General features: G+C 44.9%; 1 long non-coding RNA gene across 10 annotated transcripts; it reads left to right on the forward strand.

Moving 5' to 3' along the window:
- The first annotated feature begins 23,215 nt into the window (after nucleotides 1–23,215).
- On the forward strand, nucleotides 23,216–43,374 carry LOC103632147 (uncharacterized). Of its 10 annotated transcripts, none has more exons than XR_004851367.1 (15): nucleotides 23,216–24,562; nucleotides 25,100–32,138; nucleotides 32,684–32,826; nucleotides 33,893–34,624; nucleotides 38,559–38,634; nucleotides 38,778–38,855; nucleotides 38,934–39,008; nucleotides 39,108–39,210; nucleotides 39,951–40,039; nucleotides 40,236–40,290; nucleotides 40,378–40,527; nucleotides 40,852–42,439; nucleotides 42,782–42,881; nucleotides 42,948–43,023; nucleotides 43,099–43,374. It is a non-coding gene; the product is annotated as an uncharacterized lncRNA (long non-coding RNA). The 10 variants fall into 10 exon arrangements; XR_002263716.3 differs by lacking the exon at nucleotides 33,893–34,624 and having other exon boundaries at nucleotides 40,787–40,926; nucleotides 41,005–42,439; XR_002263717.3 differs by lacking the exon at nucleotides 33,893–34,624 and having other exon boundaries at nucleotides 40,852–40,926; nucleotides 41,005–42,439.
- Nucleotides 43,375–72,089: the final 28,715 nt, after the last annotated feature.

The following is a 72,089-nucleotide window of genomic DNA, read 5'->3' on the forward strand; positions in this document are numbered from 1 at the left end:
ATAGCTAGAATTTATTTAATTCATAGAAAATTTATTCTAGCTCCAAATTAATTCATTTTAGTTCCTATAATTTTGTAATATTATTTTTCATCATCTAGTACCACTGTTTTGACATGAAAACCATATTAAAATGTATCTCTTAATCAATCTTGTATCAAATACATAAAACCTTTAGAAATTCATAACTTAAAATCCATTACTCCAAATTGATTCATTCCAGTGGAATTAATTTGGGTTAAGTATTTTTATCACCTAGTACCTTTATCTAACCATGAAACTTGATTTAAAATTATTCACATGAATTACTTTATTCTAGGTACTTAATAACTACATAAAATCATAACTCGGTGACCGTAACTCCGATTTTAGTGGTTCTCGTTCCCACGATCTCGTAGCAACGCGTAGAGTATTATTACGTAGTTTGTTCTTATGTTTGGTGTGATGTTTATTTTGCCTATACCATGTTTGTTTGTATTGCTACGATTAGCAGTGAGGTCACGAGGATCTGAAGAATCATCCTGGTACCTGGAATCTCAAGTCCTAGGCAAGTTGTGCCCTTGACCACTTTTTACCCAATAATGTTCTTTAATATCATTTATTCATGCATAGGTTAATTTTGATGGGACCCAATAGGTTACCCTAGATTGTTTATCTCATTACCTTGTTTACCCCTGAATCACTTGGGTAGTTTGCTATTGCTTTACATGGATTTGGGATAATTATTTATCATATCTATGTTCCAGTTATTTTGTTATTCTATTTATGTTCATGTCAAGATCATTAATGTTAATTGGAACATAGAGCTTAACTTGAGAAACACGTGCCACCACAAGGGTTTATGGACGCCCTTGGCTGATTAATTAGGAAAGCTAGTGGAGGACTACCTTACCCGAAAGGGGCAAGGGCAGTAGGGGAGTGGTCAGTGTAGGGAGGTCCTTGGTTGATTTTGCTGCGATGGCGGTCAGGCAAGAACCCTGCATTGGAGCTTCCTATAAACTGTAGCGGGTTTTCTGAAGCTAGTGGAACTTTGTAAAGGCCTCGTAGTGTTACCCTGCCTCGCCTCCTCGGTAGAGGTGTATGGGAAGTCGCGATCCCTTGGCAGATGGGTAACATGACTTGTGGGTAAAGGGTACCACCTCTGCAGAGTGTAAAGCTGGTATACTAGCCGAGCTCACGGTCATGAGCAGCTCAGGACTCTCTGATGATTAAATTATGGAACCAAAATTCAATTTGTCATATGCATTGCATCGCAGGTGATGTTGTTACTTTTGTTCTACTATTTAATTGGGTTGGTATTTACTTATACTTAGTAATTGCTAATAAAATTTTGACCAACTTTAAAAGCAATGCTCAGCTTCAACCATCCTCTTTGGTAAGCCTTACACTTCACGTGAGCTCCCACCTTTGGCGAGTTCATGCACATTATTACCCACAACTTGTTGAGCGATGAACATATGTGAGCTCACTCTTGCTGTCTCACACCCCTCCACAGGTCAAGAACAGGTACCACAGGATGAGGCGCATGGAGGATGCTGTGACGAGTTCGTGAGAGGTCTAGGCCGTCGTCTCCCAGTCAACTTTGGGTTGCTGGACCGTTGTCTCCTTATAATGTATTTATTTATTTTGTATAGAACTCCTATTATATAGTAAAGTTGTGACATTCGATCCTGTGCCATGATTTATCATATGTGTGAGACTTGGTCCCAGCACACCTGGTGATTGTTCGCGCCCGGGTCTTGGTGCCCCGAAACCCGGGTGTGACAGAAGTGGTATCAGAGGAATGTTGACCGTAGGACGAAGCCTAGATAGAATTGGACAACCATTGTCTACTTACCTTTGCTACTCTGATTCTTTTCTAGACTTTTCTTAAGCTATTCTTATCTATTTCCGCTATACTCTGATTATTCTTACCTTTTCCTTCTAAAGACAAACTTGGATTTCACACTTTGAAATCCTGTGCCTAAAGTGATCTCTAGTAATAGGAGACCTACTCTTAGGAACAAAAATAAAACTATTTTTGAAGGTATCTATACACTTGATTGCTTGTTCTTATGATACTTGTATGATTTGGATCTTTGATTGAATGTGATGGGTTGTGGAGTAATATCCACAATTGCATCTGAATATACACATAAGTATAAAAAAATATTTATAAAATAACTAGATAAACTACCTCATTAAAGTATCTAGCCGACCAATATCTATCTCATCTTGAAAGATTCTATCATACACTCATAGATCCATCTTATCTTAAAAAGATACTCATCTTATCTTGAAAAGATATTATGTCACCCTAGTAGATCTAACTGACCTCAAAAGATTCTATCTTTATGGATCCATCATATCCTAATAAGCATACTTATCCACCCTAGTTTAACAACCATGATCTAATGCAAATTAATTAGATCATATCTAGTCAAACTAGTCATACCAATCTAATCTAGATCCCATCTAATCTATTATGATCTAATCTAAAAGTAAGATACTTAATGCTGGTACAAAAGATAAGGCCATAACCCCCCATGCACTTGAAACTTCTAGTGTCTTAGACCAACTCAGCCACATGCATGAGATCTAACACAACCAATAGAGTCTTGGATTGCATAATCTATCAACCCCCACCTGACATCAAACCAAATTTTGACCTACATCATGTAGTCTATCTCATCCATAACTATCTTAACCATATTCCCCCAACTCTGATGATATACACCGACCCCGACTCAATGAGACCAAGACCGGAAAAGAACAAGATCAACCTCGTCAAGGAAGGAGAGAAGTCAAACTCGACCTTCGGATGCACTACCATCTAGCACAAAGTTCTTTCTCACCCTAAACTTTCTTACCATATGCTCTTCTTGCCCTAGCCTACCCATCTTTTATAATAAAATGACTATACATATAGATACCCATGCTTTCCTAGTCACTTTCTAATTAACATGAAACTTCTTATTCTTAAACTAATTAGAAGTTAAAGGCTAAACTATAAATAAAGTTTTTTTAACATTCCTTTCTTACAAATCTCGAGGACGAGATTTCTGTTAAGGGGGTAGGATTTGTAACACCTCAAAAATCTCATTTTGAATCGGGTAGAATTCTCCAAAGTTTTTTTAGAATATTTTTGAAATCATATCCCCTAAAATAAATATCCCTCATAATAAAGAGTTAATTAAAAAGGTACCCATATGAAATTAGTTATCCCATTATTGAATTATAAGTACTCTCATGAAAGATTTAAGCTAATAGCATAGCTTGGTGTAGTTATACATTAGAACATATTCCCTAAAATAAATAACCATTTATTGGTTTATCCTTATATCAAGAAGTATTTATTTGAAGGAAATAAATAATAAGCAAATAAAGAATGAAAGTAATATTCTTGCATTCATAGTGAAGTTCATGAGTTATGCATTTGATTTGGAGTTAGACTTTGAAAACAAATGAGAAATTAAAATCTAATTTGGAGAAACTTGAAAATAGAAAATGAGAGAAAATAGAAAAAAGGAGAAAAATAAAAAAAGAGAAACCACTTCAGCCGTGTGGCCAAATCTTCCTGGCCGACCCACTTTTCACTTGCGCCAGCCCACCCCTGCCTTGCTGGCTGACAACATGGGCCCGGTTGTCGGGCGTTACGTCTTCCTCCCCGTGATCTCCTCACGCAACAAACTCACGGTATTACCTCCAGGGAACTCGGAGTCCGTTGCTTGCAACCGGAACTGACCCGCGTGAGGCTATAAGCTATGTGCTGGGCTTCCTCCTGCCTTCTCTCCCACCCAGCCTTCTCCTCTTCCTCGTGCAATCCGCCTGGTGGTCGACCGCTCAGTCTCCATCTCCCGGCGCCGTGGGTGTTGCTGCCGCGTCCGCTGAGCCATATCACCAGCCGTGCCGCCGCTGCTAACCTTGCCATCTCCCGCCTTAGTGCTCGCCTCCGTGCCGACCCCTCTCTGGTCTCTCCTCGCGCCGCGGGCTCTCTGCCAGCCTGCCTCGTCAGATCGCCGCCGCCGTGGGACTTCGATGCCAGCGTTCCGCACCACACCATGTCCAACCTCGTCCCCATCTTCACTTCTGGTGAGACCTCTTCCCTGCGGTTAGCTTTGGCCTGAGATTTGTGTAGAGTGTTGCGAATCGGGGAGTAGTGCACCAGTGCGATGAATCGCCGCACTCCGGCGATAGCTCCGCCGTCGTTCACTGGTGCGCGGCCGTGTTCAGGCTGAGGGATGAAGAACAGACGCGGAACCGTGGATCCACGGTTGGACGGTCCAGATTAGTTCGGGCATACCGTCTAGGGCGTTGGACCTATGACCGTAGATCTGATATCCTATGGCTCAAAGCAGATCGCATTTTATTAAATTGTAGCCATCAGATCTAGATCCTGTGGACTACAATCCGTACCGGTTCAGATGAAGATCGATTTAATCCGTGCCGTCCAGATCTAATCCTACGGCTGAAAACCCTAAATACCCCTTCGTCGGGGCTGTTTTGCATTTGAGCCCCTCCACTTGCCAGAATTAGAACCCACCGTCCTTGGGCATTGTTCTCTGTGTCTTAAGACCTTTGCGCAGAGGTCCCTGTCTTCTGTAGAAATTGAGGCGCAGTCCAGGGAATTAAGAAATCAGAGAAATTAATTTAGAAATGGATTTTAATATGAAAATAATAGCTAGAATTTATTTAATTCATAGAAAATCCATTCTAGCTCCAAATTAATTTATTTCAGTTCCTATAATTTTGTAATATTATTGTTCATCATCTAGTACCACTGTTTTGACATGAAAACCATATTAAAATGTATCTCTTAATCAATCTTGTATCAAATACATAAAACCTTTAGAAATTCATAACTTAAAATCCATTACTCCAAATTGATTCATTCCAGTGGAATTAATTTGGGTTAAGTATTTTTATCACCTAGTACCTTTATCTAACCGTGAAACTTGATTTAAAATTATTCACATGAATTACTTTATTCTAGGTACTTAATAACTACATAAAATCATAACTCGGTGACCGTAACTCCGATTTTAGTGGTTCTCGTTCCCACGATCTCGTAGCAACACGTAGAGTATTATTACGTAGTTTGTTCTTATGTTTGGTGTGATGTTTATTTTGCCTATACCATGTTTGTTTGTATTGCTACGATTAGCAGTGAGGTCACGAGGATCTGAAGAATCATCCTGGTACCTGGAATCTCAAGTCCCAGGCAAGTTGTGCCCTTGACCACTTTTTACCCAATAATGTTCTTTAATATCATTTATTCATGCATAGGTTAATTTTGATGGGACCCAATAGGTTACCCTAGATTGTTTATCTCATTACCTTGTTTACCCCTGAATCTCATTACCTTGTTTACCCCTGAGCGCGGTCCGACTGAGTAGTTTAGATTCTGTGTCGTGTGTGGTGGTTCGGGCGCATATCTAGGTAACTCATTAAAAATAGGCCCGACTGTTGTTGGCCCGGATGGTCCGCGCTCACGTGCGGACGGTCCGGGCATGTGCAGATCGGCTGATTTGCTGCCGATTTGCGGTTGTTCAGGGTATGTGTCCATCGGCATCCCATAAAGGGGTTGTGACTGGTCGTGACAACCTGTAGCCGATGTGTTATGCGTGTTACCTCCTAACTCAACCTCGTGTGAAGGAAAATTTGCGATGTTAGATTTATCGAATGCACGTACTAGTCTCTTAACATCGCTTTGCATACCCCCTATGATGTTATGCATTTGTTCACGCTGTTCTTCTACATAATTTCTAAGAGATTGTAGCTCGTTGGTATTACTTACATTGGGGATATCTGGCGTGGGTTGGAGCGAAGCCGGATCCGTCGCCCGATGTCGGACGACCTTGTTGTTCCTGTCCACTTTGAAGTTGGCCAAGAATTTTGCTTTCGCCTCCTGGATCATCCGCTCCTTGTGCTCCTCAAACTGGAGCTGCTCGTCAGCCGGTAAGGTTTCCCAAGTCGGCTCTATGATGTTGCTTGGAGAAATATCAGAGCTCTCCCTTGAACCGGCCATTTGAGGGCCGATTTGATGAGCCTAGATGTGTTGTCCCCAGCGTAGTCGCCAAAAAGTATGTTGACGCCTTTTCGGAGCGCCAAATACTCAAGAAGAACCGGCGGCGGTGCTCTCTGGTCAGGCGCGGACGGTCCGCGGCCTGGGGCCGGACGGTCCGCGACCTGGCGCAGGGGCTAAGGTTTCCTGCCTGACGGCCGGACGGTCCGTGCCCTGGGGCCGGACGGTCCGCGCGTGCGCAGGGGTGGCGGAAGTCGCCGGCGGCGGCCTGGATCTCACTCCCGGGAGGGACCCCGTCGGGGAGGAGAGATCCTAGGGGTTGTCTAGGCTCGGGCCGGCCGACCTAGACTCCTCCAATCGGCGTAGAGTCGAAGAGAGGCGAAGAATTTGGGAATTGAGAGGCTAAACCTAAACTAGACTAGAACTACTCCTAGGATAAAATGCGAATAAAAGTTGTATTGATTCGATTGTTTGTTTCCAAATCGGCCGTAGACCTCTCTTTATATAGAGGAGGGGGGCTGGACCCTTTACACGACTGGATTCCGGGTTAATTCCGCAAATCTAGCCAACAAACATAGCACAAAACTCGGAACCCTAAACTGCTCTGCGCATGCGCGGACCGTCCGGCCCACAGGCGCGGACTGTCTGGACCGCGGACCGTCCGGCCTCAGGGCCGGACCGTCCGGCCGCTCAATATGGCGCTCAACATATGCCCCCTGCCTTGTGGTGGAGCTGAGCAAACCAAAAGCAACTAACTCGATGTGATTACATCGGTTCTCTTAGGCATCCTGCCACATACTAGGATGGTACTGTTTGAGGAAACACCCATTCAAAGCCTTAGGCAAGTCCTTGCCTTGTAATGTTTGTAGCAAATAGGCGTTGCCAGACATCACCTGTTTTACTTTATAAGGGCCTTCCCAGCTTGGTGACCATTTCCCGAACTTCCGGTCTTTACTCCTTAGAGGCAGAATGGTCTTCCACACCAGGTCCCCTACTTGAAATGATTTTGCTTTGACCTTTTTGTTGTAGGCCCTGGCTACCATGATTTTGTCCTTTTCTATAGCTCCCAAAGCTATCATCCTTTTATCAGTCACCTCATCAATATTATCCATCATTGAATTATAATAATCGGTAGCAGTTAGATCATTTTGTCTGGCGAACCTGATAGCATTCAAACTTATTTCCATAGGCAACACTGCTTCCTGCCTATAGACAAGCTCAAAAGGTGATACTTTAGTAGCCCTATGTTTAGATATTCTATGAGCCCATAAAGCCTCAGACAAAATCTTATGCCAATGTTTAGGATTATCAGATATTTTCTTTTTTATCAAATTAATCAATGTCCTATTGCTAGACTCGGCCTGACCATTGGCCTGAGCATAATATGGAGATGAATTAAGCAGCTTAATTCTGTATAATTCAGCAAATTCACGTACCTCCTTTGACATAAAAGAAGTACCTTGATCTGTAGTTAAGGTCTGGGGAATGCCGAATCTATGAATGATATGCTCAGTTATAAACTCAATTACCTCCTTGTGTGTCATGTTCTTTAGAGCAACGGCTTCAGTCCATTTGGTGAAGTAGTCAGTGGCAACTAACACAAACCGATGCCCCTTTGATGATGAAGGATGAATTTCCCCAATAAAGTCTAATCCCCATCCTCTGAACGGCCAAGGCTTGATGATAGGATGTAATTCGGCTGCAGGGACCAACTGTAGGTCGCCGAATTTTTGACACACTTGGCAACCCTTGTAGTACTTGAAACAATCAGCTATCATACTAGGCCAATAAAAACCAGACCTTCGCAACAACCACTTCATCTTTGGAGCTGATTGATGAGTACCACAAATTCCCTCATGTACTTCGGCCATGGCTAATATAGCGTCATCTAGGCCCAAGCACTTAAGCAGGATGTCATTGACTGTTCGGCGGTAAAGTTCATCACTCATCAAAACATACTTGAAAGCTGTTCGCCGAATGTTCTTATCTATCCTGATATTGGGATTTCGTTAATAATTAAGTATAGGTGTCCTCCAATCACTTGCATTGGCTTCATTGTCAGCCGAATTAATGAAAAGAACATTTCTGGTAACCCCGGACGGTCCGGCGCCATCACGCGGACGGTCCGCGACCTGGGAATTTGGCTTTGCACTGGTTATCAGATTTTCAGTTTTGTGAAACTTCCCTCTCTTTATCCGATAACCTGATGCATCTTGTGCCAAATCATTAGCTCTATGATTCTCAACTCTAGAGATATGTCGAATACTGAATTCGTCAAAAGAATGGATTATGCTCCAACATTTCTCAAGGTAACTATTTAGAGTACCATCAAAACATTGATATTCTTCTAACACTTGTTGGACAACCAGCTGAGAATCACCAAATACCATCACATGTTTTACTCCCATACCATTTAAAAGTTCTAAACCGAATAGGAGGGCCTCATATTCAGCTTGATTATTAGTGCAATAAGTTCTCAATCGGCTAGAGAAGTCAAAGGAGACATTACTTGGTGAAACAAGTACAATGCCAATTCCTTGCCCTTCATTGCAAACCGATCCATCAAAATATAAAGTCCAAGGAGTAATAGTGAGGTATGACATGTCTAGCTCATGAATATCATTAACCCGATGTTCTACAATGAAATCCGCTACGACTTGGCCTTTCATAGATTTCAATGGTTCATAGGCCAAGTCATATTCTATTAGTGCATAAGCCCACTTACCAATTCTACCACTCATAATTGGGTTATGCAACATGTATTTGATCACATCGGCTTGACCAGAAACAGTGCAATGACTAGACAGTAAATAACATCTACATTTGGTGCATGCGTAAAACAAGCATAAGCATAACTTTTCAATAAAAGTGTACCTTGTTTCAGCATCCACCAACCTTCGGCTTAGATATGCCACCACATGCTCCTTCCCCTCAGTTTCTTGTGTCAGAACAGCCCCAATGACCTTATCCTCAGCTGCAATGTATAATCGAAATGGCACTCCTGCTTGTGGTGCTTTTAATACGGGAGCCGAAGATAAGTATTTTTTGATGAGATCAAATGCTTCTTGCTGTTCTGCCCCCCAAGCGAATTCAGCATCATTCTTAAGCCGAAGAATAGGGGTAAACGCATCAATCTTCCCGGCCAGGTTAGAAATAAACCTTCGTAAATAATTCACCTTGCCGAGGAACCTCTATACCTCGACTTTACAGGTCGGAGGCCCCACATTCCGAATAGACTTGATTCAGTCAGGGTCTATCTCTATACCATGTTCATGTATGACAAATCCTAAAAACTTACCAGCCGACACTCCAAAAGCACATTTACGTGGGTTCATTTTCAAACCATACTGACGCATTTTATCAAAGGCCTTGCGCAAATCAGCTATATGAGAACTAAACTCAGCCGATTTGACGACAATATCATCAATGTAAACTTCCACAGTGTTTCCTAACAATTCATGGAAGATCAAATTCATAGCCCTCTGATAAGTAGCACCAGCATTTTTCAGACCAAATGTCATGACAACCCACTCAAATAAACCAATGAAGCCTGGACATATAAAGGCCGTTTTAGACACATCTTCTTCGGCCATGAAAATCTGATTATATCCGGCATTACCATCAAGGAAGCTAATAATTCTATTTCCTGATGCATTATTGATTAATGTGTCGGCTATGGGCATGGGATATTCGTCTTTAGGAGTTGCTCTATTTAAATTGCGAAAATCAATGCATACTCTAAGTTTACCTGTCTCCTTCTTCTCCACCGGCACAATATTGGAGACCCACTCTGCGTATCTGCAAGGTCTGATAAAATCAGCTTCTAGCAGCCGGTGGATTTCGTCCTTGATGCGTGGGAGAAGATCCGGACGAAATGTTCTAGCTCTTTGCTTGAAAGGTCTGAAACCAGATTTAATAGGCAGCCGATGCTCTACGATCTCTCGGCTTAATCCAGGCATCTCAGTATAATTCCAAGCAAAGCAATCTGAATATTCCTTCAATAGACCGATCATCTCATTTCTAGAATCGGTCTCCAGGGTCTTGTTTACAAAAGTCGGCCTTGGAGTTTTACCATCTCCTATGTCAATCTCCTCCAAAGGATCGGCCGATGTAAACCCCTGTCCTAGTTTATCAAGATCTCTGAATTCCTCTATCATGTCCCCCACAGAGGAATCATATGATCTTTGTGTGATGGCGGACTTTCCGGTCTCGGGGACCGGATCATCCGTAATACTTTCTTTTCGCTGTGGTAGATGTTCGGTCTTAAAGTCCGAACTCTTTTGTGAAAGACCAGACCATCCGGCCTTGGTGGCCAAACTGTCCGTGACCAAAGACTCATGAACTTTGTGTGTATTCATCATTTAACTTTATTTAGGATTTAGCCGATTCTCCATCGGCTCTAGCATTACAGGAATGAAACCTTTCTTATTTATACTTATGAATTGATAATCAGAAAAGTCTACTCCTGTGAGACATGTAGCAGTCTCATAAGTCCAGAGTACAGGGGCATCGGCCACAGCGATGCAGGCCGATACATCAGCATGTACTTGTTCTATGTCATCGCCTACCCATTGTATCAGCATTTGATGTAATGTAGAAGGTATACATTGATTGGCGTGAATCCAATCTCTGCCTAGGATTAAATTGTAATTTCCTTCTACATCAGCGACGAAGAATGCAGCAGCAAGGGTCTTAGTCCCGATGGTTAATTCAACGGACGTGACTCCCCTGGCTTTGATCGAACTATCAGTTCCAACACCGCTGAGGGTCATGTTGGTCTTGACAAGTTCGTCATCTTGTTTACCTAATTTTCTGTATAATGAATAAGGCATTAGATTTACAGCCGCCCCTCCATCTACCAACATCTTAGCAATCGGTATCCCATCAATGTGACCGCGCACGAAGAGCGGCTTTAAATGATTTACCGATTCTTTTGGTTTAGTAAAGGCGGCTTCTTTAGGACCATAATCAAACTGGGCAACAACAGGTTCATCGTCGCCGATAATAGTACAATCGGCAGAAAATGTAATAATATTTACATCCATACCTGGGCGTTCTGGAGAAGCCTCGTAGTCGACCAGGTCTTCTCCCAGCAGGTCGTCCTCTTCCATTGATGTTGTCGTGTCGTTGGAGGCTTCCTGGTGAACGGCGGACGGTCCGCGTGCGGGGGCCGGACGGTCCGCGCCTGGTGCAGGTTGTCCAGAGACTTCCTGGTGAACGGCAGACGGTCCGCGCGCAGGGGCCGGACGGTCCGCGCCTGGTGCAGATTGACTTTCTATTTCTGTGGCCGTTTGTTTTTTTCTCAACGGCCTTCGGTCTCCATTTCTTTTGCGGTGGCGGGTATAGTGGATGTGTGTCATTAAATGTCTTTTCCGCCTCCTTCTCCTGGCTCTCCTTTGCTCTTAGGCGCTATAATTTTCTCTTTTGGAATCGTGTCAATCCCGCTGGGCACCATCGAGGCATGGGGTATTTTGGATCGGCTGTTTTGATGGTAGCCGTATCCTTTTCGGTTGTGTTGGCCGATTCGCCGAAAATCATCGGCCCTATTTTGATGATGTCCTTTTTTGTTGTTTTTTGAGTTGCTGCAGGCATATGCCCCCTTGCCGGATTGGTCGGCCTAGGAGGCCGAGTAGTCCGGCAATCTTGTTGGGACTGTGCCTGGTGACCAGATTCAGCAGCGCTCAATCGGTCTTGCACTGGCGGCGCCAACCTATCAAAAACGGATGTTTGGGGTGCCCCCCAGGCGGGGTACTGTGGCATCCCAAATGGATATGGTGGCATGCCCCACATTTGATTTGGGACATATGGTGGAGGTAAGTATGTGTATGGATATGGCATAGATGGATAAGGGGGTGGAGGGGTCCATGTCGGTATGTTAGGTCTCAATTGTACAATAGGACCTTTCACTTCTTCCGATTGGTGAGGTGGTCCAATCGGCCTGACCTGACGTTGCTCATGAATGGGTGAGCGGGGTCGTTTTGGTGGCCGGTCACTAGGGCCGGCCTTCTTTTTCACGTATTTAGACAACAATTGATCGAAAGTCAGGCCAGGCTTGATCAGCCGACCAACTGCTTTAAATGTATTTGTTTTCCACGTACCTATCTCGGGTCGTCGTGGTTTGAAGGTACGTGGTTGCTGCGGGTCCTGAGCACGGCCGGACCGTCCGCTGGAGTTCGCCGGTCCGTCCGGAGAAGCGTCGGATCGTCCGCGTCTGGATGGCGGACCGTCCGCGATGCGCAAAATGGGTTCTTGCGCCTGTCTCCCTGTCTGTGTTTGCCCCCCAGTGCCAGAGGCTGTGATGGTCACCTTCAAGGTCTCTCCTCCATCAGGAGTCTTCTCGGCCACCACTTTTCTGCAAGAAGTTTTATGATTCCCACCGGCCTCTCTTGCATCGCCGATGACTATTTCTTTGCCTTTGCCTTCATCGGCTGTGTTTGGCCGAGTCAGGACTTTCTTGCCCTCAAAGTCGATCATGTTCATTGGAAAGGGCTCCGTGTCCACCTGCATTTCCTGAAATTTCAATCGTCCTTCTTTAATGGCCGATTGAATCTGTCGACGGAATACATTACAATCATTAGTGGCATGAGAAAATGAGTTATGCCACTTGCAATATGCACGACGTTTTAGCTCGTCGGCGGATGGAACAGTGTGATTTATTTTAATGTTGCCATTTTTGAGTAATTCATCAAATATTCTATCACACTTACCAACATTAAATGTAAACTTAACCTCCTCTTGCCGTTTCTTTTGAACCGGCTGTAAGGAGGCACAAGCCGAAGATTTGGCCTGCTTTGGCCAAACCATTTCAGCAGCATACACCTCTGCTGATTCGTCTTCTGAGCTACTTTGATCGCATTCTACTACATGTACGTTGTGACGAATTGTTTTAGCAGTTTCTTTGCTTCGGCTTTCACAAGCCAAAGCTCTCTGGTGTAATTGTGCTAGTGTAAAGAATTGGATGCCTTCTAATCTTTCTTTTAAATAATATCGTAGACCATTAAAGGCTAATCCTACTAGCTGTTTTTCTGCTAAATGAATTTGAAAGCATCGGTTTCTTGTATCTCGGAATCTCCGGATGTAATCATTAACCGATTCATCTTTTGTCTGTCGCAATGACACTAAATCTACCAAATCCAACTCATAGTCACCGGAGAAAAAATGATCATGAAATTTTTGTTCTAGATCCCCCCATGATGAAATGGAATTAGGAGGTAAAGTGGCATACCATGCAAACGCGGTTCCTGTTAAAGATAATGAAAATAAGCGCACGCGAAATGCCTCTGTGTCGGCCAATTCTCCCAATTGTGCTAAGAACTGGCCTATATGTTCACGCGTGTTTTTCCCTTGGTCACCCGAAAATTTTGCGAATTCGGGTATTCTAGTTCCCTGTGGGTATGGGTGGTGATCAAATCGGCTGTCATAAGGTTTCCGATATGATTGCCCCCCAGGGACCATGCTTACTCCGAGCTTATCTCGGAACGCCCCGGCTATTTCTTCTCTCACTATATCAATGGCAGCCGGTGCAAGACCACCGACTCTCTGGTCAAACATAGGTGGGGTTGGTTGCATGCTGGTATGTTGTCGTTCCCCCCATTGGTTTGAGCTACGTGGTGCATTGCCACTTGCCCTATATGGTTCGTATGTTTGATCGTTCCTTTCTGGCCTTCTAGGTGGGGCCAGAAAGTTTTCCTGGGCTCTAGATCTCGAATTAATAGGTTGATGCATTGTATAGTGCGATGGAAAGTGTTGCTGGGACGGGTGAGGATTCAGGTAGCAATCCTCCTCAAAAAGGTCATGCGCGGACTGTCCGGACATTGGCCCGAACCGTCCGTGATTATGTGCGGACCGTCCGTTGTTGTACGCGGATGGTCCGACTGAGTAGTTTAGATTCTGTGTCGTGTGTGGTGGTTCGGGCGCATATCTAGGTAACTCATTAAAAATAGGCCCGACTGTTGTTGGCCCGGACGGTCCGCGCTCACGTGCGGACGGTCCGGGCATGTGCAGATCGGCTGATTTGCTGCCGATTTGCGGTTGTTCAGGGTATGTGTCCATCGGCATCCCATAAAGGGGTTGTGACTGGTCGTGACAACCTGTAGCCGATGTGTTACGCGTGTTACCTCCTAACTCAACCTCGTGTGAAGGAAAATTTGCGATGTTAGATTTATCGAATGCACGTACTAGTCTCTTAACATCGCTTTGCATACCCCCTACGATGTTATGCATTTGTTCACGCTGTTTTTCTACATAATTTCTAAGAGATTGTAGCTCGTTGGTATTACTTACATTGGGGATATCTGGCGTGGGTTGGAGCGAAGCCGGATCCGTCGCCCGATGTCGGACGACCTTGTTGTTCCTGTCCACTTTGAAGTTGGCCAAGAATTTTGCTTTCGCCTCCTGGATCATCCGCTCCTTGTGCTCCTCAAACTGGAGCTGCTCGTCAGCCGGTAAGGTTTCCCAAGTCGGCTCTATGATGTTGCTTGGAGAAATATCAGAGCTCTCCCTTGAACCGGCCATTTGAGGGCCGATTTGATGAGCCTAGATGTGTTGTCCCCAGCGGAGTCGCCAAAAAGTATGTTGACGCCTTTTCGGAGCGCCAAATACTCAAGAAGAACCGGCGGTGGTGCTCTCTGGTCAGGCGCGGACGGTCCGCGGCCTAGGGCCGGACGGTCCGCGACCTGGCGCAGGGGCTAAGGTTTCCTGCCTGACGGCCGGACGGTCCGCGCCCTGGGGCCGGACGGTCCGCGCGTGCGCAGGGGCGGCGGAAGTCGCCGGCGGCGGCCTGGATCTCGCTCCCGGGAGGGACCCCGTCGGGGAGGAGAGATCCTAGGGGTTGTCTAGGCTCGGGCCGGCCGACCTAGACTCCTCCAATCGGCGTAGAGTCGAAGAGAGGCGAAGAATTTGGGAATTGAGAGGCTAAACCTAAACTAGACTAGAACTACTCCTAGGATAAAATGCGAATAAAAGTTGTATTGATTCGATTGTTTGTTTCCAAATCGGCCGTAGACCTCTCTTTATATAGAGGAGGGGGGCTGGACCCTTTACACGACTGGATTCCGGGTTAATTCCGCAAATCTAGCCAACAAACATAGCACAAAACTCGGAATCCTAAACTGCTCTGCGCATGCGCGGACCGTCCGGCCCACAGGCGCGGACTGTCCGGACCGCGGACCGTCCGGCCTCAGGGTCGGACCGTCCGGCCGCTCAATATGGCGCTCAACTGGTAGTTTGCTATTGCTTTACATGGATTTGGGATAATTATTTATCATATCTATGTTCCAGTTATTTTGTTATTCTATTTATGTTCATGTCAAGATCATTAATGTTAATTGGAACATAGAGCTTAACTTGAGAAACACGTGCCACCACAAGGGTTTATGGACGCCCTTGGCTGATTAATTAGGGAAGCTAGTGGAGGACTACCTTACCCGAAAGGGGCAAGGGCAGTAGGGGAGTGGTCAGTGTAGGGAGGTCCTTGGTTGATTTTGCTGCGATGGCGGTCATGCAAGAACCCTGCATTGGAGCTTCCTATAAACTGTAGCGGGTTTTCTGAAGCTAGTGGAACTTTGTAAAGGCCTCGTAGTGTTACCCTGCCTCGCCTCCTCGGTAGAGGTGTATGGGAAGTCGTGATCCCTTGGCAGATGGGTAACATGACTTGTGGGTAAAGGGTACCACCTCTGCAGAGTGTAAAACTGGTATACTAGCCGAGCTCACGGTCATGAGCAGCTCAGGACTCTCTGATGATTAAATTATGGAACCTAAATTCAATTTATCATATGCATTGCATCGCAGGTGATGTTGTTACTTTTGTTCTACTATTTAATTGGGTTGGTATTTACTTATACTTAGTAATTGCTAATAAAATTTTGACCAACTTTAAAAGCAATGCTCAGGTTCAACCATCCTCTTTGGTAAGCCTTACACTTCACGTGAGCTCCCACCTTTGGCGAGTTCATGCACATTATTCCCCACAACTTGTTGAGCGATGAACGTATGTGAGCTCACTCTTGCTGTCTCACACCCCTCCACAGGTCAAGAACAGGTACCACAGGATGAGGCGCATGGAGGATGCAGTGACGAGTTCGTGAGAGGTCTAGGCCGTCGTCTCCCAGTCAACTTTGGGTTGCTGGACCGTTGTCTCCTTATAATGTATTTATTTATTTTGTATAGAACTCCTATTATATAGTAAAGTTGTGACATTCGATCCTGTGCCATGATTCATCATATGTGTGAGACTTGGTCCCAGCACACCTGGTGATTGTTCGCGCCCGGGTCTTGGTGCCCCGAAACCCGGGTGTGACATTGTTTAATTAAAGCTAGGTGATCATGAATAGCATCAACATTAATGTCTCTACATCTAGTACAAACTGTAACATGATCAATACTAGATGTAGAGGGTTTGCAAACATTTAATTCATCAATTTTAGCATGTAACATAGCATTCTCATTTCTAAGATTGGAAAGAGAAATATTGCAAACATTCAAATCTTTAGCCTTAGAAATTAACTTTTCATTCTCAGTTTTAAGGCTAGTAATTGATTCATTCAATTTATCAATCTTAGCAATTAAACTAGCATTATCCTTTTTGAGATTGGTAATTGAGTTATCACAAGCATTTAACTTCTCAACCTTAGCAAAAAAATAGCATTCTCAGTTCTAAGGTTAGAAATAGTGTCATGGCAAATGCTAAGCTCTTTAGTCAAGTTTTCACATTTTTCTATCTCTTGAGCATAAGCATTTTCACCTTAACATGATTTTTATTTTCCTTAATAAGGATTTCCTCTTGGCTATCCAAGAGTTCATCCTTCTCTTGTATAGCACCTATCAATTCATTTAATTTTTCCTTTTGTTTCATGTTGAGGTTGGCAAAAAGGGTAAGCAAACCATCCTCATCTTCACTAGAGCTATCCTCATCACTAGATGTTGTATATTTAGTGGAGGCTCTAGATATTACCTTCTTACTTTTGCCGTCCTTTGCCATGAGGCACTTGTGGCCGACGTTTGGGAAGAGGAGGCCCTTGTTGACGGCGATGTTGGCGGCGTCCTCATCGGAGGAGGAGTCGGTGGTGCTCTCGTCGGAGTCCCATTCCTGACACACGTGGGCATCACCGCCCTTCTTCTTGTAGTTTCTCTTCTTCTCCTTCTTTTTCCCCCTCTTGTCGTTGTCCCTGTCACTATCACTAGACATAGGGCATTTAGCGATAAAATGACCGGGCTTACTACATTTGTCGCACACCTTCTTGGAGCGGGGTTTGTAATCCTTCCCCCTCCTTTGCTTGAGGATTTGGCGGAAGCTCTTGATGATGAGTGCCATTTCCTCGTTGTCGAGCTTGGAGGCGTCGATGGGGAGCCTACTTGATGTAGACTCTTCTTTCTTTTTCTCTATCGCTTTGAATGCGACGGGTTGCACCTCGGGTGTGGAGGTGCTGCCTTGCTCGATGATTTGTTTGGAGCCTTTGATAATCAACTCAAAGCTCACAAACTTTCCTATAACCTCCTCGGGAGAAATTAGCTTATATCTAGGATCACCACGTATTAATTGAACTTGAGTAGGATTACGAAATATGAGGGATCTTAGGATAACCTTGACCATCTCATGGTCATCCCACTTGGTGCTCCCGAGGTTGCGTACTTGGTTGACCAAGGTCTTGAGCCGGTTGTACATTGCCTGTGGCTCCTCTCCTTGGTTGAGGACGAATCGACCGAGCTCCCCCTCGATCGTCTCCCGCTTGGTGATCTTGGTCACCTCATCCCCTTCGTGCACGGTCTTTAGCACGTCCCAAATCTCTTTGGCGCTCTTTAACCCTTGCACCTTATTATACTCCTGTCGACACAAGGAGGTGAGGAGTATAGTTGTGGCTTGGGAGTTAAAGTGCCGAATTTGGTCGGCCTCGTCCAAATCGTAGTCCTTGTCCCCTACCTTCGGTACCTATGCTCCATACTCAACAATATCCCATATGCTTTTGTGGAGTGAGGTTAGATGATGCCTCATTTTATCGCTCCACATACAATAATCCTCACCATCAAAAAATGGTGGTTTGCCTAGGGGAACGGAAAGTAATGGAATGCGTTTAGAAATGCAAGGATAGCGGAGGGGCATCTTACTATACTTCTTGTGCTCATGGCGCTTAGAAGTTACAGATGACGATTCAGAGCTTGAGGTGGAGGGTGACAAAGAGTCAGTCTCGTAGTAGACCACTTTCTTCATATTCTTATTCTTGTCACCTCTCGGTTGTGACTTGATGGAGGAAGCGGATTCCTCCTTATGCTTGTGGCTGGACTCCCTTGAATGAGTTCTCCCCGAGCTAGCGGACTTGTCGCCGCCGGTCACGATCTCCCTCTTGGCGTGATCTCTCGACATCACTTCGAGTGGTTAGACTCTAATGAAGTACCGGGTCCCGATACTAATTGAAAGTCGCCTAGAGGGGGGTGGATAGACGAAAACTGAAATTTACAACTTTAAACACACTACAAGCCGGGGTTAGCGTTAGAATAAAAACCGAGTCCGGGAGAGAGGGGAAAACAAATCAACCAAGAAAATAAAGCGGATGACACAGTGATTTGTTTTATAGAGGTTTGGTTCCAAAGAACCTAGTCCCCGTTGAGGTGGTCACAAAGACCGGGTCTCTTTCAACCCTTTCCCTCTCTCAAACGGTCACTTAGACCGAGTGAGGCTTCTTCCTTAATCTCATGGGTCACTTAGACCCCGCAAGGACCACCACACAATTGGTGTCTCTTGCCTCGCTTACAAAGCTTGAGAGTAAGAAGTGAGAAATAAAAGAAAGCCAAGCCAAGCAAACAAGAGCAACAAGGAAACACAAATGATCCTCTCACAAGTCTAAATGCGCTAGAGTTGAATTGGAGACTTTGAGTGGATCGATCACTTGAATTGTGTTTTTGGAGTGAAGTGTATTGCTCTTGTATTGAATGCACTGTTGTGAATGCTTGGATGGATGGAGTGGAGGTGGTTGGGGGGTATTTATAGCCCCCAACCACCAATTCAACCGTTGGGGCAGGCTGCTGTCGATGGGCGCACCGTGTCCGGTGCGCCAGCCACGTCACCCAACCGTTAGAGTTTTGACGGTTTCAACCGTTGGAGCCTTGTCTTCATGTGGCACCGGACAGTCCGGTGCCACACCGGACAGGTACTGTTCACTATCCAGTGCGCCTTCTGGCGGCTGCTCTGACTCTGCGTGAACTGTCCGCGCACAGTAGCACTTTTGCAGGTGTCCGTTGCAGTCGACCGTTGCGCTGGAGTCGTTGCCCCGCTGGTGCACCAGATAGTCTGGTGGCACACCGGACAGTCCGGTGAATTATAGCAGAGCGGCTCTTCTGAAACCCGAAGGTGGCAAGTTCGGACTCGTACGGCCCTAGTGCACCGGACACTGTCCGGTGCGCCAGACCAGGGTGCTCTTTGGTTTCTTTTGCTCCTTTCTTTTTGAACCCTAACTTGATCTTTTTATTGGTTTGTGTTGAACCTTTAGCACCTGTAGAATATATAATCTAGAGCAAACTAGTTAGTCCAATTATTTGTGTTGGGCATTCAACCACCAAAATTATTTATACGAAAAGGTTAAACCCTATTTCCTTTTTAGGCTGTAATAGAGATATAAAATTACAAAGATAGGAAATATTTCATAAAAATTAGAATACATGGTTTAAGTGTTATGGAGATATGGAGACATGTTTTAAGTGTTTTGTCTAAGTATGCTTACCTAGGAGAAAAACACATTGTCTTCGGTGTTGAGTCAACAATCACGATGGCACTCTCACATGATGGCTCATCATTCTGTTTCTTCTTCTTTGGAGGACCCCTGCACTATGTCTTTAGGGTTTCTATTCTTACAATTGTACCAAAGGTGGCCATATGACTTGCAAATGGGGCACTGGTGTGACCCCTTCTTTTTCGTGCTACCGTGTGCCTCATAACATCTTTTGAAACTCTCATTATGTCTTCTACCAGTTATAGATTTTAGAAGTGGCCTCAACATTTTTTCCTATAATCAATTTTGGTGTTTGACGACCATCACAAACCTTATGGACTAACTAGTTTGTTCAGTTGATCATTTGTCAGGTGGATAAGTTCATCTACAACTATTCTAGACAGGAGAAGCTTTTTTGGAAAAACACCTATGCGCGGACCGTCCGGACCCTTGCGGCGGACCATCCGCAACACCAGGGTAAGCCTCAGATAGGAACACTGCAAAAACACAAGTTAACACTACGGGTCGTTTGAAGGAGAAGCGAGCACCCTCCGAGACCAAACATGGACCGTCCGGTCGTTGAAAAAACAGAAAAACCCAAAGGTGACAGGTTCGGTAAAATACATTTTTAGGTTCTCGCGGACGGTCCGGAGTGCACAGCCGGACCGTCCGCAACTACATTATCTGACATCTGACGACACATTAAATGCACTATAACTGTTGATATAGCCGTTACCGCTGACCGTTGTGATTCCAGTCATTAATGTGCAGGGGCGAACCGTCCGGACAGGAGGAGCGGACCGTTCGCGGTCGGCAAAAAAGGAGCAACGGCTAGGAAGTGGTTGGAGGCTATAAATACAACCTCAACCACCTCCATCAAAAAGATCCAAGCACTCCACTCATACCCATTCAATACAAGAGCTAGCAATCCCTTCCAAGACACATTCAAAGCTTCCAATCTCTCCAAGTCCCACAATTGAGACAAGTGATCGTTAGTGATTAGTGACTTGAGAGAGTGTGATTCGTGTTTCATTTGTTGCTCTTGTTGCTTGATTTTCTTAATCGTGCTTTCTTCATCTCTCTCTAAACTCTCTAAGTTTTTGTAAAGTTTGCAAGAGACACCTAATTGTGTGGTGATCCTTGCGGGGTCTTAGTGACCCATGAGATTGAGAAAAAGCACTCGACCGGTCTAAGTGACCGATTGAGAGAGGGAAGTGTTGAAATAGACCCGGCCTTTGTGGCCTCCTCAACGGGGAGTAGGTTCTTTGGAACCGAACCTCAGGAAACAAATCGATGTGTCCACTTGTATTAATCTTCACCATTTGATTTGTTTCTCTCCTCTCCTCTCTCTCAAGTTCTTTTGCTCACATCATTTTGAGTTTACTCCCAAAGTTATCCGCATTGATTGAGAAACTCATTGCAAGAGAAACTATCTTTTGCACTCCGAATTATTTCTAACATTAATCCCGGGTATAGTGCGTGTTCAAAGTTTATAATTTTCAGGTTTTGTCTATTCATCCCCTCTAGGCGACTTTCAATTGGTATCAGAGCCCGGTGCTTCATTAGAGTCTAACAACTCGAAGTGATGTCGGGAGAACACGCCAAGAGGGAGATGTCCACCGGTGAAAAGCCCGAAGGCTCGGGAAGGAAGAACGATGGACAAACTCCGTCAAAGGAGACCAGCGACAAGCACAAGGAGGAATCTGCTTCCTCCATCAAGTCACATAGGAAGGGTGACAAGAAGAAAAGGAAAATAAAGAAGATAGTCTACTACGAGACTGACTCTTCATCACCTTCCACATCCGGCGCCGAATCTTCCACTTCGAAGCGCCAAGAGCACAAGAAGTATAGTAACATGCCTCTACGCTATCCTCACATGTCAAAACGCGCTCCGCTACTTTCCGTACCCCTAGGCAAACCACCATATTTTGATGGTGAAGATTATTGTATGTGGAGTGATAAAATGAGGCACCATCTAACCTCACTCCACGAGAGCATATGATATATTGTTGAGTTTGGAGCGCATGCACCACATGTGGGCGACGAGGATTATGACTCCGATGAGGCCACCTAAATAAGGCATTTTAACTCCCAAGCAACTTCTATACTCCTCGCTTCCTTGTGTCGAGAGGAGTATAACAAGGTGCAAGGGTTGAAAAATGCCAAAGAAATTTGGGATGTCCTAAAGACGGCGCATGAAGGGGACGAGGTGACCAAGATCACCAAGCGCAAAACGATCGAGGGAGAACTCGATCGATTCATCCTCAACAAAGGAGAGGAGCCACAAGCGATGTACAACCGGCTCAAAACAATGGTCAACCAAGTGCACAACCTCCGGAGCACCAAATGGGATGACCATGAAATGGTCAAGGTTATTCTAAGATCTCTTGTTTTTCGTAATCCTACTCAAGTTCAATTAATTTGTGGAGATCCTAGATACAAACAAATGTCCCTTGAGGAAGTAATTGGCAAGTTTATGAGCTTTGAACTTATGATGAAAGACTCCAAACATATTGTCAACTTGGAGCAAGGCGCCACCTCCACACCCGAGGTGCAACCCGTTGCATTCAAAGCAACGAAAGAGAAGAAGGAAGAGTCTACACCAAGTAGACTTCCAATCGACGCCTCCAAGCTTTACAATGAGGAGATGGCTCTTATCATCAAGAGCTTTGTAACACCCCAGGTGTTTATATTCCGCTCGACAATGAGTACAGATTTAAGCATGTAATCAGTGGATAAAACAGATGCTAAATTTTAATCATCTTCGTCTATCGCGATTTTAATACCGCATCTACTTCGTCTGTCGAGAGTTCGACATCATCTTTATTTATCCGGGCTCTTCCTAAACTTTCGTGTTGTTGGGAACATTGTCATTCCGAAAATCGGTGCATCTGGTGATTATTTAAAATTCATCGCTCGCGCGAGTACGAATTCGGAAGCCCGACCCACTTGGTTGATTTTTATCCCGGACAAATTAAATTGAACTCGGCGACAAAAGTGTTAGTACAAAATTTATGAGAAGTCGATGACTAAAATTTTAGGGGTAAAATAATTTAGTCACTGCTCGCCAACCGAGAATACGTCACGTCCGAGGGTGTATAATTGAGATTTGATTCTCCACTAAATCATTTGTGACAGAGCGATCAGGTGTTCGAGTGATAGATGAAGATATCTAATTTTAAGTCGTGTCAAATATAGTAAAATATCAGTCTCGATCTCGGTTGGGTTCATTCTGTTTGCATCTTATCTGAACCTGATATTATCCGAAACAAAGAGATTAGCGTTTGATGTATAGCCGATAATACTGGGTCCGAAAGAATACTCCGGATTGCTTGCGTTACCAAAAGACCGTGCGCAAGATTAATAATTAGGGATTATTCTTTAGTGTGCTATTCTAGGTAGAGAAATCAAATGGGTTCGGAAAATAGATAAATTTATCTGGGTTCAACTAAATTAATAACGTCTCAAGTACTGTATCCTGATAGTGTTTTGGCCTGGTCCGTTTATATCTCATCCAAACTCTAATCCTAATTCCGGTATTCTTTAAAAAGCAAGAGGAAAAGAACAAAATGGAAAATATCTCCTAGCCTTATCTCTTCCCACGTCACTTATTCTATCCGAAGTGTACTGTTAACTAGATTTTTGTCCAAGCCCCGTTGAAGCTCCCTGACGTTGATTTTTTCATGCGTACATCTCTTATCTTCAACCTCCTTGCTGCATCGTTTATCTCCCTGGGATATTTCCTGCGCGTCATCATCTTCATCCGGCCGCCGCTCATGGAGAAAAGATCTCCAGTCGCCAGGGGATAAAATCTCGCCGCCCACGGTTCCTTTTTACGCGCTGTGCACCTTCCAACCCAGCCGTGCCTGCTCGCCACCATTCGGCGTTTCTTCCGGTGGGAACAGAGGGCAACAGTTGACGCGGCAGCCAAAATCGCCACGCCCTGGACTTCCTCCTCGGTGCCCTGCTCGCTCGTCTTCCTGACGTCCGGCTAGAGCTCCATTTTTCCCCCAGTTCCCATCGTCGCGCCCCTGGTCCCAGACATGGCCACCGCGCCGTGAAACTCCCTGTGTCGAGCTCGGTCCCTGCTCCAGTCTCTACTCGGCGTTCTGCGCGCCCATCTCCCCCGGCTCCTTTCAGCTCGGATCCCTGCCCGCGGAGTTTTTCCCCTAGCCAAGATCGTCCTTGCGCGCTGTCGTCGCCTAGTTCGCGTCCCGCTCTTGCTCCAGCTATGGCGCTTCATCGCCGCAGTTCCCTATCCTATGCGCGCTCCGCTTTTTGTGCGCGTGTGTTCGTCGTCTCTGTTCCAGTCATCCGCACAATTTTCTCTGCTCCCTTGCCGTGGTCGTCGCGTGCCTGCGCGCAGCTCACGCCCTGCTAGCCCCTGCTGCGGGTTGTCGAGCTCTCTGCGCACGCTCACCTCGTTCTTTCCTTGTTTGCCGAGCGCACGAATTTTATCTGCTCGCCACAGCGTGTCGAGCTCCCGCACTATCATCGCTTCTATCGCAAGCTCGTTAGCCACAGTTATCTTGACCGTGTCAGCTCGTCAGACCTGTAACTCTATATACAGCACCCTTCCGTATCGTCGTCAAGCTCGTCGAACCTCGTTCTTCTCTGCTCGCTTTCGTCGAACACCGAATCCCGGATATTAGACAAAAATAAGTGAGGCCCCTGTGTATTGCTTATCAAGTACTCGGTTGAAGACTTCAATCCAAGATCGTCGCCGTTCCGCGTGTCATCAAGAATGCCAAGAATCGGATGAAGACGAAGCTAACAGCGCAATATTCCCCAAGCGCTCGACCAATTGCCTGGATCGGAAAATCACTACCGATCTCGCGGATTCGAGTCGACTATTGAAACGGTAAATTAATGAATTATTCAGAATAGTTCGATCGTTAAATAAATTAATGTGCTAGTGCGATGCCCATTAGGTGCTCGATTATTTGTGTGAGTCACGGAACTCTCGTGACTTCATGATCTTTGCAATTATCAAGCTAGATTCAGTTATGGCGAGTTATTTCGCTATTCCGGTCAATTAGCTGAATTAGTGTACCGAGTAGAATTTTAGTAGGCATGTGTGTTGATAAAATATTTTAATCACTTATAAAGATGTAGTGTAATTTATAAAGCAAGAGATTAGTTCAGAATTTAATTAATTAACTGATAAGTGTGTTTAAGCTAATCGTGATTAATGTGTATAATTTGTTGTTTGTGATGTTTGGGTTAGGTTCGTTTAATTTGTAATTATTTCGCGTAGTCGTATATTAATAACTAGTGTTTTCGTACAAAATTGTACAACGCCTCACCGCTAGGTGTTAAATTCGCTATCGCGTAGCACTATTTAGGTTTGTAATATTCTCGTTTATATGCATTCATGTGCATAATGCATTTCATTCAGGTACGTTAATTAATCGCGTGATGCGGAGAACGACCCAAGTCGACCCCAAGCATGGGCCAATCCACAGGATGATGCTAATGGACAAACCTGAAGAGGATCGTCAAGTGGACATCGTCTAACAACACTAACCTAGTGTTACCCAGGCAAGCCCCGGTGCATGCAACCCCTTCCTTGTGTTTTTAAATAATTTTCGCACACTTTAAGTCTAGTGAAATGTGCATTAGGTTTATAGGAGTTGCTTGAAACCCTTTGATGCATTGCCTTCCTTGATATCCATACCTTATTAGATACTTCTGGTGAAGTATCAAAATATGATTTACAAAAATGCTTAGCCCTGCTCAGATCTTGTGGATAGAGGTTGTCTTTTGCGTTAAGGCCTTGCTCAGGGGTTATCCTGAGGAAAGATGGCTTTTACCTGCAAGAATATTTTCATTGGGAGCATGGTGGGATCTTACTGCAAAGTTCCCTGTGATGCTCTTTTCATCCTAAGGATCACAAACAATCCTAAGGATGGAAGTACTTAAATCGGGACTTGGGCTAGGAACAGGTGATGTTCTACCCAGGTTGATTAAGGATTGGATGCGTATGTTGGCCTGCTGACCGAGGACCCTTTAACTGGTCACATGCCTCGTCATGGGTAAGCTTTGCCTCGGGTAGACTAAGGCCAGAATAAGATAACACGGAATGGGCGTGGAGCGGTGGCGAGAGTAGCGTGTACCCTCCGTGGCAAGAGGCTGGACGGTGGTGTATCTGTGCTCTCGGTTCGCGTGAACCTGATCTGGTCTTAAGAACCCCGGTGGCGAGTTGACATATGCAAGGGTTAAGTGCTACATATGTCATGTGATTGGAGATCCTCAGCTGAGTATAATCGATTCGGATCGCCGTACCTTCGCGGTTATGAAGACTTGGTCACTGACCTGCAACCTAAGTCAAGATGTGAACCTCATGAATAAAAATGATGTTGTATTGATGAGATGGTGAAATTAGACCAGATGCAAATAGAGTCTATTAATATTTAATCTGGCGTTAAAATATTGAAAGTAAGGACTCACTTTAGTAAGCTATTTCTGCAAAAGTATCTAAGTTGATTCTTGCTAAAGCCTCTCCTTGATTCCCAAATCCAGCATATCCTTGAGAGTCTTTTCTTTAGTCGGGTAAGTCTTGCTGAGTAATTCCATACTCAGGGTTTTATTCCCTGTTGTTTTTCAGGTTTAGTTTTGTGCTGTTGTTGATGGTGTTAAGTGCCGGTGGGCTCGGCCTTCTTATAAGTCTAAGTAACCCTTCTATACTTCTTATTGAGGATGGTCACTTGAGCTAGCATATATTTCAAACTTATACTTTTGTAATCACTCCGATAAACTAATGTAAATTTTTTGTAACCTGTAAAATTTGGTAGTAAGATTTCCGCTGCAACAATATTGGTGTGTGTGATATGTGTTACTTAATCCCGCGGTTCTGGTTGTAAGTGGTTTATCCGATGTCCTTGGGGCAATCGGACAGATCCTGTTAAGTTATCTGGTGCACATGCATAGCCGTCTGAGGTCTTTGGGACAAGGACAGGTGCATGTGGGCCCAATAACTTGGAGGTTCTGCCACAGCTGGTATCGGAGCAGGATTAAGTATATACGGTCACATACGTATTTTCAAACCAAAAGTTTTGGTTTTGAAAAACCTATTTTCAACTAAACACATTGTTTGGCTTTCAAAAACAGATTTGAAAAACTATAATGCTAGCGACATCCTCTATTAAGCCCTAAATTAAGGACTATCAGGTGGCTTATTTGAAAACCACTAACCCACAAACCGGGGGTATTGCATACATGTGTATTGTTATTTTTGAGGCCATTCAGTTCTGAATGGATCGACGTTCAGGTAAGGTGAGATGTGAGAGCATGACCGAACAACCATCGGTCTAGGGAAGTGCTTAATTGTGGCGCTTGACTATATACGTATTCTACATATGTATATATGAAAGCTGTGATGTGGAGTAATTACTTTTCTGGGAATTCAGTACACCATGGATGTGTATGGGTATATAGACATGGGAATACTGAGAAGTGTAATGTACTTGCAACGACGCACCTACGCTCACGTAAGAAGGTGAGTTACCATAATGAGTTGCCCTATGGTTAAAGTGTGGCAACGACGCCTATGCGTGGCTCGACGCTTAATGATGAGCTGGCCTCCATATAACAATATATGGAGTATAAACTGTGATAAACTGTCATGTGTGACTTGCATCATTGGGAATTGGGCTGTAATGAAAATTTTCTGCAGGTACACTAACTCGAAAACGTATGTGTAGCTGACGACTAGCAAAATACCGAGAGAGAACGTATGCCACCGATATAGAACGCTATTGCCACGTTATGTTGGCAAAATCAGTGAGGACGTGTAGGACGAGCATGCATCATGATTGTTGCATCATGTTTGTCACCTATACATCCAAAATGCTTCTCTCATCCTTATTCCAGAAACCAGTGATTGTAGATAATCTGGTGTAATGTTGAATTATAAACTTCGATGTAATAGCTGTCCTCCGTTCTTTAGGTAATCTATTTAGGTGTTATATGTGTTTGCTCTTGTGCTTGATGTACCGATAGAAGGTTGGTAACTTGATTGCCTAAACCCAAAACTAGGCCATGTTCTTATTTAGTGAACCATGACCCAAAGTTTGAAATTTTCGTTATCACTCCATGACCAAGCCCATGCAAATATATGCTTAGATAATCACTTTATTGGACCTAAGATATACTTGGACTTCAAATAAGGATCTTGAGTCCGTGTTCTTGGTAATTAACTTGTATCTCCCTTAGTGGTCGTGTTTCCATCCTAGATCCTGCCCTTGCTCAGTTGATGCAGGTTGAGGTCTCTATTGTATTCGGCCTCTCCTTGTGGATTATCTTGTCGCTTTATCAACCCAACCTAGGAAAGTCCTGCCTGATCATCTTCTTTAATTTGATTCCTTTGGTTTCCTCATATCTATCAAAGGCATACCAACTTGATCTTATGATTGTTTCCCCTCCGTATTTGATCAGATACTAATCCTTGACCTTGTGATCTCTGCGATGGGCATAGAAGTATGCTTGGGACTGAATTAACAGTCTCCCATCGTACTCATTCATCAATCAAGTTTTGGTTATGGTCATGCCCTGTTCATTTCATTGGGCCATGATCTATTTGGCTCTCTACTTGTAACCGTTTTGACAGGTAGAGTCTCTTTGTATATTGTCACCCTTGCTCAACCTATTAGTGTGGCATGAGATTTCTTATTGGTTACGTCTAGTAATGGTGTTATGACTAAAACCGATGGTGCCGTGACGAAACCGAGGGCCTCCTGTGAATGTACACACATGGTCGTGCTGCTCGGCACGCGCTGGTATCACGGTTAGTAGTTGTATCCATTATGAGACTATATCAATGTGTTATCTTGGCACAATCTAGTTTTACCACGTGAGATTCATTATTGGTGCTAGTTCGGTGGTGGTGTCATGGGTAATGACTTATGGTGCCGCAGCGAAACTGAGAGCCCCTTGTGAATGTACACGCAAGGTTATGCTGCTTGGCGCCTGCTGGTATCGAGGTCGCTGGTCATGATCCATTGTGAAACTACACTTACGTATGATCTTCCGTGGACTCCTCCCTTAAAATAATTTCTATGTTGCTTGTCGAAGTGATCAAGCAACATCTATCATCTCTGTTGGATTAAAAGGGCATACCACTTTCATGTGTGGTCTTATTTCTTTTGATTTTGGTAATGACTACTCATACAAGCTTCCTTTACATCCTCTGTGTAAAGGTGAAGCCTTGGAGCTTTTTAGTGTTGGACAACAACTGATTAGCTCTCAAAATGGAGATTGGCTTTTCCTGCCACTGAGATGCAAGAGTGTGTTCATCCGCTCTCTTATTTAACCCATATATTTCCAAACCAAGTCTGTTCATCTTGCATGGAAGAAACGGATGAACAATCTGACCAAATGGATTTCTACCCAAGTGCATAATCTCTTATTAGCAAAGGTGAACTCTCGACCATTGGATTGCCAATGGGTAACAAGACCAAAATTTCCTAGTGTCAAAAGTAGTTCAACAAGTTGGTTTTACTAACTTGTAACTGCCCTATGAACAAAGTTTGAGTTTAGAGATCGTTTTGTCGAGTTGGCTAAACTCACTTTGGTTCACCTCACCGTAAAGAAAGTACTTACAAGAATTGAAATTAAGTCGGCCTGTAACCACCTAGTCATCACTCTAGACATGCCTCGATTGCCTCACGTGTGCTTTTCCAACATGTGTGATCAAGTGAAGCCATGATTAGTACCGGATAAAATAAATTGGTTGCAAAGTCGGCATCTACAGATCCCTCCGCTGGTGATTTTCTCGAATCTATATCACCTTTCATGGACTTGGATTCTCTGGCTAACACGAGTTAATTGTGATGTTATTCGACATTCACACCCGTCTCGTGTGTTATGAACTTACCATAACCACTTGTTGATAAACCTCTTTCTGTGTGTTTTACCCAAGAGGTTGCATCTGGTTCTGTTTGCAAAATCGCGTATTCACCGCTCGCTCAACAGACTTAGATAGTACAGTGTCATCAAAGAAAACAAGCTGCACACATGGAACCTTATGTGTTCCTCTGGCAAACATCGTTTCTATTGGTGGACATTTCTAAATTAGCCTAAAGCGATACATGATATGTCCACTAGAGAAACAACATCCTGAGATACTCGCCTTTATTTGGAGTGTCTCACGATTATTGCTGATATGGATATGGGTTACATGCTTCTCTACTCTTAGAAGTCTTTCGTTCTGAATCTCGGGACGAGATTCTTTTAAGGGGGAGGGCTGTAACACCCCAGGTGTTTATATTCCGCTCGACAATGAGTACAGATTTAAGCATGTAATCAGTGGATAAAACAGATGCTAAATTTTAATCATCTTCGTCTATCGCGATTTTAATATCGCATCTACTTCGTCTGTCGAGAGTTCGACATCATCTTTATTTATCCGGGCTCTTCCTAAATTTTCGTGTTGTTGGGAACATTGTCATTCCGAAAATCGGTGCATCTGGTGATTATTTAAAATTCATCGCTCGCGCGAGTACGAATTCGAAAGCCCAACCCACTTGGTTGATTTTTATCCCGGACAAATTAAATTGAACTCGGCGACAAAAGTGTTAGTACAAAATTTATGAGAAGTCGATGACTAAAATTTTAGGGGTAAAATAATTTAGTCACTGCTCGCCAACCGAGAATACGTCACGTCCGAGGGTGTATAATTGAGATTTGATTCTCCACTATATCTGTGACAGAGCGATCAGGTGTTCGAGTGATAGATGAAGATATCTAATTTTAAGTCGTGTCAAATATAGTAAAATATCAGTCTCGATCTCGATTGGGTTCATTCTGTTTGCATCTTATCTGAACCTGATATTATCCGAAACAAAGAGATTAGCGTTTGATGTATAGCCGATAATACTGGGTCCGAAAGAATACTCCGGATTGCTTGCGTTACCAAAAGACCGTGCGCAAGATTAATAATTAGGGATTATTCTTTAGTGTGCTATTCTAGGTAGAGAAATCAAATGGGTTCGGAAAATAGATAAATTTATCTGGGTTCAACTAAATTAATAATGTCTCAAGTACTGTATCCTGATAGTGTTTTGGCCTGGTCTGTTTATATCTCATCCAAACTCTAATCCTAATTCCGGTATTCTTTAAAAAGCAAGAGGAAAAGAACAAAATGGAAAATATCTCCTAGCCTTATCTCTTCCCACGTCACTTATTCTATCCGAAGTGTACTGTTCACTAGATTTTTGTCCAAGCCCCGTTGAAGCTCCCTGACGTTGATTTTTTCATGCGTACATCTCTTATCTTCAACCTCCTTGCTGCATCGTTTATCTCCCTGGGATATTTCCTGCGCGTCATCATCTTCATCCGGCCGCCGCTCATGGAGAAAAGATCTCCAGTCGCCAGGGGATAAAATCTCGCCGCCCACGGTTCCTTTTTACCTGCGCGCTGTGCACCTTCCAACCCAGCCGTGCCTGCTCGCCACCATTCGGCGTTTCTTCCGGTGGGAACAGAGGGCAACAGTTGACGCGGCAGCCAAAATCGCCACGCCCTGGACTTCCTCCTCGGTGCGCTGCTCGCTCGTCTTCCTGACGTCCGGCTAGAGCTCCATTTTTTCCCCCAGTTCCCATCGTCGCGCCCCTGGTCCCAGACATGGCCACCGTGCCGTGAAACTCCCTGTGTCGAGCTCGGTCCCTGCTCCAGTCTCTGCTCGGCGTTCTGCGCGCCCATCTCCCCCGGCTCCTTTCAGCTCGGATCCCTGCCCGCGGAGTTTTTCCCCTAGCCAAGATCGTCCTTGCGCGCTGCCGTCGCCTAGTTCGCGTCCCGCTCTTGCTCCAGCTATGGCGCTTCATCGCCGCAGTTCCCTATCCTATGCGCGCTCCGCTTTTTGTGCGCGTGTGTTCGTCGTCTCTGTTCCAGTCATCCGCACAATTTTCTCTGCTCCCTTGCCGTGGTCGTCGCGTGCCTGCGCGCAGCTCACGCCTTGCTAGCCCCTGCTGCGGGTTGTCGAGCTCTCTGCGCACGCTCACCTCGTTCTTTCCTTGTTTGCCGAGCGCACGAATTTTATCTGCTCTCCACAGCGTGTCGAGCTCCCGCACTATCATCGCTTCTATCGCAAGCTCGTTAGCCACAGTTATCTTGACCGCGTCAGCTCGCCAGACCTGTAACTCTATATACAGCACCCTCCCGTATCGTCGTCAAGCTCGTCGAACCTCGTTCTTCTCTGCTCGCTTTCGTCGAACACCGAATCCCGGATATTAGACAAAAATAAGTGAGGCCCCTGTGTATTGCTTATCAAGTACTCGGTTGAAGACTTCAATCGAAGATCGTCGCCGTTCCGCGCGTCATCAAGAATGCCAAGAATCGGATGAAGACGAAGCTAGCAGCGCAATATTCCCCAAGCGCTCGACCAATTGCCTGGATCGGAAAATCACTACCGATCTCGCGGATTCGAGTCAACTATTGAAACGGTAAATTAATGTATTATTCAGAATAGTTCGATCGTTAAATAAATTAATGTGCTAGTGCGATGCCCATTAGGTGCTCGATTATTTGTGTGAGTCACGGAACTCTCGTGACTTCATGATCTTTGCAATTATCAAGCTAGATTCAGTTATGGCGAGTTATTTCGCTATTCCGGTCAATTAGCTAAATTAGTGTACCGAGTAGAATTTTAGTAGGCATGTGTGTTGATAAAATATTTTAATCACTTATAATGATGTAGTGTAATTTATAAAGCAAGAGATTAGTTCAGAATTTAATTAATTAACTGATAAGTGTGTTTAGGCTAATCGTGATTAATGTGTATAATTTGTTGTTTGTGATGTTTGGGTTAGGTTCGTTTAATTTAGAGAAGCGTAATTATTGCGCGTAGTCGTATATTAATAACTAGTGTTTTCGTACAAAATTGTACAACGCCTCACCGCTAGTTGTTAAATTCGCTATCGCGTAGCACTATTTAGGTTTGTAATATTCTCGTTTATATGCATTCATGTGCATAATGCATTTCATTCAGGTACGTTAATTAATCGCGTGATGCGGAGAACCACCCAAGTCGACCCCAAGCATGGGCCAATCCACAGGATGATGCTAATGGACAAACCTGAAGAGGATCGTCAAGTGGACATCGTCTAACAACACTAACCTAGTGTTACCCAGGTAAGCCCCGGTGCATGCAACCCCTTCCTTGTGTTTTTAAATAATTTTCGCACACTTTAAGTCTAGTGAAATGTGCATTAGGTTTATAGGAGTTGCTTGAAACCCTTTGATGCATTGCCTTCCTTGATATCCATACCTTATTAGATACTTCTGGTGAAGTATCAAAATATGATTTACAAAAATGCTTAGCCCTGCTCAGATCTTGTGGATAGAGGTTGTCTTTTGCGTTAAGGCCTTGCTCAGGGGTTATCCTGAGGAAAGATGGCTTCTACCTGCAAGAATATTTTCATTGGGAGCATGGTGGGATCTTACTGCAAAGTTCCCTGTGATGCTCTTTTCATCCTAAGGATCACAAACAATCCTAAGGATGGAAGTACTTAAATCGGGACTTGGGCTAGGAACAGGTGATGTTCTACCCAGGTTGATTAAGGATTGGATGCGTATGTTGGCCTGCTGACCGAGGACCCTTTAACTGGTCACATGCCTCGTCATGGGTAAGCTTTGCCTCGGGTAGACTAAGGCCAGAATAAGATAACACGGAATGGGCGTGGAGCAGTGGCGAGAGTAGCGTGTACCCTCCGTGGCAAGAGGCTGGACGGTGGTGTATCTGTGCTCTCGGTTCGCGTGAACCTGATCTGGTCTTAAGAACCCCGGTGGCGAGTTGACATATGCAAGGGTTAAGTGCTACATATGTCGTGTGATTGGAGATCCTCAGCTGAGTATAATCGATTCGGATCGCCGTACCTTCGCGGTTATGAAGACTTGGTCACTGACCTGCAACCTAAGTCAAGATGTGAACCTCATGAATAAAAATGATGTTGTATTGATGAGATGGTGAAATTAGACCAGATGCAAATAGAGTCTATTAATATTTAATCTGGCGTTAAAATATTGAAAGTAAGGACTCACTTTAGTAAGCTATTTCTGCAAAAGTATCTAAGTTGATTCTTGCTAAAGCCTCTCCTTGATTCCCAAATCCAGCATATCCTTGAGAGTCTTTTCTTTAGTCGGGTAAGTCTTGCTGAGTAATTCCATACTCAGGGTTTTATTCCCTGTTGTTTTTCAGGTTTAGTTTTGTGCTGTTGTTGATGGTGTTAAGTGCCGGTGGGCTCGGCCTTCTTATAAGTCTAAGTAACCCTTCTATACTTCTTATTGAGGATGGTCACTTGAGCTAGCATATATTTCAAACTTAAACTTTTGTAATCACTCCGATAAACTAATGTAAATTTTTTGTAACCTGTAAAATTTGGTAGTAAGATTTCCGCTGCAACAATATTGGTGTGTGTGATATGTGTTACTTAATCCCGCGGTTCTGGTTGTAAGTGGTTTATCCGATGTCCTTGGGGCAATCAGACAGATCCTGTTAAGTTATCTGGTGCACATGCATAGCCGTCTGAGGTCTTTGGGACAAGAACAGGTGCATGTGGGCCCAATAACTTGGAGGTTCTGCCACAAGCTTCTAGCAAATCCTCAAGCAAAGGAAGGGGAAGGACTACAAACCCCGATCCAAGAGGGTTTGCTATAGGTGTGGTAAGTCCGACCACTTTATTGCTAAATGTCCATATACAAGTGACAGTGACAAGGACGACGACAAGAAAGGGAAGAAGAAGATGGAGAAGAAGAGATACTACAAGAATAAGGGTGGCGAGGCGCATGTGTGCGAGAATGGGACTCCGACGAGAGCTCCACCGACTCCTCCTCCGATGAGGACGCCACCAACATCGCCATCAACATGGGCCTTCTCTTCCCCAACATCGGCCACAAATGCCTCATGGCTAAGGACGGCAAAAGGAAGAAGGTACATTCTAGAGATACCCCCAAATATACTACTTCCGATTATCAGGGTAGCTCTAGTGATAATGAAGATGATTTAACTTTTCTTTTTGCAAACCTCACCAAGGACCGAAAGAAAAAGATAAATGAATTGATAGAATCCATTAACGAGAAGGATGATCTCTTGGAATGCCAAGAGGACTTGCTCGTTAAGGAAAATAAAAAAAATGTTAAGTTGAAAATTGCTTATGCTCTAGAGGTAGAAAATTGTGAAAATTTATCTAAAGAGCTTGATATTTGCAATGATTCAATTTCCTGTCTTAGAACTGAAAATGCTAGTTTAAATGCTAAGATAGAAGAATTGAATGCTTGCAATGTTTCTACAGCTACTGTTGAACATGTCACCATTTGCACTAGATGTAGAGATGTTAATATTGATGCTATGAATGATCACCTTACTATGATTAAAGAACAAAATGATCACATAGCTAAATTAAATGCTAAAATTGTCGATCATGAGCTTGAGAATAAACTTTTTAAATTTGCTCGTAGCATGCTCTATAATGGGAGAGGCCCTGGCATTAAAGATGGCATTGGCTTCCAACAAGGGAGCCAAAGCAACATCAAACTTAATGCCCCTAAGAATAGACTCTCTAATTTTGTTAAGGGTAAGGCTCTGTAACACCCTGAATTTGGGGGTATAAAATTTCTTCCTAAATATCTACCAAATTCAGGTGTTACCTTTTGTCTCTCTCTCTCTTTCTTTTTAGTAGAATCAAGTTAATTAGGAGAGAGATTAAGTATTTATTTTGTCAAAATAATATAAGTCATGGATTGTTGCATCATGCTAAGTCCAAAATATTCTTTGAATTGATGCACATGTTTGATTTGGTTTGAATTTGAAACTTGGTTTGAATTTGAATTGAAAACCCTAGAGAAAATAAAATAGAAAAGGCATTAGAAATTCCCTCGAAATAGAAAAACTCATTTCGGCCCAAAACATCCCAGTCGGCCTAGCCCTTGCGCACGCCCGCGCACGCGCGTTAGCCCTCCCTAGCAGGCGGACCCCGCCTATCAGCGCCCTCTCACTCACTCTCTCTCCCGCTGCCCGATGGGGCCAGCCTATCGGCGCCGATCCCCTCGCGCACGCGCCCGTTCTCTCTCATTGCCCGGTGGACCCCTTCTGTTAGCGCTAACCGCTCGTTCGCAAGTTCTCTCTCGCTGGCCCACGGACCCCACCCGCCCTCACACCCCACCGTGGACGCGCCCACGTCGCGCGTTTCTCGGCCACCTCCGCATGCACCCGACCTCCTTTATGAGCCCGCACCCCACTCACTCACTCCCCTCGCCCAGTAGCGCCCTTCTGCAGACCCCTCGCACCTCTGCCTCGCACAGCGCGCGCCCGTGGAGCACCATCGCCGTTCACCGTAACCTCGGGCCCATTCCACGGCCGTCGTCGAGCTTCCGTCATGCTCATTGCTCCGGTAAGCTCCGCCTCCTCGCCAGCAACTCAAGACATCCCTTGGTTTGCCCCTACCCCCTCTATTCCCCTCTGCTCACGCTCACCGGATTCTCTCCGTGCAGCCGTGTCGCCCCCGCCGTTGATCCGGGCCCTCGCTGTGTTCTCACCATCGCTCAAGCGCTCCAAAGCTGTCTCTCAAGGTAACCCACCTCCCCACGCCCCTAATTTCCCTTTCGCAGCCTTGTTGCTCACGCAATCGCTCATCGAAGTAGGCTAGAGCCACCACCGGGCCTCTCTACTGCAAACCGATACCCTCCGATGCCTCTGCGCCGGTGTCGTGCCCACGATCGAGTCCGCCGTGCCACCCCGAATATGCCTGAGCCCTTTCCAGCGCCCCAAGACCCCCCGGCATGCCCGTGCCCTTGCCTCCGGCGGAGCTCCACCATAGAGTCGGGCGGCACAGCCGCTCGCAGCCAAGGAGACCCTACTTAGGCTTGCCGCGGGATCTCAGGCATCCGTTTGAGATCAAGAGGCCAAGATTCAATTAGAGCAGACCTAATCCTACCCGTCTGTTTTAGATCCGACCGCTCGGGTCCGCTCCCTCACCCGCGCCCTGCAGCTGGGCACGACCGGTGAGGCCGCATCGCCCCTAGGCCGCTGACAACCTTGGCCCGCCTATCAGTGCTCGTCCGCGCGTCCGCACGCGCTCGCGCTCAGATCTGATCTCAACCGTCCGTGTGCGATCGAATGGCTGAGAATACCCCATACCCCTTCGTGTGTGTTTTTTGTTAAAGAAACCCTTGGTTTCCCGAGAATCAACCCACAGTCCTGTAAATTCGCGAGCAGGCCCCTAACATCTTATAAACAAATCCCTGACCTTTTAAATAATCACATATTTGGACCTAATTTTGTATTTCAAACTTCGAAACTTGTTTATTTCATATCTTTTTCATATGAACTCAAAATTGAGTGATTCAAATTGCAAATTGTTCATAGGGATATTCTCTATTCAAATAAATTATGTTCATCCACAGTCTGTACACTTTAATTTTATGCCTAGACTATAGGTTAGTTTATGTAATAATTTATTTCTTTACTACTCTTAAGACCTTACCGTAGGCGTCCACACTGAATTTGGCGCACGGTTCTGCCGTTCGCGCAGCGGATCCCCACCCTCTCCTCCACAGCGCCCCCGCTCCCGCACATCGCGCCGCCGCGTCGTCCCGCAGCGGATATCTCGCCCGCCCACGAGATCCACCCCGCCGTCCCGCCCCCCTCCTCCCCGCCACGATCTCCCCTCCCCTCCCCACCGCGATCTCCCCTCCCCGCTTCTCCTTCTCGCTCGCGCTCTCCATCCTCGCGCCGGCATCCCCCACACTCGCCTCTGTCCCCTCCACCATCCACCTCCCCACTCAAATTTCTACACTCGCCGTCTGCCTCCACCCTCCGCCGCGAGCCCCTTCCCCGACGCCCTACCCGCCTCAATTTCGCCACCTCCTCCGTCATCTCCCCGCTGCCCTCCTCAAGGTCGAGCCTCTCCCTCTCCTTCCCCTCGGGTGCACCCGCCGCCTCCGGGCGCCGCCGCACGCTGGTTTGGTTCCGCGCCTCTTCCCCTCTTCCCATCGTGACGCGCCTCTTCTCCTACATGCCCTCCACCTCGCGACGCGCACTACCATCTACACCGTGCCCGCCACGCCCGCTTCCCCCCCGGCGCGATGATCTTGCACGCTCCCGCCCCAACTAGCCCTACCCCGCCGACCATGAATACGTCGCACAGATCTGGATCGGTGGGGCTCGTAAGGGCCCAAGGTGAGCAAGGACGAGGTTAGGTCCACCGTCTGCTTCTCTTCCTTCGCCGGCTTCTACACGCTCCAGGCCCCGCCTTCCAACTGTGAACCTCGCGCCGTTACTGGTGCTCGACCCTGCGTCTGCATTGGACTCCGCCTCGCCACCATCCATGGCCGCCGTCGTGGGGCTCTGCTCATCGAGCTCTAGGTACGCACGAGGTGCGAAAAAGCCCTTGTCTCCCTCCCATCTCGCCCACTCTAGTTTCTTCGTATTTCTGCTCCGGGTCGGGTTGATGCCGTTGTCGAGCTGGGTGCACCGCTTGTGAGTGGCACAAGTAGCTCAGCCTGAGGTTTCTAGGGTTTTGGGTTGAGCACATGGGAGGCATTGCTCCTCTGCTCAGGTGCAGCATATCTGCACGACAACATCTTCGTCGTCAACGGGGTCAGGTGAAGGGAGCAGAGGAAAATTAATATATCTAGGTTTATTATCAAGGAAATGCTTCTGGACTTTTGGATGTACTTGCAGTTAATTCAGAATTTTGTCAGTATGCTTCATTATTGCTGATTTCAAAATCATCGGTGTATATCTTTTGAGATGCTTGGTCAAAACCTATAACCTCACTTCTCAAAATTGTTCTGTGTAGAAGCTTCATCTTGCTTTCTAACGTAATAATATTATCTCTGATCGTGTGGACTTGTTTTCTACACAGAACTGGTGGCCATCGAATCTGCTTATCCGCAACTGCATTTCCCACGAGGAGCCTAAAGTCCTTGTGCCGGAGTATGGTGAGATGGCTGATATCCAAGACAAGGATGTCACTCTCTTTTTCTGGCGAGCTCCCCAATCCACGCTATAAGGCCCACTCTGGTTTTCTTGACTGCCTAATTTAACTTCTCATTTAGTGACATGTTGTCTGTGATGATTGCAGCATTGAGCTATGGTGATTCAGTAGAAGATGTATGTCTTTGGTGGAAACCATAATGGTCGTTACTTTGGCGACATTCAGGTAGATTGTTCCTCTAGATGTTGTATTTATTCACAACTACATTTATGGGTAGGAATTCTCACAGCCATCTTCAATTAGGAGGAGTTCTTCAGCGCCTTCAAGGAGGAGATGGAGATCAAGCGACAACTCGAGAAGGTGCAGGTGGCATAGAGGGTAACAATTCCCATCCTGTGACTATTTTGGTTGATCGGTGACTGTTTTGGTTCTTACAAAAATAGTTTCTTTAAATGTTAAACTAAATATTGTTCTCAGGATCATTGTTGCCCATTGAAGAACCACTACTAGAATAAGAAAGTCCACCAATTTTTTCAGCACCATTATTTCCAGCTTCATTGTAACTGCTAGACAAAATAAGGTACTACTTAACTGAGAAACACTACTTCTAGCCACACTAGGATTATTCAAGACCAGCTTGTGGCACTTATTTGTTTGTTGATTGAATCCAAGTTTTGTAGCAGTCAAGTCATTAGATCTGGTTTTGTCACCTTTTTTACTAATAGGATTTGTTTACATGGTTTCAGCATCTGGCGGTAAAGTTGTTTATCTTTTTCATACCTACAATCTGAATGACCTTATTGCGCCTGTGTATTTGTAGCCACCACAACGTTGACTGTGCCTAGATTTCATTCCCTGTGTATTTAAGTGTCTTGTTGGAATGCTTTTGATATTTGACTGTTGTAGTATCTTTGCTACCATGTGTGCCAGTTTTTCAAGTTGAAACTTCATCGTGCTAACAATTTATTTGCGATATTTTGTTTACTGCTGCCTGTACTCCCTCTGTTCCAAATCAGAATACATTTATTACATCAGATAGGTACATTATGAAAAGAATCTGATGATACTTATTTGTATCATAAATTTTATTACTTTATTATTTAAATTTGGTCAAAACTAAGATGATTTGACTCTCTAAAAATTTTGAATAACTTATACAAAAGAGGGAGGCAACTAAGGAAATAGGAGTCTGCCTTCTATTTTGTTCATCTTCATCCTTCAACAACTTAGTACATTAGTTTATATTGTTTTTTTGGTGATTAGCAGTTTAGCTCTCTTGATGTGTTGCTAACTGATATTTTATGATGCCATATTCCAAAGGCCCCCTGGTGCTTTGCCATCATCTCTGCTTGGATATGAGGCACTGACAGGTTCCCTAGATGATTCTAGATTTGAAGATTATCTTCACAGTAAGACATGCTATCATTTGTTATTGATAGGTCATTTTCCTTCTCTATCACATGTATGATAATTTTTCACTTGTTATTATATTTTTTTAATCAATAACAGAAAGATCCTGATGGGATACAGTGATCATACATGCACTCAACATATCATGATCTTCTTTTATTACAAATTAAAGCATGTCACCATCTTCCATTTCAGGACTGAACCAAGATTGTGAGCACATTGTATTGCTAAGACAATTTTGTCGTACAACGTTCGTCCACCCTCCATTTGTAGATTTGTCTGCATCTACTCTTTGCGGATCGTCGACTCATTGTTCTTGTCATATGTGTTCGAACAGTTTCTTTCAGATGTCAAGAGGTGGATCTTGTTTCTACAGTGAGTTGGTGATCTGGAGACGATCGAGTGTAGAGTGTTGAAGGCACATCTCCAATATTCCTACACAAAAACACAATGCACATCAACTAACAGAAGTGCAATACCCTCTCATGTGAGTCTATTCATATCTTTATTTTTTGGCTGATTCATTTAAACCTCACTGTGTACAGGGCAGAATCATAGTCCTTGCATCGCTGGCTTGCCATGTTTTTCTCTCTTTTGCCACCTCCTAAGTCAACTATTGCTATTGCTTTCAGTCCAGATGGAACAAGACTTGTGAAATTAATTGACTGTCACATAGGGAAATGTTTGAAGGTTTTGAGTGGACATCATAATATACAAACTGAACTGAAAGACATCTATTTTTTCAGTTATTAGCCTCATCAAACTGAATTGAAAGACAACAAACTGAACTGAAAGTCAACATACATGCCAGGTAACTGTATTGCAAAAGAATATGGTACTTATGCACCTAAGGAGAAAGGGAAGAAGCATACTTTTTTTGGCTCTGGTATGTGTAGCTCCCATTTTAGATTTTACCAAGTATCAAATGTACATTTCTTATTGTTTGATGACTAACATCATGCAGAGGTATTAATTTTAAAAAATGACGCTGAACCTTAAAATATATTCAAACCATTCATTTACATCATGCAAAGGTATGATATTAATTCCATGGATCGATGAGTTAAATGGCTATTTTAAGCTAAAGCTTGTTTTCCTTTACAAGAGGTGGTTTTATCTAAAAGAATATCTTTGGAGTGGTTCTTTTACATTCTATGAAACCATCCTTTTTATTTGTTGCCACATGTCAGACGTCATATTTAAATGTGCATACACAAATATACTAATTGTTTTAGCTGACCTAGAGTTTATCTAAAAGACTCGGATAGGCTGAATGTATGAGTTGTTTCTTGCTGTAAATATGGATTGGTAACGAATAGAGAAATTAGGTTTGCTTTGTAGTATTACAAAAATATATGAATCCTTGAGAAGAGTTCTTTCTAGAATTGATAAAATGAATTGGAATGTGGAGCTGTGGATTGATGAATCTATCAAACCTATTCTACAATTGTAGCCTGCAAATAGTAAATACGTACCTCTGTGTGTTCTTAAGTCTTAACTTAATATCCTAATTCTTGGCAGGCTTCATGTGTTGTATCTTTCTATAAATATGAACAAAGAATAAGGTTGATGGAATTTAGTTGATTATTAAATGATTTGTAAGTGCTCAAAATGGATGACATTAACTTAATTGCAGAGCAACATTGTATAGTCGATTAACCGTGTTTGTAACATATTTATTCTCTCATCTTTGTGTTGGAGTGCTTGCAACATATTTTGTACTTGCATCTTCTTTTGGTAGTTAAGAGTGTAACCAGACAACTCATCCATTTTCTTCCATTTGCACCCAAACTTTCATTGTCTTATTGTTGTCAAGCGCATAATGTGATCATGTTTTGCTTGGGGTGGCATGAAACTATAGTGACAATATCAGTGTGGCCATCCAGTTTCTGTACAATTCTTGACTACAGGTCCCAGTTCAAGTTAGTTTGCCAAATTTCTATGGCTTGTGCAGCTAGCATCTTAGTGCTCTTTGCAAAAAAAGAGTATTATTAAGGGTTTAGTCTTTGAGCTTTCTACATAGAAGGGGCTACTTGAAATCACCATAAATTTTCATTGCTTTCATTCTCTCTTTTGGTATTTCAGTTTGGTTATGGTTTAACTCTTCTTTTGCTATTTGTGTCGACCATTTATGTCACAATAACTTCACTCAATACTCTGTACATAACTGACTGGTCATGATATCATATTTCGATAAAGTATTTATGACAATCTAAGACACACAAATGGTCTGTGGAAAACCTTTGGATGGCAAGCTTGTATCGTATGCCTTCCAAATTTTATAGTAGTACCATTTTTTATTTTTGTTTGGATACCTCTTCTAACAGAGATCTTGGTAATTTGAACTTATATGGTCATCTGGTGCCTGAGCTTGGAAAATTGGAGCATCTTCAGTATTTGTAAGTTCTTACCCAAATGATTTATATCTTGGTAGTTGTTCACAATAGGATGTCAGACTTTACATTCACTGTTTCTTTTTTAACTGCATTGGGCAATAGGGCACATAATTCTGATCATATATCAATGACATTATGCCCCTTGAAAAGGTTTATAAATCCATTTGTAGTGCAGTTTGCAAACACCAATTACTTGACTAGGATCGAACTATTTTTGTCCCACTTGATGAGTTTGTAGACTTGGATTGCCTTATTTGTTATGTGAAGGATAAAGTTCGAATATTTCTCAATGTGTAGGAATGGGATAGGTGGACTTACTGGTTGGGTGTCTCTTGTATGAATCAGGTTATGATCACCGTAGGCAGGTTTTCTCCACACAGATGGGTTTGAGCAACCAGGACATTGTTGCACTTTTTGGTGGTCACACCCTAGTTGGTGGAATCAGGTGTGTATTTTTGTTTGTTTGGCAACTTGAAAGCTGGTGCTTATGCACAGTTGTCTCTTCTTATAGGGAAGATGCCACAAGAACAGGTTTGGGTTTGAGGGAGCTTAGACGTCCAACCCTTTGATCTTTGACAACTCTTCAAGTATGTGATTTGTTTACCCTTGATACTGTGCTTTGTTGGTTAAACTGAGTAAGTTGAGTACACACTAACTGATAGGGAGCTTCTGAGTGGAGAGAAGGAAGGCCTTTTGCAGCTACCAAGGGACAAAGCTCTCCTCTCTTATCCATCCTTCTGCCCACTTATTGACAAATATGTAGCAGTATATATATCTTTGATCCTTGTCATTTGTTCGGGGTCAGTTTATGTTAACCTGGGTGGCTGTAATAAATATTTGTCGGCCTTGTGTTTTGTTATCTTCTTTTCTCTTGAATGGTTCATTTGAAGATGGGGTGAACTAAACTGAATATGTAGTCTGTATGTTTTTATGGTTCATTTTTCTTTTTTATTTATCTATCATATCTATCGGAGAAGCTTTGTCATATGAAGCAGAGTATGGTAGGTTGGTGGGGCATTGCAGTGCAGTGGCAGCGACACTCTGATTAACTATGCCAACGGATTGATCATTGCATTTCCTCTGGGTAACTCAGCAGGCAAGGGGCCTCGAAATGCAATGGTTGTCAACAAAGAAATTGTGACAGATTGGAGTCGATGATATATATGTCGTCACTTTCATGTAATCGTTATACACTAACATTCTGTCGAATAAAGACTAGAGTCGATAATAATTTGCCGTCGCAATGCATGGGTACTATACTATTTGTTTAATAAGATAAATAAAAAAGGAAACCCTAATGGTACTTAGATGTATAGTTTTGTGAGATTAATAATATGCCATGTGTGAATTGATCCCTGGTATAATTTTGTGTCTCACTAAAATTAGTAGAACTAAGTTATGTAATCCATAACGTTCAGAGGATCACTAATCCCTAAATGTACTAATGTCCTGTCAAGCTTGTATTCACTTGATTGCATGTTTGGTGTGATGTTCATTTGTCTTTTTCCAAATGTATTGAATGTATGATCGCTTTATTTAGACAACGAGCAGCCCGTGGTTCCTGAGTGTGTTGTCGAAGATCTTCCTGAGCAACAACCTGGTGAAGGTAAGTGTCCTCTGACCTATTATGTCCTATTTACTTTATAGTTTACCATCCTGCAATACATTATTGAAACCTAAGGATTGACTAGTCTGTATTTATCTTATCCTTGCTTACCTTTTGGGTTATCATGGTTAGCTTATGCTATCGCTTCAACTTAATCAATGAACATGATGTGAATATTTATGATACGATGATGTTATCTCGATGATGATCTTGTGATATTTTAGGGGACTCGGGCCATTTTCCTGAGTACCTCTCCGTAAGGACCTATTCGTTGAGTGACCACCCGGGATAACGGTGCAACCATGAGGGTGGAAGGAATGGGACACCCTTAGCTGAATAACTAGATGAACCTGGGGGTGTAGTTGGCTTTGCCTGAGGGCCATCAATGGGGGGCCGGGGCGTAGTGCTCGCTCTGCCAAGGGGGGTGCAGAGGTGTAACGCCCTAAAAATTAAACCATATTTATAATCCAAATATGGTGTGTCCTATGGATGATCGGAGGCCGTAGATGTATAGATCTCATCAAGATGATTCCGATCAATCACTAGTTTGCCTTGTTTGGAGTCCAGATGAGTCTTTTTGAGTGCCGGTTGATCTGAGCCATTGGATATTAGGATTGGGGAAGTTTTCTTCTATTTATACCTCCCTAACCCTAGAATCCACGTCCTCCCACCCCTAGCAGCCATCACCTTTTTGTGCCTTGCCCCAAGAGAAGAGGGGAATAAAAAGGGAGAGAAGAGAGGGGAGATGAGGGCATACCATCGCCCATCATCGTCATTCCTCTCCAAGAATTGGTTGGATTTTGAAAGTCGCCTAGAGGGGGGGGGGTGAATAGGGCGAATCTGAAATTTACAAACTTAAACACAACTACAAGCCGGGTTAGTGTTAGAAATAGAAACGAGTCCGAGAGAGAGGGCGCAAAACAAATCGTGAGCGAATAAAGAGCAAGACACGATGATTTGTTTTACCGAGGTTCGGTTCTCGCAAACCTACTCCCCGTTGAGGTGGTCACAAAGACCGGGTCTCTTTCAACCCTTTCCCTCTCTCAAACGGTCACTTAGACTGAGTGAGCTTCTCTTCTCAATCAAACGGAACACGAAGTTCCCGCAAGGACCACCACACAATTGGTGTCTCTTGCCTTGGTTACAATTGAGTTTGATCACAAGAATGAAGGAAGAAAAGAAGCGATCCAAGCGCAAGAGCTCAAATGAACACGACAAATCACACTCTCTAATCACTAAAGCTTTGTGTGGAGTTGGGAGAGGATTTGATCTCTTTGGTGTGTCTTGTATTGAATGCTAGTTCTTGTAAGTAGTTGGAAGGTGGAAAACTTGGATGCCAATGAATGTGGGGTGGTTGGGGTATTTATAGCCCCAACCACCACAAAGTGGCCGTTGGAAGTGTGCTGTCGCATGGCGCACCGGACAGTCCGGTGCGCCAGCCACGTCAGCAGACCGTTGGGGTTCGATCGTTAGAGCTCTGTCTTGTGGGCCCGCCTGGCTGTCCGGTGGCGCACCGGACAAGTCCTATAGACTGTCCGGTGTGCCACCCGCGCGTGCTTGGCTCCTCTGCGCGCGCAGGCGCGCATTTAATGCGTTGCAGTCGACCGTTGCGCGCGAAGTAGTCGTTGCTCCGCTGTTACACCGGACAGTCCGGTGTGCACCGGACACTGTCCGATGACTCACCGGACAGTCCGGTGAATTATAGCGGAGCGGATTCCCGAAGCTGGCGAGTTCAGAGTCGCTCTCCCTTGGGGCACCGGACACTGTCCGGTGGTGCACCGGACAGTCCGGTGAATTATAGCGGAGCGCCTCTGAGAATTCCCGAAGGTGTGGAGTTCAGCTTGGAGTCCCCTGGTGCACCGGACACTGTCCGGTGGTGCACCGGACAATCCGGTGCGCCAGACCAGGGCACACTTCGGTTGTCCCTTGCTCTCTTTGTTTGAACCCTTTTCTTGGTCTTTTTATTGGCTTGTTGTGAACCTTTGGCACCTGTAGAACTTATAGACTAGAGCAAACTAGTTAGTCCAATTATTTGTGTTGGGCAATTCAACCACCAAAATCAATTAGGAAATAGGTGTAAGCCTAATTCCCTTTCAATCTCCCCTTTTTTGGTGATTGATGCCAACACAAACCAAAGCAAATATAGAAGTGCATAATTGAACTAGTTTGCATAATTTTAAGTGCAAAGGTTACTTAGAATTGAGCCAATATAAATTCATAAGATATGCATGGATTGTTTCTTTATTTTTAACATTTTGGACCACGCTTGCACCACATGTTTTGTTTTGCAAATCCTTTTGTAAATTCTTTTCAAAGTCCTTTTGCAAATAGTCAAAGGTAAATGAATAAGATTTTGAGAACCATTTTCAAGATTTGAAATTTTCTCCCCTTTGACTAAAACAAAACTCCCCCTTAATGGAATCCTCCTCTTAGTGTTCAAGAGGGTTTTGATGTTAATTTTGAAGAGGATATACCAATTTGAAATTATATCACAAATAAGATACCAATTTGAAAATACTTCTTTAAAACCAAATTGAAAGACTAAAATTTTTGAATTTGGTGGTGGTGCGGTCCTTTTGCTTTGGGCTCATGCTCTCTCCCCCTTTGGCATAAATCGCCAAAAACGGAATCATTAGAGCCCTTTGTAACTACTTTCTCCCCTTTGGTAAATAAAACATGAGTGAAGATTATACCAAAGACGAGGAATGGCTCGGAGCGACGGCGAAGGATGAGTTATGAAGTGGAGTGGAAGCCTATGTCTTCGTCGAAGACTCCAATTCCCTTTCAATACACCTATGACTTGATTTGAAATTCACTTGAAAACACATTAGTCATAGCACATGAAAGAGACATGATCAAAGGTATATTTATGAGCTATGTATGCAAGATATCAAAAGAAATTCCTAGAATCAAGAATATTTAGCTCATGCCTAAGTTTGTTAAAAGTTTGTTCATCTAGTGGCTTGGTAAAGATATCGGCTAATTGATCCTTAGTGTTAATATATGCAATCTCGATATCTCCCTTTTGTTGGTGATCCCTAAGAAAATGATACCGAATGGCTATGTGTTTAGTGCGGCTATGCTCAACGGGATTATCCGCCATGCGGATTGCACTCTCATTATCACATAGAAGAGGAACTTTGGTTAATTTGTAACCATAGTCCCTGAGGGTTTGCCTCATCCAAAGTAATTGCGCGCAACAATGGCCTGCGGCAATATACTCGGCTTCGGCGGTAGAAAGACCTACAGAATTTTGCTTCTTTGAAGCCCAAGACACCAGAGATCTTCCCAAGAACTGACAAGTCCCTGATGTGCTCTTTCTATTAATTTTACACCCCGCCCAATCGGCAGCCGAATAACCAATTAAATCAAATGTGGATCCCCGAGGGTACCAAAGCCCAAACTTAGGAGTATGAACTAAATATCTCAAGATTCGTTTTACGGCCGTAAGGTGAGCTTCCTTAGGGTCGGCTTGGAATCTTGCACACATGCATACGGAAAGCATAATATCCGGTCAAGATGCACATAAATAGAGTAAAGAACCTATCATCGACCGGTATACCTTTTGATCTACGGATTTACCTCCCGTGTCGAGGTCGAGATGCTCATTGGTTCCCATGGGTGTCTTGATAGGCTTGGCATCCTTCATCCCAAACTTGTTTAGAATGTCTTGAATATACTTCGTTTGGCTAATGAAGGTGCCCTCTTGGAGTTGCTTCACTTGAAATCCTAAGAAGTACTTCAACTCCCCCATCATCGACATCTCGAATTTTTGTGTCATGATCCTACTAAATTCTTCACATGTAGATTCGTTAGTAGACCCAAATATAATATCATCAACATAAATTTGGCATACAAACAAATCATTGTCAAGAGTTTTAGTGAATAGAGTAGGATCGACTTTTCCGACTTTGAAGCCATTAGCGATAAGAAAATCTCTTAGGCATTCATACCATGCTCTTGGGGCTTGCTTGAGCCCATAAAGTGCCTTAGAGAGTTTATACACATGGTTAGGGTACTCACTATCTTCAAAGCCGGGAGGTTGCTCAACATAGACTTCTTCCTTGATCGGTCCATTGAGGAAGGCACTCTTCACGTCCATTTGGTAAAGCTTGAAGCCATGGTAAGTAGCATAGGCAAGTAATATACGAATTGACTCAAGCCTAGCTACGGGTGCATAGGTTTCACCGAAATCCAAACATTCGACTTGTGAATATCCCTTTGCCACAAGTCTGGCTTTGTTCCTTGTCACCACACCATGCTCGTCTTGCTTGTTGCGGAAGACCCACTTGGTTCCTACAACATTTTGGTTAGGACGTGGAACTAAATGCCATACCTCATTCCTAGTGAAGTTGTTGAGCTCCTCTTGCATCGCCACTACCCAATCCGAATCTTGTAGTGCTTCCTCTACCCTGTGTGGCTCAATAGAAGAAACAAATGAGTAATGCTCACAAAAATGTGCAACACGAGATCTAGTGGTTACCCCCTTATGAATGTCGCCGAGGATGGTGTCGATGGGGTGATCTCGTTGGATTGCTTGGTGGACTCTTGGGTGTGGCGGTCTTGGTTCTTCATCCTCCTTGTCTTGATCATTTGCATCTCCCCTTGATCATTGCTGTCATCTTGAGGTGGCTCATCTTTTTGATCTTCTCCTTCATCAACTTGAGCCTCATCCTCATTTTGAGTTGGTGGAGATGCTTGCGTGGAGAAGGATGGTTGATCTTGTGCATTTGGAGGCTCCTTGGATTCCTTAGGACACACATCCCCAATGGACATGTTCCTTAGCGCAATGCACAGAGCCTCTTCATCACCTATCTCATCAAGATCAACTTGCTCTATTTGAGAGCCGTTAGTCTCATCAAACACAACGTCACAAGAAACTTCAACTTGTCCAGAGGATTTGTTAAAGACTCTATATGCCCTTGTGTTTGAATCATATCCTAGTAAAAAGCCTTCCACAGTCTTAGGAGCAAATTTAGATTTTCTACCTTTTTTAACAAGAATAAAGCATTTGCTACCAAAGACTCTAAAATATGAAATATTGGGCTTTTTACCGGTTAGGAGTTCATATGATGTCTTCTTGAGGATTCGGTGTAGATACAACCGGTTGATGGCGTAGCAAGCGGTGTTGACCGCCTCGGCCCAAAACCGATCCGAAGTCTTGTACTCATCAAGCATGGTTCTTGCCATGTCCAATAGAGTTCTATTCTTCCTCTCCACTACACCATTTTGTTGTGGGGTGTAGGGAGAAGAGAACTCATGCTTGATGCCCTCCTCCTCAAGGAAGCCTTCAATTTGAGAGTTCTTGAACTCTGTCCCGTTGTCGATTCTAATTTTCTTGATCCTTAAGCCGAACTCATTTTGAGCCCGTCTCAAGAATCCCTTTAAGGTTTCTTGGGTATGAGATTTTTCCTGCAAAAAGAACACCCAAGTGAAGCGAGAATAATCATCCACAATAAGTAGACAGTACTTACTCCCGCCGATGCTTATGTAAGCAATCGGGCCAAATAGGTCCATGTGTAGGAGCTCGAGTGGCCTGTCAGTCGTCATGATGTTCTTATGTGGATGATGAGCACCAACCTGCTTCCCTGCCTGACATGCGCTACAAACCCAGTCTTTCTCAAAATGAACATTTGTTAGTCCTAAAATGTGTTCTCCCTTTAGAAGCTTGTGAAGATTCTTCATTCCAACATGTGCTAGTCGGTGATGCCAGAGTCAGCCCATGTTAGTCTTAGCAATTAAGCAAGTGTCGAGTTCAGCTCTATCAAAATCTACTAAGTATAGCTGACCCTCTAACACTCCCTTAAATGCTATTGAATCATCACTCCTTCTAAAGACAGTAACACCTACATCTGTGAAAAGACAGTTGTAGCCCATTTTGCATAATTGAGATATGGAAAGCAAATTGTAATCTAAAGAATCTACAAGAAAAACATTGGAAATTGAATGGTCAGGAGATATAGCAATTTTACCCAATCCTTTGACCAAACCTTGATTTCCATCCCCGAATGTGATAGCTCGTTGGGGATCTAGGTTTTTCTCATAGGAGGAGAACATCTTCTTCTCCCCTTTCATGTGGTTTGTGCACCCACTGTCGATGATCCAACTTGAGCCCTCGGATGCATAAACCTACAAAACAAGTTTAGTTCTTGACTTTAGGTACCCAAATGGTTTTGGGTCCTTTGGCATTAGATACAAGAACTTTGGGTACCCAAACACAAGTCTTTGATCCCTTGTGTTTGCCCCCAACATACTTGGCAACTACCTTGCCGGATTTGTTAGTTAACACATAAGATGCATCAAAAGTTTTAAATGAAATGTTATGATCATTTGATGCACTAGGAGTTTTCTTCTTAGGCAATTTTGCATGGGTTGATTGCCTAGAACTAGATGTATCACCCTTATACATAAAAACATGATTTGGGCCAGAGTGAGACTTCCTAGAGTGAATTTTCCGAATTTTGCTCTCGGGATAACCGGTAGGGTACAAAATGTAACCCTCGTTATCCTGAGGCATGGGAGCCTTGCCCTTTACAAAATTAGACAATCTTTTAGGAGGGGCATTAAGTTTGACATTGTCTCCCTTTTGGAAACCAATGCCATCCTTAATGCCAGGACGTCTCCCACTATAGAGCATGCTTCTAGCAAATTTAAACTTCTCATTTTCTAAGTCATGCTCGGCAATTTTAGCATCTAATTTAGCTATATGATCATTTTGTTGTTTAATTAAAGCCATGTGATCATGAATAGCATCAATGTTAATGTCTCTACATCTACTACAAATGGAAGTATGCTCAATGGTAGATGTAGAGGGTTTGCAAGATTTTAATTCTACAACCTTAGCATGTAATATATCATTTTTACTTCTATGGTTGGAAATGGAAGCATTGCAAACATCTAATTCTTTAGCCTTAGCAAGCAGTTTTTCATTTTCAATCCTAAGGCTAGCAAGAGAAATGTTCAATTCTTCAATCTTAGCAAGCAAATTAGCATTATCATTTCTAAGATTTGGAATTGAAACATCACAAACATTTGAATCAACCTTAGCAATTAAATTAGCATTCTCATTTCTAAGGTTGTCAATAGTCTCATGGCAAGTGCTTAGCTCACTAGATAGTTTTTCACATTTTTCTACTTCTAGAGCATAAGCATTTTTAACCTTAACATGCTTCTTATTTTATTTAATAAGGAAGTCTTCTTGGGTGTCCAAGAGATCATCCTTCTCATGAATAGCACTAATCAATTCATTTAATTTTTCCTTTTGTTGCATGTTTAGGTTGGCAAAAAGAATGCGTAAGTTATCCTCCTCATTACTAGCATTATCCTCATCACTAGAGGTTTCATATTTAGTGGAGGATCTTGATTTTACCTTCTTCCTTTTGCCGTCTTTTGCCATAAGGCACTTGTGGCCGACGTTGGGGAAGAGAAGACCCTTGGTGACGGCGATGTTTGCGGCGTCCTCGTCGGAGGAGGAGTCGGTGGAGCTCTCGTTGGAGTCCCACTCCCGGCAAACATGGGCATCGCCGCCCTTCTTCTTGTAGTACCTCTTCTTCTCCTTTCTTCTCCCCTTCTTGTCGTCTCCCCTGTCACTATCACTAGATAATGGACATTTTGCAATAAAATGACCGGGCTTACCACATTTGTAGCACACTTTCTTGGAGCGAGGCTTGTAATCCTTCCCCCTCCTTTGTTTGAGGATTTGGCGGAAGCTCTTGATGATGAGCGCCATTTCCTCGTTGTCGAGCTTTGAGGCGTTGATTGGTTGTCTACTTGATGTAGACTCCTCCTTCTTCTCCTCCGTCGCTTTGAATGCGACCGGTTGTGCTTCGGTCATGGAGGGGCCATCAAGCTCGTTGATCTTCTTTGAGCCTTTGATCATCAATTCAAAGCTCACAAAATTCCCGATTACTTCCTCGGGAGTCATTAGTGTATATCTAGGATTACCACGAATTAATTGAACTTGAGTGGGGTTAAGGAAAACAAGCGATCTTAGAATAACCTTAACCATTTCGTGGTCATCCCATTTTTTTGCTCCCGAGGTTGCGCACTTGGTTCACCAAGGTTTTAAGCCGGTTGTACATGTCTTGTGGCTCCTCCCCTTGGCGAAGTCGGAAGCGACCGAGCTCCCCCTCGATCGTTTCCCGCTTGGTGATTTTGGTCACCTCGTCTCCTTCGTGCGCGGTCTTTAGCATGTCCCAAATCTCCTTAGCACCTTTCAACCCTTGCACCTTATTATACTCCTCTCGACTTAGAGAGGCGAGGAGTATAGTTGAGGCTTGGGAGTTGAAGTGTTGGATTTGGGCCACTTCGTCCTCATCATAATCTTCATCTCCTACAGATGGTACCTGTACACCAAACTCAACAACATCCCATATACTTTTGTGGAATGAGGTTAGGTGAAATCTCATCAAATCACTCCACCTAGCATAATCTTCACCATCAAACGTTGGTGGTTTGCCTAATGGGACGGAAAGTAATGGCGTATGTTTAGGAATGCGAGGATAGCGTAGGGGAATCTTACTAAACTTCTTGCGCTCATGGCGCTTAGAAGTTATGGACGGCGTGTCGGAGCCGGAGGTGGATGGCGACGAGGTGTCGGTCTCGTAGTAGACCACTTTCCTCATCTTTTTCTTCTTGTCACCGCTCCGACGCGACTTGTGTGAAGGGGATTCCTTTTCCTTCCCCTTCCCTTTGTTGTAGGACTCTCCCGATAGAGCTTTCCCGTGGCTTGTAGCGGGCTTCTCGCCGGTCACCATCTCCTTCTTGGCGTGATCTCCCGACATTACTTCGAGCGGTTAGGCTCTAATGAAGCACCGGGCTCTGATACCAATTGAAAGTCGCCAAGAGGGGGGGGGGGGGTGAATAGGGCGAATCTGAAATTTACAAACTTAAACACAACTACAAGCCGGGGTAGCGTTAGAAATAGAAACGAGTCCGAGAGAGAGGGCGCAAAACAAATCGTGAGCGAATAAAGAGCAAGACACGATGATTTGTTTTACCGAGGTTCGGTTCTTGCAAACTGAAAGGGAATTAGGCCTACACCTAGTCCCTAATTAATTTTGGTGGTTGAATTGCCCAACACAAATTTATTGGACTAACCAGTTTGCCCAAGTGTATAGATTATACAGGTGTTAAAGGTTCACACTCAGCCAATAAAAAGATCAAATTTGGATTCAACACAGGAGCAAAGGGCCAACCGAAGGCACCTCTGGTTTGGCGCACCGGACTGTCCGGTGTGCCACCGGACAGTGTCCGGTGCACCACCGAACATGTCCGGTGCACCAGAGGACTCCAACGCAAACTCGCCACCTTCGGGAATTTCCAGAGGCACTCGCGCTATAATTCACCGGACTGTCCGGTGTACACCGGACAGTGTCCGGTGCGCCAAGGAGGAGCGGCCTCAGGAACTCGCCAGCTTCGGGAAACTCCAACGGCCAGTCCGCTATAATTCACCGGACTGTCCGGTGTACACCGGACTGTCCGGTGCGACTCCGGAGCAACGGCTACCTCCGCGCCAACGGCTACCTGCGGCGCATTAATTGCGCGCGCAACGCGCGCAGAAGTCAGGCGCGCCCATACTGGCACACCGGACAGCAAACAGTACCTGTCCGGTGTGCACCGGACACCCAGGCGGGCCCACAAGTCAGAAGCTCCAACAGTCAGAATCCAACGGCAGTGATGACGTGGCAGGGGGCACCGGACTGTCCGGTGTGCACCGGACTGTCCGGTGCGCCATCGAGCAGACAGCCTCCCAACGGCCACTTTTGGTGGTTGGGGCTATAAATACCCCAACCACCCCACCATTCATTGCATCCAAGTTTTCCACTTCCCAACTACTACAAGAGCTCTTGCATTCAATTCTAGACACACCAAAGAGATCAAATCCTCTCCATATTCCACACAACACCCTAGTGACTAGAGAGAGAGATTTGCTTGTGTTCTTTCGAGCTCTTGCGCTTGGATTGCTTCCTTCTTTCTTGATTCTTTCTTGTGATCAAACACTCACTTGTAATTGAGGCAAGAGGCACCAATTGTGTGGTGGCCCTTGCGGGAAGTTTGATTCCCAAGTGATTTGAGAAGAGAAGCTCACTCGGTCCGTGGGACCGATTGAGAGAGGGAAGGGTTGAAAGAGACCCGGCCTTTGTGGCCTCCTCAACGGGGAGTAGGTTTGCAAGAACCGAACCTCGGTAAAACAAATCCGCGTGTCACACTCTTCATTTGCTTGCGATTTGTTTTGCTCCCTCTCTAGCGGACTTGTTTATATTTCTAACGCTAACCCGGCTTGTAGTTGTGATTATTTTTGAGAATTTCAGTTTCGCCCTATTCACCCCCCTCTAGGCGACTTTCAATTGGTATCAGAGCCCGGTGCTTCATTAGAGCCTAACCGCTCGAAGTGATGTCGGGAGATCACGCCAAGAAGGAGATGGAGACCGGCGAAAAGCCCACTACAAGCCACGGGAGCACTTCATCGGAAGAGTCCCGCACCAAGAGGAAGGAGAAGAAGAAGAGCTCCTCCAACAAAGGAAAGGAGAAGAAATCTTCTTCGCACCACAAAGAGAAGAAGGAGAGATCTTCCTCCCACAAGCCACATCGGAGAGGGGACAAGCACAAAAGGATGAGGAAAGTGGTCTACTACGAGACCGACACTTCATCAACATCGACCTCCGACTCCGATGCGCCCTCCGTAACTTCTAAACGCCAAGAGCGTAAGAAGTTTAGTAAGATCCCCCTACATTACCCTCGCATTTCTAAAAATGCACCTTTACTTTCCGTCCCATTAGGCAAACCACCAACTTTCGATGGTGAAGATTATGCTAGGTGGAGTGATTTAATGCGATTTCATCTAACCTCACTCCACAAAAGTATATGGGATGTTGTTGAGTTTGGTGCACAGGTACCATCCGTAGGGGATAAAGACTATGATGAGGATGAGGTGGCCCAAATCGAGCACTTCAACTCTCAAGCGACAACAATACTCCTCGCCTCTTTAAGTAGAGAGGAGTATAACAAAGTTCAAGGGTTGAAGAGCGCCAAGGAGGTTTGGGATGTGCTCAAAACCGCGCACGAAGGAGATGAGCTCACCAAGATCACCAAGCGGGAAACGATCGCGGGGGAGCTCGGTCGGTTCCGGCTTCGCAAAGGGGAAGAGCCACAACACATGTACAACCGACTCAAGACTTTGGTGAACCAAGTGCGCAACCTCGGGAGCGTCAAGTGGGACGACCACGAAATGGTTAAGGTTATTCTAAGATCTCTCATTTTCCTTAACCCCACTCAAGTTCAATTAATTCGTGGTAATCCTAGATATACTAAAATGACCCCCGAGGAAGTTATCGGGAATTTTGTAAGTTTTGAGTGCATGATCGAAGGCTCAAGGAAGATCAACGAGCTTGATGATCCATCCACATCCGAAGCTCAACCCGTCACATTCAAGGCGACGGAGGAGAAAAAGGAGGAGGCTACACCAAGTCGACAACCTATAGACGCCTCCAAGCTCGACAATGAGGAAATGGCGCTCGTCATCAAGAGCTTCCGCCAAATCCTCAAGCAAAGGAGAGGGAAAGACTACAAGTCCCGCTCCAAGAAGGTTTGCTACAAATGTGGTAAGCCCGGCCATTTTATTGCTAAATGTCCTATATCAAGTGACAGTGACCGAGGCTACGACAAGAAGGGGAGAAGAAAGGAGAAGAAGAGGTACTACAAGAAGAAGGGCGGCGATGCCCATGTTTGTCGGGAGTGGGACTCCGACGAAAGCTCTAGCGACTCCTCCGACGACGAGGACGCCGCCAACATCGCCGTCACCAAGGGACTCCTCTTCCCCAACGTCGGCCACAAGTGCCTCATGGCAAAGGACGGCAAAAGGAAGAAGGTTAAATCCAACTCCTCCACTAAATATGAATCGTCTAGTGATGATAATGCTAGTGGTGAGGAAGACAATTTGCGTATCCTTTTTGCCAACCTTAACATGGAACAAAAAGAAAAAATAAATGAGCTAATTAGTGCCATCCATGAAAAGGATGATCTCTTGGACTCCCAAGAGGACTTCCTAATCAAGGAAAATAAGAAACATGTTAAGGTTAAAAATGCTTATGCTCTAGAGGTAGAAAAATGTGAAAAATTGTCTGGTGAGCTAAGCACTTGCCATGAGACCATCAACAACCTTAGAAATGAAAATGCTAGATTAATTGCTAAGGTTGATTCACATGTTTGTAATATTTCAATTCCCAATCCTAGAGATAATAATGATGACTTGTTTGCTAGGATTGAAGAATTAAACACTTCTCTTGCTAGCCTTAGAGTAGAAAATGATAATTTGATTGCTAAGGCTAAAGATTTTGATGTTTGCAATGTCACTATTTCCGATCTTAGAGATAAAAATGATATATTACATGCTAAGATTGTTGAACTTAATTCTTGCAAACCCTCTACATCTACCATTGAGCATGTCACTATTTGTACTAGATGTAGAGATATTAATGTTGATGCTATTCATGATCACATGATTTTAATTAAGCAACAAAATGATCATATAGCTAAACTAGATGCTAAAATTGCCGAGCACAACTTAGAAAATGAGAAATTTAAATTTGCTCGTAGCATGCTTTATAATGGGAGACGCCCTGGCATTAAGGATGGCATTGGTTTCCAAAAGGGAGACAATGACAAACTTAATGCCCCTCCTAAGAACTTGTCTAACTTTGTTAAGGGCAAGGCTCCCATGCCTCAGGATAACGAGGGCTACATTTTGTACCCTGCCGGCTATCCTGAGAGTAAAATTAGGAGAATTCATTCTAGGAAGTCTCACTCTGGCCCTAATCATGCTTTTATGTATAAGGGTGAGACATCTAGCTCTAGGCAACCAACCCATGCTAAGTTGCCTAAAAAGAAAACTCATGGTGCATCAAATGATCATAACATTTCATTTAAAACTTTTGATGCATCTTATGTTTTGACTAACAAATCCGGCAAGGTAGTTGCCAAATATGTTGGGGGCAAACACAAGGGCTCCAAGACTTGTGTTTGGGTACCCAAAGTTCTTGTGTCTAATGCCAAAGGACCCAAAACCATTTGGGTACCTAAAGTCAAGAACTAAACTTGTTTTGTAGGTTTATGCATCCGGGGCTCAAGTTGGATACTCGACAGCGGGTGCACAAACCACATGACAGGGGAGAAAAGAATGTTCTCCTCATATGAGAAAAACCAAGATCCCCAACGAGCCATCACATTCGGGGATGGAAATCAAGGTTTGGTCAAAGGTCTGGGTAAAATTGCTATTTCACCTGACCATTCCATTTCCAATGTTTTTCTTGTTGATTCATTAGATTACAATTTGCTTTCCGTTTCACAATTATGTCAAATGGGCTACAACTGTCTATTCACTGATGTAGGTGTCACTGTCTTTAGAAGAAGTGATGATTCAATAGCATTTAAGGGAGTGTTAGAGGGTCAGCTATACTTAGTAGATTTTGATAAAGCTGAACTCGACACTTGCTTAATTGCTAAGACTAACATGGGTTGGCTCTGGCACCGCCGACTAGCCCATGTTGGAATGAAGAATCTTCATAAGCTTCTAAAGGGAGAACACATTTTAGGATTAACAAATGTTCATTTTGAGAAAGACAGGATTTGTAGCGCATGTCAAGCCGGGAAGCAAGTTGGAACCCAACATCCACACAAGAACATTATGACGACCGACAGGCCGCTTGAGCTACTCCACATGGATCTATTCGGCCCGATTGCTTACATAAGCATCGGCGGGAGTAAGTACTGTCTAGTTATTGTAGATGATTATTCTCGCTTCACTTGGGTGTTCTTTTTGCAGGAAAAATCTCAAACCCAAGAGACCTTAAGGGGATTCTTGAGACGGGCTCAAAATGAGTTCGGCTTAAGGATCAAGAAAATTAGAAGCGACAACGGGACGGAGTTCAAGAACTCTCAAATCGAAGGCTTTCTTGAGGAGGAGGGCATCAAGCATGAGTTCTCTTCTCCCTACACCCCACAACAAAATGGTGTAGTGGAGAGGAAGAATCGAACTCTATTGGACATGGCAAGGACCATGCTTGATGAGTACAAGACTTCGGATCGGTTTTGGGCCGAGGCAGTCAACACCGCCTGCTACGCCATCAACAGGTTATATCTTCACCGAATCCTCAAGAAGACATCCTATGAACTCCTAACCGGTAAAAAGCCCAACATTTCATATTTTAGAGTTTTTGGTAGCAAATGTTTTATTCTTGTTAAGAGAGGTAGAAAATCTAAATTTGCTCCTAAAACTGTAGAAGGCTTTTTACTAGGATATGACTCAAACACAAGGGCATATAGAGTCTTTAACAAGTCCTCAGGACTTGTTGAAGTTTCTTGTGACGTTGTGTTTGACGAAACTAACGGCTCTCAAGTAGAGCAAGTTGATCTTGATGAGATAGGTGAAGAACAGGCTCCATGCATAGCGCTAAGGAACATGTCCATTGGGGATGTGTGTCCTAAGGAATCCGAAGAGCCTCCACATGCACAAGATCAACCATCCTCCTCCACGCTAGCATCTCCACCGACTCAAAATGAGGATGAAGCTCAAGTTGATGAAGTAGAAGATCAAACAAATGAGCCACCTCAAGATGACGGCAATGATCAAGGGGGAGATGTAAATGATCAAGACAAGGAGGATGAAGAGCAAAGGCAGCCACACCCAAGAGTCCACCAAGCAATCCAACGAGATCACCCCGTCGACACCATTCTCGGCGACATTCATAAGGGGGTAACCACTCGATCTCGTGTTGCACATTTTTGTGAACATTACTCTTTTGTTTCCTCTATTGAGCCACACAAGGTAGAGGAAGCACTACAAGATTCGGATTGGGTGGTGGCAATGCAAGAGGAGCTCAACAATTTCACAAGGAACGAGGTATGGTACTTAGTTCCACGTCCTAACCAAAATGTTGTAGGAACCAAATGGGTCTTCCGCAACAAGCAAGATGAGCATGGTGTGGTGACAAGGAACAAAGCTCGACTTGTGGCCAAAGGATACTCCCAAGTCGAAGGTTTGGATTTCGGTGAAACCTATGCACCCGTAGCTAGGCTTGAGTCAATTCGCATACTATTAGCCTATGCTACTTACCATGGCTTTAAGCTTTATCAAATGGACGTGAAAAGTGCTTTCCTCAATGGACCAATCAAGGAAGAGGTCTATGTTGAGCAACCTCCCGACTTTGAAGACAGTGAGTATCCTAACCATGTCTATAAGCTCTCTAAGGCGCTTTATGGGCTCAAGCAAGCCCCAAGAGCATGGTATGAATGTCTTAGAGATTTCCTTATTGCTAATGGCTTCAAAGTCGGCAAGGCCGATCCTACACTCTTCACTAAAACTCTTGACAATGATTTGTTTGTATGCCAAATTTATGTTGATGATATCGTATTTGGGTCTACTAACGAATCTACTTGTGAGGAATTTAGTAGGATCATGACACAGAAATTCGAGATGTCTATGATGGGGGAGTTGAAGTATTTCTTAGGATTCCAAGTAAAGCAACTCCAAGAGGGGACCTTCATTAGCCAAACGAAGTACACTCAAGACATTTTAAACAAGTTTGGGATGAAGGATGCCAAGCCCATCAAGACACCCATGGGAACCAATGGGCATCTCGACCTCGACACGGGAGGTAAGTCCGTGGATCAAAAGGTATACCGGTCGATGATTGGTTCATTACTTTATTTATGTGCATCTCGACCGGACATTATGCTTTCCGTTTGCATGTGTGCAAGATTCCAATCCGACCCTAAGGAATCACACCTTACGGCCGTAAAACGAATCTTGAGATATTTGGCTTATACTCCTAAGTTTGGGCTTTGGTACCCTCGGGGATCCACATTTGATTTGATTGGTTATTCGGATGCCGATTGGGCGGGGTGTAAGATTAACAGAAAGAGCACATCGGGGACTTGCCAGTTCTTGGGAAGATCCTTGGTGTCTTGGGCTTCAAAGAAGCAAAATTCGGTCGCTCTTTCAACCACCGAAGCTGAGTATATTGCCGCAGGTCATTGTTGCGCGCAATTACTTTGGATGAGGCAAACCCTGCGGGACTACGGTTACAAATTAACCAAAGTTCCTTTGCTATGTGATAATGAGAGTGCAATCAAAATGGCCGACAATCCTGTCGAGCATAGCCGCACTAAACACATAGCCATTCGGTATCATTTTCTTAGGGATCACCAACAAAAGGGGGATATCGAGATTTCATACATTAACACTAAAGATCAATTAGCCGATATCTTTACCAAGCCACTTGATGAACAAACTTTTACCAAACTTAGGCATGAGCTCAATATTCTTGATTCTAGAAATTTCTTTTGCTAGTTTGCACACATAGCACATAAGTATACCTTTGATCATATCTCTTTTGTATATGCTATGACTAATGTGTTTTCAAGAGTATTTCAAACCAAGTCATAGGTATATTGAAAGGGAATTGGAGTATTCGGCGAAGACAAAGGCTTCAACTCCGTAACTCATACTTCGCCATCACTCCAAGCAACTCTCTATTCTTTGGGGAGAAATGAGCATCAAAGAAAAGGACTTCGTCTTTGGGAGAGAGCAAGAGCCCAAAGCTAAAGGACCGGACTTCGCCTTTGGTATAATCTTAACTCATTTATTTATGACCAAAGTGGAAGATAGCACTTCGAGGGCTCTAATGATTCCGTTTTTGGCGATTCATGCCAAAAAGGGGGAGAAATGAGCCCAAAGCAAAAGGACCGCACCACCACCGAAAAGGACCGCACCACCACCGATTTCAAAAACTTAGTGTTGAATATTTATCAATTGATTTTCCTATTATGTTCAAAAAGGGGGAGAAAGTAGTATTTCAAAATGATATATCAAAACCCTCTTGAACACTAAGAGGTGGATCTCTTCTAGGGGGAGTTTTGTTTAGTCAAAGGAGAAGCATTTGAAACAAGGGGAGAAGAATTTTAAATCTTGAAAATGCTTTGCATAATCTTATTCATTTACCTGTGACTATTTGCAAAAGAACTTTAAAAAGGATTTCCAAAAGAGTTTGCAAAAACAAAACATGTGGTGCAAGCGTGGTCCAAAATGTTATCTAAGAAAGAAACAATCCATGCATATCTTGTAAGTATTAATATTGGCTCAATTCCAAGCAACCTTTACACTTACATTATGCAAACTAGTTCAATTATGCACTTCTATATTTGCTTTGGTTTGTGTTGGCATCAATCACCAAAAAGGGGGAGATTGAAAGGGAATTAGGCCTACACCTAGTCCCTAATTAATTTTGGTGGTTGAATTGCCCAACACAAATTTATTGGACTAACCAGTTTGCCCAAGTGTATAGATTATACAGGTGTTAAAGGTTCACACTCAGCCAATAAAAAGATCAAATTTGGATTCAACACAGGAGCAAAGGGCCAACCGAAGGCACCTCTGGTTTGGCGCACCGGACTGTCCGGTGTGCCACCGGACAGTGTCCGGTGCACCACCGAACATGTCCGGTGCACCAGAGGACTCCAACGCAAACTCGCCACCTTCGGGAATTTCCAGAGGCACTCGCGCTATAATTCACCGGACTGTCCGGTGTACACCGGACAGTGTCCGGTGCGGCAAGGAGGAGCGGCCTCAGGAACTCGCCAGCTTCGGGAAACTCCAACGGCCAGTCCGCTATAATTCACCGGACTGTCCGGTGTACACCGGACTGTCCGGTGCGACTCCGGAGCAACGGCTACGTCCGCGCCAACGGCTACCTGCGGCGCATTAATTGCGCGCGCAGCGCGCGCAGAAGTCAGGCGCGCCCATACTGGCACACCGGACAGCAAACAGTGCCTGTCCGGTGTGCACCGGACACCCAGGCGGGCCCACAAGTCAGAAGCTCCAACGTCAGAATCCAACGGCAGTGATGACGTGGCAGGGGGCACCGGACTGTCCGGTGTGCACCGGACTGTCCGGTGTGCACCGGACTGTCCGGTGCGCCATCGAGCAGACAACCTCCCAACGACCACTTTTGGTGGTTGGGGCTATAAATACCCCAACCACCCCACCATTCATTGCATCCAAGTTTTCCACTTCCCAACTACTACAAGAGCTCTTGCATTCAATTCTAGACACACCAAAGAGATCAAATCCTCTCCATATTCCACACAACACCCTAGTGACTAGAGAGAGAGATTTGCTTGTGTTCTTTCGAGCTCTTGCGCTTGGATTGCTTCCTTCTTTCTTGATTCTTTCTTGTGATCAAACACTCACTTGTAATTGAGGCAAGAGGCACCAATTGTGTGGTGGCCCTTGCGGGAAGTTTGATTCCCAAGTGATTTGAGAAGAGAAGCTCACTCGGTCCGTGGGACCGATTGAGAGAGGGAAGGGTTGAAAGAGACCCGGCCTTTGTGGCCTCCTCAACGGGGAGTAGGTTTGCAAGAACCGAACCTCGGTAAAACAAATCCGCGTGTCACACTCTTCATTTGCTTGCGATTTGTTTTGCTCCCTCTCTCGCGGACTTGTTTATATTTCTAACGCTAACCCGGCTTGTAGTTGTGATTATTTTTGAGAATTTCAGTTTCGCCCTATTCACCCCCCCCTCTAGGCGACTTTCACAAACCTACTCCCCGTTGAGGTGGTCACAAAGACCGGGTCTCTTTCAACTCTTTCCCTCTCTCAAACGGTCACTTAGACCGAGTGAGCTTCTCTTCTCAATCAAACGGAACACGAAGTTCCCGCAAGGACCACCACACAATTGGTGTCTCTTGCCTTGGTTACAATTGAGTTTGATCACAAGAATGAAGGAAGAAAAGAAGCGATCCAAGCGCAAGAGCTCAAATGAACACGACAAATCACTCTCTCTAATCACTAAAGCTTTGTGTGGAGTTAGGAGAGGATTTGATCTCTTTGGTGTGTCTTGTATTGAATGCTAGCTCTTGTAAGTAGTTGGAAGGTGGAAAACTTGGATGCCAATGAATGTGGGGTGGTTGGGGTATTTATAGCCCCAACCACCACAAAGTGGCCGTTGGAAGTGTGCTGTCGCATGGCGCACCGGACAGTCCGGTGCGCCACCGGACACTATCCGGTGCGCCAACCACGTCAGCAGACCGTTGGGGTTCGATCGTTGGAGCTCTGTCTTGTGGGCCCGCCTGGCTGTCCGGTGGCGCACCGGACAAGTCCTGTAGACTGTCCGGTGTGCCACCCGCGCGTGCTCTGCTCCTCTGCGCGCGCAGGCATGCATTTAATGCGTTGCAGTCGACCGTTGCACGCGAAGTAGCCGTTGCTCCGCTGTTACACCGGACAGTCCGGTGAATTATAGCGGAGCGGATTCCCGAAGCTGACGAGTTCAGAGTCGCTCTCCCTTGGGGCACCGGACACTGTCCAGTGGTGCACCGAACAGTCCGGTGAATTATAGCGGAGCGCCTCTGAGAATTCCCGAAGGTGTGGAGTTCAGCTTGGAGTCCCCTGGTGCACCGGACACTGTCCGGTGGCACACCGGACAGTCCGGTACGCCAGACCAGGGCACACTTCGGTTGTCCATTGCTCTCTTTGTTTGAACCCTTTTCTTGGTCTTTTTATTGGCTTGTTGTGAACCTTTGGCACCTGTAGAACTTATAGACTAGAGCAAACTAGTTAGTCCAATTATTTGTGTTGGGCAATTCAACCACCAAAATCAATTAGGCAATAGGTGTAAGCCTAATTCCCTTGCGGATTTCCTTTCCTCTCTCTCTTATCTCCACTTGATGAATACTTGCCCTTGTTTTGGATGAGTTTTATGCCCTGCAATTAGCTTTTTTTGGTTGGATTAGATGGGGGATTAGATTTTGATCTCAAAATTAGTTTCTGCAGAATGGCAGATTCAACAGTTTCTGTTCATGCCAGTTTTTCGTGGTCTTAGTTGCCTCAAAAAAATACAAAGTCTATCTATGAGTCGTAGATAATTTATAGATCTTTTCATGACCGTGAAGAACACCTCAATCGGACATCAGATCAGAAAGTTATTGCTATTTGTTTATAGCAGTTTTTCAGTCTCATAATTCTTTGCATAATCTGTTATCTTAAGATTTAGGCAATTTTATCAACAGAATTAAACTTTAGGATTGTAAAAGAAGTTTTAGACAATTTCATAAGCTTTTCATATTGTTAAAGATCGCTTTCATATGAATTATGAAACTCAAGTTATGTTTGTTTTACTGTGGCTGTTCCTGTTTGCCTGACAAAAATGATCGGGTCTGTTCACTGGTAAGTTTCATCTAGTAAATGGCCGAATTGGCTCTTTCAACTATGGAAATTTTTGTAGAGAGATAAAAGTTCTTACTGACAGCAGAATTTCATAATTTTTGGTTGAGTAGTTTGGGAGATATCAAATTTTGAAATTAACTATGCTGCTGTCTGAAACAGATTCAGTCAGTTATCTTGTCAGATGTTTTAGAACTTATAGATGTCAAAATTTAATTATCCATTGAATACCGAAGTTGTAGAGTATTTTGTGTAGAAACTCCTAGAGTATTTGTTTGATATCACCACTGTTATAATTTTAGAGATGCAAAATTAACAAACAGCGCTACTGCTGTTTGGCATGTGGTTCAGGGTGGGATTCTTTCCACTGGGTCTTGGTTTCAAGTGTAGGAGCAATTTGTTGATTGTTGGCAAATGTTTGTGAAATATTTGTACTAAGTTTAATGCTTGCTAGCAGGTGGCTACACTCCGGATCATGCCTAGTATATTTTCTTCTTCGATGAAGGCAAGTGAATGTAGCGGTGGTTGCTACTGTTTTGACTTGTTGTTTTTTATCGCCTACACTCTAATATTCAGAATCATCGAATTATTTTATAATTGAACTCTATGGTGATGCTTTACTTGATTGTATTATATTGATTCTTAATCATATATTGATGATGATGATTCGAGTATGACCCAAGAGATTAATTCACACCCCTGAAGGTGAACGAAGTATTATTTGATGTTTGTATTGTATCTGAAGGTAAACGAAGTATTGTTTGAGGTTTCTATTGTATATGAAGGAAGTGAAGTATATTGATAAATGCAGCATGCCATATACATTGCATGCTTCACTTGCATCTGAAGTTTTGTCGTGACCTTTGGTCCGACCGTATCGGTACAACTTAGCATCGTACGTTGCCCGAGGAGGGGTACAATGCGGCTTCATACCCTTAGAGGTATGAAGGCAGAGGACATATGCATAGAATTCATATGCATTCATTGAAGTGATATTTGCAGATGGTGTGGTTTTACTCTAAGAGGTATGAAGGCAGTGGACTTACACATTGCATTCCTATGCATACATTGAAGTGATATTTGCAGGTATTGTTGACATAGGGAAGTGTTATACAACCTATTGTGGTTGTTCGAGGAAATGAGATGGCATTGGTTATTTTGGTACTATTTAGTTCTATATCTACAAGTGTTTCTGATCTCAATTGTGATCCCTTTAAAATGTTGATTAATTCAATTTTTTGGTTTAAATATCTCGTCAAAACAATTTACTTGTTGAGATGTTTTCATCTCACTCTTGCATTACTCAATGCAGGTACTTGATTCATGTTGGTAATGAGGGAAGTAGCAGCACGTCCACCTTGACTCTCATAATAACGCTACCCAGACACAACCATGATTTAATTAGAAACTTCTTGTCAAGGATGTTTGTTTTTAACTAGTCGTGCACACTAGTTAATTCAGTTTATGTCGTTATGGTTATCTTCCCATTGCTAGCAGATTATTAATGTCTAGTATGTTTTCTTATCATGATATATGTTTATACTATGTTGATTCCACGTTTATGCAAATTTTCAAAGGAGATGTTGTCGAAATTTTATATATGAATGTGAGTTGTGTAGTTTAGTAGCATTTCGGGGTGTTTGTGGATCCCAGGGTGTTACAAGAGGTTCATTCGATTTGGTTTTGTTAGTCACCCACCTTGGGGAGGTGTACTGAGTTTGTACGACTAGCGAAACCTAACGAGCAGCTATGCACCAGGGGAGTCTTTGTAAAGGCTACGTAGTGAAACCTTGCCGACTCACCTTGGTAGTGTTTGAGGGTTTGATTGACCCGAGGCAAAAAGGGATCACGACTCGTGGGTAAAGTGTGCAACCTCTGCGGAGTGTTAGAAACTGGTATATCAGTCGAGCTCATGGTTAAGAGAGGCCTTGGGATCCTCTTTGATTAGAAGAACTTTGGATACTTTTATGATGATGTTTAATGATGATGGTTATAATTATGATCTCTGGTATTTCCTCTTGGAGGGAGTACATTTGGGTAATAATTGGGTTTATTACTAAAACTTGGCTCTATTAATAGTAATAAATACTTGATCAACTAAAAGCTACTACTTAAACTTAAACTCCACATATAGCTAGTCCACTTTAGCCAAATGGGACATTTGCTAAGTACGTTGATGTGTACTCACCCTTGCTTTAAAAACCACCCGGCCCCAGGTTGTCCCCACTGTATTTAGTGCTCAAGAGGAGATGCTGGCAACATGGAGGACTTTGAGGAGTTTTAGGACTACGACAAGTTCTAGTTATCTTAGTGGCAAACCCCCAGTCAGCTACCTGTGAAGGCCTTATCTTCTACGTTTCATATTCCATACTTTGATTATGTTAAATGACTATGTTATAGGCTTTGTGGATGTCTTGGACATCTTGATGTAATAAAAGTACCTTTCCGCTTGTTGGGGGCCTTCCTCTTCCGTAGGTCCTCAAAAACGTGACCGACCATATGTTTTCAGTATGACATGGATTATTACAGGGGGCTTCGGCTTCGGGGTGAAGGTCTTCTCTCATAGCAAAGACATACACGATGTGAAGATGTAACCCAAAGGTGACAAGAATGGACGCCGAAGCTATGGCTGAAGAGATTCGGCTTAATATGGTGATGAAGACCAAGTACGATGCTGACCAAAAGAGGAAAAGACTACTTAGTCCTTAATGATTTGTATTATGTTTATAAGTAAATGTTAGGGACATGAATGTAATTTTACCTAGGCTACATCTCGTGCCTATAAATAGATGAACAGTATCACCATACTGTTCACGCTGAATTGTAATCACTCTCTCGCGTCTTCGCCTTCGAACAAGCCAAAGGTATCAATGTAATATGAATTTTATTAATATTTATGCATGTCTTACGAAATACAAATATGAATCAATTAACGAGATGCAATTATTATCTTCATCCCTTTGTATTCCTGTTTGTACATTAAAATGGTGAAGGTATGTCCTTTATGACCTTTGTCTGATGATCATTATACCCATGGGAAGATAATGCTTCGGAAGAAGAAGGTCTCTAATAATTAACAATTGGGTTGTCTTGTTCTTGATTCATAGCATTTGAGAACAAGTGAACAACACCGCTATTTACTTTGAGCAATGTGTGATGATGTCCAATTATGTAATCGATGTGTACGTGAGTTTCTAATCTTGGCACGTACATAGTTCGCATTTGGTTTGCCTTTTAAAACCGGATGTGACATAAGTGGTATCAAAGCCTTGCTGACTATAGGACCGCTAACCTAGACTAGAATGGTCGACCTAAGGACTATAGACCTCTACCCTTACCTTGATCTTTAGCGTCATTTCAAAAGTTGGTCATCTTGACCAATTCTATGTTATTACTCATCTTACAAAATTTTTGTCTCACTTTACTTTCTGTTTACTTGTTGGTCACATAGTTCTACTCTCACTCTTGTGCTGACGATGTCTTTTGTAGATGGCTCGTATTAGATGCACTGCACGTAAGTATGTGATCCTCCTTTTGCCCTCTCGCCTGGCGGAGCACCCACTGTGCCACACGGTGACAGGTCAGTCTAGCCATCTGGAGAGACTGCATCGCCGCCTGCACGAGGAGCAGGAGCGTCGATGCCAGGAGCAGGAGCAGCAGGACTCTTTCCCCTTGCCTCGGTAGGATGTGGAGTCTGGGAGGCAGCCTTCCCCTGCACCTCAGCCAGAGATGCCCCCTGCATCACCATAGGGCATCCCGACTGCTGGAGGAGACTCTGACGGAGACGACAACGACGACACTGGTGGCAGTTCGAGCCACAACACGGAGCTCTCGGAGGAGCAGGAGTAGGAGCTAGAGGGATTGATCGCTAGACCCATCACTCGTGACATCGCTCGCGGGTGTCACTTCCACGTCGCTCTCGACACCTTACTGCGTCGGGCCTTCGACCGACACACTTGGTCCATTGAGTACCATTGTGTAGACTACCAGCATCGTCGCGGGTTATACTCAGACCAGTGGGAGGCTACTTGCTTGGTGCGCCGTCCGGACGATGATCTCTGGGGTGCAGAGGCCTTTTTAGAGCACTATTCTATCACTGAGAGGGATACTACTGAGACATGCATGCAAGATGTTGCACGACGTGCACTTTTACAGTATTGCTCGTTGTTCAACGGGGTAGATGACGGCCTCGACCTGAAGTACTACCCTCGTCGTTCAACCGGTAGTGCTGGAGGTGTGATTGTCTCGCCCGTTGGTGAGAGCAATACCAGGCTGAACAACATGGTCAACCTAGTCACCGTGCTCAACACTGAGCTGGACCACGCCCTTGATGAGTTGGGCAAGGTTCGGACAGAGGTTGTGGAATTGAGTGCTGAGCGCACAGCGCCACTATCAGGATGGTGGTTCTCCCGCTCCTGTCGGGATTCAACACCCTTACCGTTCGCCGCCCCGTGGTCTCTTTGATTACGGCACCCCTGACTGCAGGACCTAGATAGATTTGGAGTCATAGATTGACAAAGTTGGAGTCTGTAATAATGCTTAATTCAGTGTCTTAGTCTTAGTCAGTCTTAGTTAGAGTTAGTTTTCTTATCACATGTTTTGATGCTTGTCGTGATGAACTTGTAATGAAGTTGGATCTTTATAATGATTGTCATCAATGTGTGGGCATCCCTTTAACTTGGTGTAGTTATTAATAAAGTCAGTTGTTTAGTTGAGCAACCTATTTATTCCTACTTTCCTCTTTATCTAAGAAGTTGTGTTGGCTGTGTTGAGAGTCTACTCTCACTCTTGTGCTTACGATGTCTTTTGTAGATGGCCCGTATTAGATGCACTGCACGTAAGTCTGTGATCCCCTTTTGCCCTCTCGCCTGGCGGAGCACCCACTGTGCCACACGGTGACAGGTCAGTCTAGCCATCTGGAGAGACTGCATCGTCGCCTGCACGAGGAGCAGGAGCAGCAGGACTCTTTCCCCTTGCCTCGGTAGGAGGTGGAGTCTGGGAGGCAGCCTTCCCCTGCACCTCAGCTAGAGATGCCCCCTGCACCACCACAGGGCATCCCAGCTGCTGGAGGAGACTCTGACGGAGATGACAACGACGACACTGGTGGCAGTTCGAGCCACAACATGGAGCTCTTGGAGGAGCAGGAGTAGGAACCAGAGGGATGGATCGCTAGACCCATCACTCATGACACCGCTCGCGGGTGTCACTTCCACGTCGCTCTCGACACCTTACTGCGTCAGGCCTTCGACCGACACACTTGGTCCATCGAGTACCATTATGTAGTCTACCAGCATCGTCGCGGGTTATACCCAGACCAGTGGGAGGCTACTTGCTTGGTGCGCCATCCAGACGATGATCTCTGGGGTGCAGAGGCCTTTTTAGAGCACTATTCTATCACTGAGAGGGATACTACTGAGACAGGCATGCAAGATGTTGCACGACGTGCACTTTTGCAGTATTGCTCGTTGTTCAACGGGGTAGCTGACGACCTCGACCTGAAGTACTACCCTCGTCATTCAACCGGTAGTGCTGGAGGTGTGATTGTCTCGCCCGTTGGTGAGAGCAATACCAGATTGAACAACATGGTGAACCTGGTCACCGTGCTCAACACCGAGCTGGACCACGCCCTTGATGAGTTGGGCAAGGTTCGGGCAGAGGTTGCGGAATTGCGTGCTGAGCGTGCAGCGCCACTATCAGGATGGTGGTTCTCCCGCTCCTGTCGGGATTCAACACCCTTACCGTTCGCTGCCCCGTGGTCGCTTTGATTATGGCACTGTCGGCGTTTCGCCCCCGGGGGGTCCCTGGACCGACGAGTAAATTGTCGTTGCGTGTCCCAGCCCAGATGGGTCGGCGCGAGACGGAACACAAAGGGGGGAGAAACAGCAAAGGGGAAACCCACGGCCTTCGTGTTGTCCTGCGCCCAGGTCGGGTGCGCTTGCAGTAGGGGGTTACAAGCGTTCGCGTGGGAGAGTGAGAGAGAGAGAGAGACTGTCCGCCAGCCCGTTCTCCCGCGTGGCCAACCTTCTCGTACGAGAGCCCTGGACCTTCCTTTTATAGGCGTAAGGAGAGGGCCCAGGTGTACAATGGGGGGTGTAGCAGTGTGCTAACATGTCTAGCAGAGAGGAGCCAGAGCCCTAAGTACATGCCATCATGGCTGTCGGAGAGGTTTTGGTGCCCTGTTCATGTGATGTCGTGGCTGTCGGAGGAGTGCTTGAGCCCTGTGGAAGTACAGCTGTCGGGGCTGTCGAATCCTTGCTGACGTCTCCTTGCTTCCGTAAGGGGCTGAGAGCCGCCGTCGTCATGGAGCACGCGGGGTTCCATCATTACTTGTTTACTGGGGAGACCCAGATGGGACGCTGGTCTTGTTCCCCGTAGCCTGAGCTAGCTAGGGGTAGGGTAATGATGCCCCCCTGTGACGTGGTAGGTCCGAGCCCGAGGTCGGGCGAGGCGGAGGCTCCTCCGAGGTTGAGGCTGAGTCCGGGCCCGGGGGCCGGGCGAGGCGGAGACCGTCGTCCGGGGTCGAGGTTGAGCCCGAGCCCTGGGGTCGGGCGAGGCGGAGACCATCGTCCGAGGTCGAGGCTAAGTCCGAGCCCTGGGGTCGGGCGAGGCAGAGACCGTCGTCCGAGGTTGAGGTAGAGCTCGAGCCCTGGGGTCGGGCGAGGCGGAGACCGTCGTCCGAGGTCGAGGTTGAGTCCGAGCCCTGGGGTCGGGCGAGGCAGAGTCCGTCTTCCGTGGTCGAGGTAGAGTCCAAGCCCTAGGGTCGTGCGAGGCGGAGACCGTCGTCCGGCGTCGAGGTTGAGCCCGAGCTTTGGGGTCGGGCGAGGCAGAGCTTCCTATGGCGCCCGAGCTCTGGGGTCAGCCTCACTCTGTCGAGTGGCACAGCAGTCGGAGCAGCGCAGGTGGCGCTGTTTTCCTGTCAGGTCGGTCAGTGGAGCGGCGAAGTGACTACGGTCACTTCAGCTCTGTCGATTGAAGAGCGCGCGTCAGGATAAGGTGTCAGGCGATCCTTGCATTAAATGCTCCTGCGATACGGTCGGTTGGCGTGGCGATCCGGCCAAGGTTGCTTCTCCGTGAAGCCTGTCCGAGCTGGGCCTCGGGCGAGTCGAAGGTGCGTCTGTTGCTTGAGGGGACCCTCGGGCGAGACGTGAATCCTCCTGGGTCGGCTGCCTTTGCCCGAGGCTGGGCTCAGGCGAGGCGGGATCGTGTCCCTTGAGTGGACGGAGCCTTGACCTGAATCGCGCCCATCAGGCCTTTGCAGCTTTGTGCTGATGGGGGTTACCAGCTGAGATTAGGAGTCTTGGGGGTACCCCTAATTATGGTCCCCGACAGTAGCCCCCGAGTCTCGAAGGGAGTGTTGGTACTCGCTTGGAGGCTTTTGTCGCAATTTTTTGCAAGGGGACCGGCCTTTCTCGGTTGCGTTTCGTTCCGGTGGGTGCGCACGAGCGCACCCGCCGGGTGTAGCCCCCGAGGCCTCGGAGGAGTGGTTTGACTCATTTGAGGTCTTAGCGCGTTTCGTGATGCTTCGGCCGGTTTGGTTGTTCCCTCATGCGAACTGGTCGTAGCCCGGGTGCATAGTCAGGTTCCAAGTTCTCGGGCTGGTATGTTGACGCTGTCAACGGTTTGGCCGGAGCCGGGTTTGCGAGAGTAGCCCCCGAGCCTCCGCACAGAGCGAGAGGACGGTCAAGGACAGACTCGGTTTTTTTCATACGCCCCTGTGTCGCCTTTCCGCAAGGAGGAGGGGGGAAGCGCCATGTTGCCCTCGGAGGGCGCCGAACATGGTGTCTCCAGTGAGTTGCTAATGGGTGATCCGAGTGGACGCCCGTGCCCCGTTC

This window comes from Zea mays, chromosome 7, assembly GCF_902167145.1.
Source record: "Zea mays cultivar B73 chromosome 7, Zm-B73-REFERENCE-NAM-5.0, whole genome shotgun sequence".
Lineage (NCBI taxonomy): Eukaryota > Viridiplantae > Streptophyta > Magnoliopsida > Poales > Poaceae > Zea > Zea mays.